Below are 59,716 nucleotides of genomic sequence, written 5' to 3'. Positions count from 1 at the left end.
TAGGTATCTGTATGCTGTAGTCTTTAATTGCATGATCACATTATTTTTAACCTGATTTCCTAAGGAGACAAAGCTTACGTTGTCTGATGTCCTATCTTCCTGCCCCATCCCTCAATAACTTCTAATTCATCAGCATTTTCCAACCAAATTCAAAAAAAGAAGTAGGAATCTCAAAGTTCATTGCATTCTACCACATTCCATCAAAGTAGGTGTTGGATAGAGAAAAGGGACCTCCCCAAGTATTCTAAGGCATTACACTGCACGAGTTTAATAAACACTAGTGCATCCGCAGGGAGGAGAAACTGAATATGCTGACTATGGAGAAAGCTTAAATGGGAGTCACAATCAACCACAAACCTCAAGTCTGTAGGAAACTATGTGTTGCTAACTTCAGCATTTACAGAACCTCTTTTTTTTCACTGGACTGTGCTATCCCTTTCTGTGACTGGAAGTTTATAAATGATTAGACGAACTGTTGCCTCCTGTAGGGGTTCCAATGCTTCATGTAAACTCACACTTCCTAAAATGTTTACTAACTGCAAAAATAATTAATTTCTTCCTGGGCATTTCCTCAATTATCAGATAATAGTGTCTTGCTGCTTAGAAATATTAATGAAGCTATGTTAACCAGTACCCCTGTGATTTTAAGTGATAAAATGTTTCATGCAATATAGACAGAGGGGAAAAGAGAATCTTAGAATTCATCAAACCAGAGAAAATAAAGCTTATGTCAAAACTATGCACTAATTTGAAGTGCCCAACTTGATACATCTCGGGCCTTGTTATTCAGAGAAGTTGGTAATTCAGTTGTGTGTTGTGTGTTCAGATCTGAGTTTTATACCCCTCTAGGTGTGGCTGTGAACACTCCCCTTTTTGCAGATCTATCCCAGCTGTTCATACAAAAATAAAAACCATTAGGGTTGGTTTTTTAAGTGGTATCTTCAAGATTGGCAATTCACTGATTTCAGAGCAGTAACGATAACTTCCTTATCCCTTAAACTGTTGTCATTTGAGCATGAGTCTTTACTATCCTGTGACCAGAAGATTATCAGTGTTACACAATTATATCCACCTCTATAAAATATATGCACACAAGTATCTATCTTATTCTATGTGCTCTCTAAGCATTTGGGTTTTTTTAAACATCTGCTGATGGAGTTGCAGAAGCAGCTTGTAAAAACGAGGAAGATGAAAGGAAAAGGAATGCAGCTGCCAAGTTTCCCCCCTGCAGATGCCATGTCTCAGTTAGCTATGAAATAAAACTTCACCTCTCTCAGCTGATACATCAACGAGTTCCTCCTGGAGGGACAACAGGCACAAACACTGCAGCAATGTAATCTGCTGTTTATCCTCAGTACGTGCGTAACTCTTCTCATCTCCCTGGAACCACCAAGAACTGACAAGGTTCCTAGGAGAATTCTGGCAGAGATGTTTTCAAAACCACCGACTGTGATGGCAATGGCTGCTGCAGTGCAGGAAGCCAGCTGTTTGTGCTACATGAGGACAAGAGGACATGCAGGTGTGCACATACTTCATTATACTCATGCTATTTGTAATGAAGGCCATTCTGCAGAAGCGAGGATGCTTGTCTTGAAGCTTCTAACGACTTAGCTTCAATGTAGTCTCTGCTGATGGTCAAAACGAATTAAGCAGAATAAAACTCGAGGAAGACCTTGATTTCCACCTTATGTTTTTACTGTAAGCACAAAGACTCTAGAAGTACATTTATATCGCTAATTAAACAGGAACTGCTTTTTTGTTGGTTTTTTTTCCTTGTATTTTCTGAAAATGATTGAAGTAAGAGTTCCCCCTGCTGGTAACTGGCTGAGTCATAAATGGACTCAGGGTTGGGACTCTGGAACCTACAAGTAGAAGAGAAGAAAATGGAATCTCTTCATAACTTCTCAGTCTGAGCTTCATGTTCTGCACTTGCAGGGCTTTATCTAAGGCACTTAATCAATTAATCTCCTACTCAACTGATCTCCCTCCCTCTTCTACTCAGAAAAAGACCAGTGTCATCTGCTAAGGAAGGAGCAAACCACAAGCGTTGCCTTTAGTACTTCCTTGGCAAGTCAGCCCAAACTCAAACATTACACAGCGAGTGTTCAAAGCACCAACCATCTTGGCTGCAAAGGGTGATTTTTTTTTTTTTTTTTTTTTTTTTTTTTTACACTATACAAAAACTTTTAATTTTGGAAAATATGTCAGTCTCACAAAATGATTGCTTTCTTACAGCTGGGGAAATAAAGACAGATCAAACACACAGGACTAAAAAGAACAAGGTAGTCTTTTTTTATTTAACTAGGTTTGCACCTTCTAATAAACTGGAGAATGCCTAAAAAAGCAGAGACAAACCAAGTCATAGCAGAAACCGGCGATGCTCAGGCTGTTGGTAGAGAACTTGGGCGCTGTGCTTTAATTCCTTGAAACCTCTAAACTGCTTGTAGGTGCACATGCTACCACAGAACACTTCCTTCTTTGAATAAGCAAAATATAACTCGCCAGCAGTAGCTAAAGGTTCCTTTGCACAGCCAGACCCTAGATGTTAAGCACTATCTACATCAACTAGAGTAAGTTCTGTCAACACTTTGTACATGACTAATCTCTTACTTGAAGACAAAAGGCTTTCCTGACACTTCACCAGAATTTCAAGCATTGTCTCTGAAGACACTTGCACCATTTACAAAAAAAAAAAACAAGGCCAAAAAACTATTAAACATAATTATCCCTCTGCAAAAGGTGCCTCAAAGAGGAGCTACCATTTCTACTAGCAAGAAGTAACACAGAGGATGAAAACTTTATTGGATCCTATCCCAGTTCCTTTGGAGTTTACCTGCCTCTATTTAAAGAGACAGCAGAACTCCAGCAGGAACATCTCCCAGAGCCACCAGGCAGGCTTCCAAAAACGTGGTAACCAGTCTGTCACTGGGGAGAGGTCTTACAGCAACCCTCCTGGCAGCTCAAAGCTGGGGACCTGGTTTGTGGCAGCGTTGTTAAAACCATCCAAGAAGAAAAGCCAGTGCTGATTTGAAAATAGCTTCTTGAATGGCTTTTGTAGCCTCCTCTGGGATCTCGCAGTACGTGAGGTCTGGAGAGAAGACAGCAAGCTGTCCAAGGAAATCCAAAGGATTCAGACACAAGGTAGGTACAAGAGCAGCCTTTGTTTTAAGAATTTCTTATTGACTAAGAGTCGGAGGTGCAGCAAGAACCAAGCTGGAGCAATACCAGGAATAGGCTTTAGAGCTAAAGTGGGTCAAGGGAGCCTGCAGCAATCAGGAGAGAGAAAATCTCCTTTATTTTCTTTCTTCTTGGCAGACCGATCTTTAAATCTGTGCTCTGAATACAGACAAGTAGAAGATATTGGTAAAGACAGATCTTGGCTTAGAAAATAGACCCTAGGAAGCTTCTGCTGGTCGTCTGGGCTGCTGCAGTGTGGGGAAGGGGACAGACTGGTGGTTTTGAGCAAGAGTTCCCTTGAAACTATGTTGGCTTCTTTTCGATGGTTACAGAAAAAAAATTAACAAAGTCTTTGTTTTTCGGTTGGTTTGTTGGTTGTGGTTTTTTTTTTTTTTAATTTATTTTTTTTTTTTAAAGACACTATCTCTCCTAGAGCTACACCTAGACTTGGGTCAAAAAGGGTTCAGGAAGAACACTTAGACAGAAGAGACAATTTGGCTTGAGGTGCTGTAAATAAAAAGGAGGTCACTGATAACAGACTGACAGCACGCTGGAGAAAGACTGCTGTGATCTCACTCAATTTCTGATCATATACTTTCTCAAGAGCTTTAGTCAACATAGAATTATTGCTAATAAGCAATTCTGCTTCTGGGGAATCAAAAGAAGAGTGATGTCCCTTGGATTTGTAGCACATGCTCTAGAATAGACTAGTGGTTTGTAACAGCAATGACTCCAATATTCTTAACACGTGACATGTTTGAACAGAAGTTCCAAGATTATCGTGAGGAAGTGGATGGTTGAGGGAGTAAGTGATTTGTAATGAATTTTTCAGGTGTTGATACTTGCAGTGACGGGGAGCTGGGTCTATTCCTGTATTAGATTACTAATCTAATAGAAGGGAAAACAAGTCTGCAAAACTAACGGAACTGAGAGCTCGCCTCGAATCTTTTTGCTGCTTTTGGTTGCTGATTTTGAGAATTGGTTAAATTTAAGATAGTGCTAAGAGTGCAAGTCCTACAAACACAGAGAAGAGATAGTTTTATGATTAAATCCCACAAAAGATAATTAATTCTTATATCTCTGCCACAGTGTTCACGAACAGGTCATGCAATTTCTCTACTCCCTTTTATAAAATGGAAATAGTATTCATTACCTTAGAGATACCGGGAAGGATAACTGTCTTCAGGGAAGCCAGAATCTCCGTACAGTAGCAGATGCCAGCACACGATGTTCATCAGGCAGGGCCCACGGAGTCAAGTCACTGAAGTTTTTACTTCAGGATTCTCTACTCCTGAGACCATGTTTGGTTGCTACTTAGCACTTGACCTTTAGGACAATGTAAGTTAGCAAAAAGGTGAAAGTGACAGAGAAAAACCCTTTCAAAGCCTTGGGTTTGTATTTGCAAGAAACGTGTCGTTTGTGTAGAACTGTAGGCTAGGAAGACAGATTAAATGAAAACCAAATTTGAGGCCAAAAAGAGTTGTAATAAACACTGAAGGTGTGGGGGAAGTGGGGGATAGAAAGAGAGACTTACAACAGCCGCTCAGGAAAGAGATCAAGATCCCATCTGGAGGGGCAAAAGGCCAAAGCCACAGAACAGATGGAGACCAAGTGACAGCTGGTAGAAACATGCTTTCATGTGTAAAGTTTGCTCTTTGGAGAATTTTGTGCTCCAACTCTGAAGGCATCATTATGATAATAACTCCTCCCTGTACAACACTGGGGAGCTAGCCTGTGCTCAGGAGCGTGCGTTCGAACGCTCACCGTGATGGTGGTTAATTACAAGGGCCCTTTCAACATTTAGAAGCCGTTGTCACACAACCTTGGCAGGGTTTTAGCAGCAGAGGGTCCTGTTCCTTCATCAGCAGGGGGGATGAAAAGAATTAATTCGGGCCCCACTGGTTAAACAGGTTTCCTGTAAACTTTTACATATGCCAAGAGTTGCTTCTGTTTTAGAAGGGCTCGGATGAAGGATATAATGCATCTCAATGTTTACACATATTATCCTAATGGAAGAATGTCCAACTGGCTGCTCCACCAACTCAGTTATGGAAAAAATCATGCAATCAATCAGAAGAGGGGGTTGTCTTCAACACAGGCATTTAATCCAGGGATCTTTCCAGGGCGCACCAAAGAACGAACATCATTCTAAGACTATCCCTCTCCTGGGCGAGAGGTGTGCTGTTTCTGCCCAAGATCAGCCAACGATACCAAAATTAAAGTTCTGGAAAAGTGGCCATTGTCTGTTTTTCTTTAATAAAGATATGAAGGTTTTTTTCCTGTTAAGGCAAGAATTTCATCCTGCTGCTAGGATCTAGTAACGCAGCTTTGATTACAGAAAAAAAACCCAAACTTAATTACAGTTAAAACTAATGTATTACACTTTTAAGACAATTTAGAATTAAAAAACAAAAAAAATTCCACACACTCCCCTTCTGATTACCTATCCTGAGTCCAGTTTCATAACAGATTTTGAGGTACAAGACAATAAATTAAAAGTTCATTCCAACTGCTGAGATCAACCATTTCCTCAATGCGATGTCTTCTTTACTACCTTTCCAAATTTGGCATCAAGTCCAAGGCCTGCAATGAGATAAAATAATCCGTGTGAAGAAATTCTCTGTGCACTTTCTTCAAACAAACAGAACACAAGAACTTTGTGAAATACCAGATTAACAGCACTAACTTACTAAGGGTCACTCAGAGGCAGTGACTTGCCCAGTGTCAGGGACAAAAAAAAGACAGAATAGATCTGCTGGGATTTAGGTTGCTATTTTCCTGCGCTGGTGAGGCAACCAACACACTCTTCCACCAAGAGTGTTCTAATACGATTAGATCTTTTGTTAGCTCTGCCCTCGCTATACATCATCTCAGTTGAAGTTAACAGGGGAAAGACCTCAGCTGGTTCCTTCCCAGACTTACCCAAGAACACCAGGACCGTCCCCACCCACTGCATCGTACTGATGGGATTGGCAAATAGAATGACCGACGCTAAAATGGTGAAGAACTTGCGGGTTGTGGTGATGATGGAACAAGTCAGAGGTCCGAAGTATACCACGGTCATGAAAATAAAACTCTGTAAAAAACAAATAGATGCCTTTTGTCACTCTGACTGGAAAAAGTACAACATGGATCATATTTTCAGATGAAAAGCCATCGAGCCAGAGATGAAAGAATCTTATTTCAAATCATTATTTGCATACAAACGCAGTTTTACTCTGAAGGTAGCCTGGACAGAAAGCAAGCACCAACCACAGCGATGGAAAGTGAGGCAACGTTACTTTGGCATCTCCCAACTGTGCAAACAAATCCCAGCAGAGACGCAGAACAAGGGGAGCGTATTTACCTGACCCAGCGCACTCGTCAGGCCAAACAGTAGGATATTGTAAATGATGCTGGGGTAGCGTTCCGTAAAACTCAAGAACTCCCAGAGCTCTCCAGTGAACAATATCCCTGGAAGAAAGATGAAGATGAGAAGCGTGAATTACGAGCCCAGAGGCAGCCCGAGTAGCTGCCGCCTACTTGGTGTAAGTTCAGTTTACGCTCATAACCCAACAGCAGCTACTAGAAGCAAAGACTGAATTCTACACAGTGGAAAACACAGAGAACAGGAGAAAAAGTGATCACCTTCATAGTTAATTGATGAAAGAAGCACTCATTAGCTGCAGAGCCAATTCTGACCCAACGGTCCCTAGCGATTAATGAGAAGCGCTACTCCCCAATCGCAGTGGAAAGCTGCACCCCTGCGGTTTGCAGGGCCTGCGCGGGGAGCCGTGTCCCAGGGTGAGCGCGGGTGGGGGCAGCCCCGCTCTGCGTGAAGCGCTGTCCTCTGGTGGGCGTGAGGAGAGCTGCGCTGAGAACCCCGACTTTACGCACAAACAACCAAAAAAAGCCCCAAACCAAAACAAAGTTTTTTGCAAAAAGCGTTCTAGGCCCTTTTTTGGAGCTTGACACGAGGTCTCTTCCCACGGGGAGTCCCGGGGCAGTCTCTGGGGCAGTGGCTGTGGTTTGCGCAGGGGGCTCCTTACCAGCCCCCAGGAATAAGGTGGACCATAGATTAACGTTCAGCATCATGTGGTTGGAACCCGTCTGGTAGTGAGCTCTCATGTGGTCCTGTGAGACACCAGTCAGCCCATCCAAGGTCAGCGACAGCAGCTAGGAACAGAAAAGACAGAGATAAGAGACAACAGAAAAACCCTTCATTCTTCATTTCTTCTCTATGGGGAAAACCTTGAGCATTCTCCCTCTTTTTTTACATCCCAATCACCTACTAAATAGCAATTATGTGGCCTCAAAACATACGCTAAGAGGGGTACATGTGTAGTCATGCGCTGATCTCGCACCACAGCTTGAGAGCACACCCTCAAGCCCAGGTGTCCTCCTGCAGAAGTGTTTCCACACCAGCATCAGGGTACGGGCGAGGTACAAAGGACACGGCCTTATCTGAGTTGTAACTGCTCGTTCCAACTCAGCCCTGCCAGGGTTATTTCTGCGTTGGCAGCACTCACCAGAAGGAGCTCTCCGTAGCCAAAGACGTGGTCATCGCTCCCAGCCGCCTTCTTCGGTTTGTACAGAAACAGGGCCACGCCTGCGACTATCAAGAGGACGCAGAGATACTTGGCCGGGGGATACTTCTTCCGCAGCAGAGTCACTCCTAAAAGCATGACTGAAAAGAAGCAACATCACAAACCGCTCCCAAAACCCTCTTGCGGGACTTTAACTTGGCCCAACGGAAAAAGATACACCATTTGCTCTTCCTGTGACAGAGCAAACAGAAGGGGAGAGGCACCGTTCTGACAGCTGAGGCCTTCCTTGAGGGCACAAGAAATCCACATAAATATACAAGAAGAAATGTGATATTTGCTTACCTGGGATGGGCTTACAAGATTTGCCGAGGACCTAGAAAAGAAAGACTGTATTAACTATTTGCATACCATCACCCGCCACAACGAGAGAGATCACGGCAATGCAAGGGTGACCATACGGGATGAGACCACCCTGAGGGACCCTTCCAATGAAACACACCAGATACTTCAAAAACAGAAGATAAAAAACTCCACCACAGGGCAACTGCTGAATTAATGGTGAAGGTTTCACAAATAATCTCAAGCCCCCCAGCATTAGCATCAACTCCCAATTAGCAAATTCCCGTAACTTCTAGGGATTGCTCTTCCCTTTCTGGAACAGTCTGAGCTCTTTTAGCCCCTCCCTACACTCCCAGCGCTGACTGAAACCCCGTGATACAGCCCCAGAATTGCATCTACGGGAAAACAAGCGTCAGAATTAGCTTCCCTCTGTGTCGTTTCAGCAGGTGGCTCCTCCACAGCATCAGCTGTGGGCACCCTGAGTGCAAGGGGGTAACGGAGCGCAAGGCTGTTCCCGAAGGCCACCTCCCCTGGCCCCCCGCTCCACCTGAGTCGGGTAGCTGACAAACTGCAGCGCCGAGTTGCTGGAGACCATCGCGCCCAGATAGGAGAGCGAGCAGGCGGCGTAGAGCCAACTCCGTGTGCGATCTGCTTTGACGGCATCGAAAAAATGGATCACTGGAAGGAAGACAAAGAGGAGGAAAGTCAGGAGAGCTACGAATAGCTACCGCCATCGTGAAGCACCTTAGCAAAGTGGGACCCGGGGCAAGTTTGCCATCAACGCCAACCTGTGTGGAGGGGCTGACACCCTGCAGGGGAGGGATGCCATCCGGAGGGACCTGGGCAGGCTGGAGAGGTGGGCCCGTGCCAAACTCACAAAGTTCAACAAGGCCAAGTGCAAGGTCCTGCACCTGGGTCACGGCAATCTCAGGCGCAAGTACAGGTTGGGCAGAGAATGGCTGGAGAGCAGCCCTGAGAGAAGGACCTGGGGGTGTTGGTGGGTGAGAAGCTCAACACGCCCCGGCAACGTGCGCTGGCAGCCCAGAAACCCCCCGCACCCCGGGCTGCACCCCCAGCAGCGTGGGGCAAGGGGGGGGATTCTGCCCCTCTGCTCCGCTCTGGGAGACCCCCCTGCAGTGCTGCCTCCAGCTCTGGGGCACCGACAGCAGAAGGACACGGAGCTGTTGGAGCGGGGCCAGAGGAGGCCCCGGAGATGCTGGGAGGGCTGGAGCCCCTCTGCTGTGGGGACAGGCTGAGAGAGCTGGGGGGGTTCAGCCTGGAGAAGAGAAGGCTCCGGGGAGACCTTGGAGCCCCTTCCAGGCCCTAAAGGGGCTCCAGGAAAGCTGGGGAGGGACTCTGGAGCAGGGAGGGGAGCCATGGGACGAGGGGGAAGGGTTTTACGCTGAACAAGGGGAGACTGAGATGGGATCTGAGGCAGAAATTCTTGGCTGTGAGGGGGGTGAGCCCCTGGCCCAGGGTGCCCAGAGAAGCTGTGGCTGCCCCATCCCTGGAGGGGTTCAAGGCCAGGTTGAGCAACCAGCCCGGTTGCTTAAAGGGCAGTGGGATGGAACTGGATGATTTTTAAGGTCTCTTCCAACCCAAACCATTCTATGAAGGATACCCCCAGAGACATGAAGGCCAATCAACACATGCTCTGCCGAAGAGCGGTGGCAACTGTCCCCTCAGAGGGGCACAACCCCGAGCAGCGGAGCCCCAGGCACCCAGGCCCAGCCGGCAGCTCCCGAGCCCTGACTTACGGAGTTTGGCGAAGGCGGCGTTGATCACGCACTGGATGAAGACCAGAGTCAGGGCGTACTTGAACTTCTCCTGCTTTGCGCCTTCCCCGTACCGTCCCCGTGTGCTGCGGGAGTGGGACACGGTGAGACGCCACCCGAGGAAGGCTCCCCCGGCTGTGACTGCAGTGAGGGCGGCCGCCCCCGGGGCTCCCCGCTCCCGGTTCCCCCCCAGGGCTCTCCCTCTCTGGGGTCCCCTCGCTCTCTGTTCCCCTCGGTCCCTTCCAGGGGTCCCCGCTCGGTCCCCTCTGGGGCTCCCTCCCCGGTTCCCCCCTAGGGCTCCCCCCGGGGCTCTCTGCCCTATCCCCCCATCACTCCCGGGCTTCCCTCACCCCGGTTCCCCCCGGTCCTCAGTCCTCCCGTTCCCGGTTCCCCCCGGAGCTCCCCCGGTTCCCCCCTCGGGCTCCCCCTGCCTCCGGTCCCCCGGGTCTCCCCCCCGGTCACCCCCGGGGCTCCCTCGCCCCGGTTCCGCCCGGTCCTCCGTCCCCCCCACGCCTGCTCCCACCCCCGGTTGTCCCCGGTCCCCCCTGCGGCTTCCGCTCCAGGTCCCCCCGGCCCCCCGCCGCCCCGCTGACATGCTCTCCTGCAGGATGCCGTAGTAGAAGTAGCAGGCGAAGACGCCGAGGAAGCAGACGGGCAGGCGGAGGCGCTCGGGCAGCGCGGCGCCGTTGCCGCTCCCTCCCATGGCGGCGGGGCGGGCGCTCAGCGCCGGGGGCACGTCCAGCACCACATCCCGCAGCGCGGCCGGCGGCGGCGGCGGAGCGGGCTGCCTCATACGCCCGGCTCTGCGCCCGCCCGCCGCACGGGGCCCGCCCGCCGCGCTGCCGGGCCCGGCGCGGGGCGGAGACGGGCGGACGGCGCCGGGCGCCGGCCGGGCCGGGCCGGGCGGGGAGCGCCGAGACCCTCCGCGGCCCTCCCGGGGCCGCCTCCGCCGCGGCTCGGCCGCGGTCACGGCGGCGGGGCGCCCCTCGGGGCAGGCAGCGCCCGGGGCAGCCCCAGGCCGGGGTCCTTCGCCGTGCGCGGCCCTTGCCGTGACGCAACCCGATGTGGAGTGCGAGGATTGGCTGCGCGGCCGGGGGCAAAGCTAACGGGCGGTACCTGGTTGGCGCTCCCGCCGTCGCACTCGGGCAGGGGGCGGGGCCGCCGCACCCTCCGGCGGCGCCGCGCAGGTCCTAAAGCCCGCCCGCGTCCTCTGCCCCGGGGGCGGGGCTCTGCCCACCGCCCCGTTCTCTGCTAAAGCGCCCCCCGGTGCAGGGCGCCGGAGGTGGTTCAGCGCCTCCCCGAGCCTCGGGGCGGGCTCGGCTTCGGCGGAGGAACAGCGGGACCCGGCCCCCTCCCGCTGAGCCCCGGCAAAGCCCCGTTTTTCAGCAGAACCCAGAGCGGAGCCTGTCCACGGCCTCAGCGGCTTCCGCCAAACGCTCCGGTTTAGACTCAATATATTAAATCCCAAAGAGGCACGTGGGATGCCTGAAATATTTATTTTGTTTCCTTTTAACTGGCAATACCAGCATCTGCAAAACCCCTCTAAAACACAGGACAAGAACTCCAGAGCCAACATTCCTCCTTTAAGCTTTGCAATACATAAAATACAAACTTCAAACAGCTGCAAAAATAGTGTCTTTGGAAGAAAATAGAGTTTCTACATCAGATACAAGAAAATAGGCTTCTTCAGTACAACCCAGAGCCTTTGCAACTGAACACAAAAATCAAATACTTTTGTTGTCAAGAGGCTTTTACAATCCACGTTCCCGTGTTACCGCTTTGCCTCTGAAGGCACCGCGCCAGGACTGACCCCGCAGCCGGACCCTGGGCGAGGCAGAGGGGGCCCGTCCCCCCCCCGGAGCCAGCCCCGGCCAGGCTGGGAGCAGCGGGGGGTTCTCTACAGCAGCCACAACCCCCCCCCAGCGGGGACTTTGCTGTGCTCAGTTTTCACTTCAGCCCCTCGTCCCGCAGCGCGGCCGAGGCACCTGGAAGCCCCTTCCCCACCCACGCCTCTGCCTCCCTCCCCCGGGGCACAGGCCTGTGCAAACCTGCACCGTATCACCCGCGCTCCCGTTCGGCGCAGGATTCTCAGCGCTCCAGCCTCTACCAAGGGGTGAAGGTGTCCGGGGAGGCACGGTCAGGGATCCACCGCTCTCCTCTCTGTGCTCCGAGGGAGATGAGCTGTCTTAACAGTGCAGATAAACGTCTTCTGCTCCGGCACATCCAAAGGCAGCTGCCCGACAGGCGCCGGCCCCCGCCCCTGCTCCCCAGGGTTCAGCCGCAGGCGTGAGAGGGGCTACGGGAGCCCCAGCTGAACTCTCCCAGCTCAACCTCCCCCACAGAGCCACGAAGCAGGAGTTTCCCTCTGCCCCCCACCAGCAAAACAATCACACAGGAAACAAAGACAATTCAACACAGGAAAGTGCTTTGAAGAGGGAAGGCTCGGAGAAGTGAGCCTCTCCAGCAGCGAGGAGTCCCGTGGCACACTGTCCTTCACAGTTTCCATCACCCGCAGAGGATGCCTGCTGTGGTTCTCTGTCCCAGCGCCGCCTCTCGGCTCTCACATCCCACCATCAAGGCACCAGTCTCCCCAGGCTGGCAGAGACACCCCGAGGAGCCGGAGCTGCTCTTGCTGGCTGCCTTTCCCAAAGGCCTCACACCACCAGAGAGCTGTGGAAGACGACGCTCTCCTCGGGCTGGCCGCGTTTCCAGTGTTCGTAATTCAGTGAAGGAGACTTGGAGGCCTCGCTGAAGCCGTCTACTGCAGCGTCCTTCCGCACCCCGAGGAAGGGAGCGGGGGCTGTGGGCTGGCAGGATGTAAACGTGCCCGCGCCAGCGCTGGAAGAAGCTGGGAAGCCCCGGAAGAGGAAACCCACGTTTGGGAAAAGAGGCTTCACCAGGCTGACGGGGCAGAAGGCGGAACCGGTGGGGTTGAAGTGCACTTTGTTCTTATCCGGGCAGGAAGGCTGAAACGGCTGATCTGGGCTGGGGGAGCTGAAGGAGAGACAGCAAATGGATGTGGTTAGAACAGACACCTCCAAGGGCACCGAGAAAACACCCGGATACGCGTGCTCTTCAAAGAGACTGACTAAAAGCCGAACTGCCTCTGCTGCGAGCTGGGCCGCTCTTGAGGCACAGAGCAGCAGGAAGCGCCCGGTTGGTTAGGAAAGCACACTTATTTATAGGAGAACCACCGCTTCTCCTCAAGAGGCTCTGCTGGCCGAGAAAAACCTATTGCAAGGAATCCCAAGATCCTTCTGCGCACGTCTGAGGGTGGAGAACTCAGCTTTCCGCTCTTCTCAGCGGGGCCTGAGCAGCCACGTTTTTGCTCTGAGTGTTTTCCCAGAGGCCGCTCCCTACTTTTACAACAGGGCTGGGGGGCAACTGCACCAACAGAAGCCTCAGCCGCCCCCACCCCAGCATCCTCCCGCAGGACCAGGCTCACAGGAGTTCTCTTCTGCCAACAACTCCTCATACTTACGAAGCTTCTTCAAAGGCCCGGACCTTCTCACATCCCTCCGGAGGTTCCCGTTTAAACATGTAGCTGTGGTTGGGCCGAGGAGAAGAAGCAAAGGCCAGGACTGGTGAAGGGCTGCCCTCCTCTAGCAGGGACAAGACAGATTGTGAGAAATATTTAAAAGAATCCAACAGCGCTCTAACTCAACACAGAACGGGTTCATTGAGACCCTGGGGCTGCAGGCTGCAACACCCCAAAGCCGCAAGAGTTTATCTGTGTAGTTCCCAGCTCACATCCTCCATCTGGTACCGGAAACCACCCACCCGGAGGGGAATTACTGGAGCTTTAAAAGTCCGCTACACTTTAGCCAAACCGGCTGAGACCCTTTCTTCTACCTCAGCTGCCGCTCCCAACCCAGCACACAGAGCGGGAGGAGCCACTGCACCGAGGTTTTGGTAGCACCGGCCCCCTTCGTCCCCCGCTGACCTCCAGCCCCTCTGCTTTCAGTCTTTACCTTTCTCCTTTGGATCTGGCTGTGCCTCGTCCGCCGCAGAGGAGGGTTCTTCTGCTGCCAGTCTCACCGGGGTGTGTGGAGAAAGGCGGAGAGGCACGGAAGGGGAAGGAGAAAGAGAAAGGCTGCTGCAGCTGCCACTGCTGGGCTCCAGAGTCAGGGACGCATCTCCAGAGCCCCTCTGGGCAGGCGCCGGAGCCCTGTGGCCATCTGGGACATCCAGTATCTAGGGAAGAAGCAAAGTCTTAACGGAGCAAGAAACCCCTGTCGCCAGCGAAGAGGTCTAACAGCAGTTGCACCTACAGACAGCGGCTCCTTGGGGTGCTGGATACAGATACGGGCAGAGCCTCCGCTCCGGGGAGCGAGGAAGCCTTCCGCAGCCAGAAGGACATCGGCCCTTCCGTATCCCGTAACGCACTTCAGCTCGTCAGCTGTCTGGGATCGCTTCTCCCACAGCCGCACAGCACTAACTAGCCTTTGGATGCCAGTCTGAGACAGTCTCTTAGAGCTGTCAATGAGGTATCATCGATCCCGAGATCGCTACTGGCTGCTCTCTCACAGCACCAGCACGGTTCAAGGAGGGAAGCCAGCAGCCACTTGACCCAGTTAAACTAAAGCTGGACACAGAGACCATCCCCATGGCCGAGAAACAGAGACGGGCAGTCTCTTGAGAAGAAAGGACTTCCAAGACCACCCAGAAGATTCAGGGCCATCTTGTGACCTTCACTTACCCGCAGAAGCTCTTCGTCCCCCTGTTCCTTCACAAACACTTCCTCCAGCTCCTGGTTCAGCCCTTCCAGGCTCCTGTGCAAGCAGGGGCTGAGCCTCAAAATGGGAGATGGAGAAAGGAAGCCTGAAGGAGAGTCCTGTAACAATGCAGAATCAAAGAAGTTAGAGTTCCATCTGCACAAACTCAGCAGTTACATCCTGTTCCCACAGCGCTCCCGGGCTCAGCCAAAGCCTTCCAGGAGGCTGACGGGAGGAGACCGACAGCAGAGTCATGTAAACGCACTGACCGCAGATCAAAGCACAGGGACACGGTGAAGAGATGGGGGGAGACAAAAAAATTCTCCCTTCTCAGGCACCAGAGCAGAACTCTGAGAACAGCTCGGACGCTTGGAGAGCTTGCTCTCCACCTCACTAGGACGTACGTGACAGCAGAGCAGGGGTAGATGTGAACGTACCCTGAGCGATCCAAGGACAGCATGGTCCCCCTGGAGCGGGGAGCTCTTCTCCTTTTCTTTGCCACTTCTGCCATTTAGCTTTGTTCGCTGGAGCTGCTGCTTCAGTTTGGCAATCTAGCAAACAAAGTTTCAGCTACAGAACCAGACAAGCCAACACACCTCCACCACCAAAAAGGATCACGCCTTGTCCTTCTCCTCCCCCTCTCTTCCGACCCACAAGGAAGTGCCAAAATAGAGCTGGTTTCAATCACACAAGCAGCAGCTCCGGCCACCTCTCAAAGGATGGACCAGAGGTACTCGCACGGCCTCGGCACAACTCCCCCGCTGCCATGTGGCCGGTGCCCTTCCTCTAGTGGATCTGGGTTATCTTCCACCTACAGAGTGGTAGGAACCGGGCGCTGCTGAACCCCCACACACCACGACACCGACGAGAAACGCACTGAGTCTCAGTGGAGCTACTTTACAACAGCTGCCTGCTAGAGGAAGCCAGCAAGAGCAGTCTTTAGTTGAATCCGAGCGTTAGGGGTGAGAACGAGGGCTACGGTCTCGTCTTCAATAGCATCCTGTCCTCCCACTCCCTCCCATGCAAGCAGGAGCCTCCTATACGTTAGCAACTAACCCAGATCTTGCTCAAGCAGCGGGAGGGGTCTATTTTACCTCTCTGCGGTGATCTGTGCTACCCCAAGAAGCAGAACGCTTGTGAGCACCGGAGCTGGCTTTCCCCACTTCCGCGTCATGCCAGGACACTGGAGTCTGAAGTGACGAGAAACACGGCTGAGAATAATCACAACATTTACTGCTTTAGAGATGGTGGTAGAGTCCCAACAATAAGTGACCAACTTCTGCCCCTTCACAGTCCTATTCCTGCATCCAGGAACAGGACTGAGAGCTTGCCCAGAGAGGTGGTGGAAGCCCCATCCCTGGCAGTTCTTAAGGCCAGGCTGGACGGGGCTCTGAGCAGCCTGATCTAGTGGGAGGTGTCCCTGCCCAGGGCAGGGGGGTTGGATCTAGATGATCTTTAAGGTCCCTCCCAACCCTGACAATTCTATGATTCTATCCCCCATTAATACACTACTCAGTAACGTGATCAAGACACAGCCATCTATTTCTATCAGCCAGAACAAACTCCTTTTGGCCAGATTTGTGCCTATCGGGAAACTGGACCTCGCAGACCTACGTGGCCAGAGACCTGCCCAGAAGTCAGGGGCATAATCACCACGAGCACCCGGCGAGATAAAGCGCAGCGAGCCACTACTCCAGAGAAACAACGGCAGCCGCCCCCTGTGCCGCTTGCAGGGGCTGCTGCCTGATGAACGGTGACGTAGGGTTTCAGGCACTCGTTGTAGGGAGAAGCATTACCGAGAGGAAAAGCCTCACCCAACTGTGAGAACACACAACTCGCTTCTGAGACCTCGGGCTCCCGTATCGGAGTTCCAAGGCGTAGCCAAACCCGGCCTTTGGGCTGCAGACCGACTGCTGCCGCAGCGCTGGAGGAGCCCAGCTGCCTCTCCAGCTCACATCCCTCACTCTGCAGGGCTGGCAGTTCTCAGCTGACGCTCTTCATGCAGAAAAACAGCCTCAGCACCACCTTACGCAGCTGTTTTCCAAGCAACAGCTACATTTTGAATATCAATGGAAATCCGAAAGGGCTGTTAATCTGATCAGCAAAGGGTGTGAACTTCCTTCCACTGAACTCAGCCCTCTCAGCGGAGACTCCAGGATCGGAATGGTCCCAAAGGCACACAATTTTCAAGACCAGCCATCATTTTTTCCCCAACATCACATTTCAGTGTCTCTCAAAACGCTCACCCCGCGTCCCTGCTGCCTGCCATTTCTGTGGGAGGCTTTGGATGATACTTCCCTGCTCCATCCTCAGCGACAGCCTGCCAGGAGGTGCAAGGGCCTGAGAACGGTTCCTCTCCAAGCAGCTTAACTGATCTCCCCAGAGGCTACTGCAAGAACAGCAGCTGTTTTAAACAACCCTGTTGAGTCACAGGGATGACAGAAGCCTCTTCTCTCAAAACAGGTTTTAAAATCTGTTTAAACCAAAGGAACACGGCAAGTTACCTAGAGGGGTACCAGGTTTCCCTTCTGTAAAGGGACACAGGTGATTTCTAGGCAGAAATCCAACCCTCTCCTGACTCCACAGGCTCCGAATGAACTCCCTCCTTACACATACCGCTGCAAGCAAAGCACACCGCGTTCCCTACAGCTGAAACCATTTGTTGTCTCGGTCTCCATTTTGCAATGCCTGTAAGCAGCAGACATTGTGGCAGACAAGTTCTTCTGCTCGATTTACAGCGTTCGGTTTGGTTCGAGAGCAGAAATCTCTCCAGCCATTGCTCTGAGGTCCTGCCAAGCTCAGAGCCGTGGGTCACAGCCATCCCCGCGCTGCCCCCGCACCGTGCCAGAGCCCAGGAACAGGCCACGGCGAAAGGAAATCCTACGGCAGCGACCATCCTTGCAGCTTCAGCACATGGCACAGCTGATCTCATTCCTACCTCAGATACTCTCTCCTAAACAACTCAAACATCACCATTTGGCCATTATCCCAACACATTGTGTCATTTTATATCCCTGTAGATCAGGCACATAAGAATGCTAAGGAGAAGAGGCAGAGGTCTAAGAGACGAGACCGCAGCCCTGTCCCACGTTACTGCACGAGGCAAATCTGTGGGAAGCTGAACTCCAGCTGCTACGAACAGTCCTGTACAGCAGGACGTGAGGGAAACTCTCCTCAAGTCCCTGGAAACCTCCCGAGCCCTGTTTGAGAAGCCACTGATCACAGCCTGTTGCCGTGACACGCTGCGCACTGAGCACTGCACTGGTGCTCACAAGGAAACTAGGGCCTAAAAAGGAAGAAAAGATGCTGTTTGCAATAGGAAGGCCTGAAAACGAAGAGTGTCCCACCTCTCGCAGGCAGACTGTCACGGCAGAAGGAAATTACAGAACCTTTTGTACTAACTGTGGCAAAACCGCTTCCTCAGAAAAAGGAGAGAAAAAAAAAAAATGCTTTGCACAGCAAGATAAAGCCACGAGCTCCACTCATGTGTAGTGCTGCCATCCTCACCCCACCGCGAGCACCTGCAGTTGTATCTCTCACTTAACCACCTTATGATAGCAAATCTACAGAGCTCTGCAAAACAGCTGATCAGTAGCTGAATAAGGAAGGAAGTAAACATGTGCCGGCGAGCAGAGAAAGTCCCAAGTTTGGTCACTATTAAGCCTGAAAACATGGAAGGAGTGGCAAAGTCCCGGAGGTTACGATGAGGACCGTTTCGTTAATACACAGGGCAGTCTGGAAGCCAGGACTTTATTCCCGGCTTTCAACAAATAAGTCATTTGACAGGCAGAGAGGTTTATCACTGCTTACTGCTCGTCTCACAGGCGTGTTGCAAGGCAAAAATTAGCATTTGGAAGACACTTGCAGATAACTGATCAAAGACTGTGGCACACCTGGCCCATTCACTGCAGAGAGGAGCCATCAGCTCCACACTCAGCAGAGGCTGAATTAACATAGTGGTATCTTCCATTCCAGGAAGAAGGATGTGCCCCCTCTTCTCCAACCCTTTCCTCAAGAGAGACACATGCAAGAAAAACTAATTAGCCCCAAAACAGTGGGGTTAGGTGTTCCCACCATTGCTGATGAAGACAGAAAGGAAGAGTGTGCTTCCCTGGCTCAAAAATAAAGTTAGACAAATTCTTTCCCTTCCTTTCCAGCGTGCCCTCTGCCCTCCGCAGCGCTCTTGGGCACTAGAACTGAAACAAAAGCAGGCAAGAATACTTTGGAGAAGGACAATGGAAGTTGGAATCCAATTGAGAATTTCCTGCAAACAGCCCAGTAATAAATTGTTGAATAGCAAAGATCAAACAGCAACTTAACAGAGATTGAATGTGCTAAATAAGCGACTTGTTAAGCAAACGGATGCTCTTATCCTTCTAAATTCTTTCACCTCTGCAGATAGGCAAGCACTGTTTGCTGCCATACAGTAATATTTACAGGTTGCTAAGAGTTCCTCGAGGTCTGGAGCTTTTCCATTCTACAGCAGAACGCTCGCCGTTTGTGCTCATGAGCCCTTCTGCGGGAGCACCCTTGACTTCTCGCAGCGTGTGGCACGCAGCCCACCAGCCTTATATAAGGACTTGGCCCAGAACAGCAAGCCAGGGGAAAAAAAAGTAGCATTGAGCCAGTACTGGAGCAGAAAGCCAGAGGCCATCTGCCTCCAAACAAGGCCAAGGAAATTCTAACTCTGCACCAAAGTGGAATCAACTGAAGCTGAGAAGCAAAAAGGGAAAAAAAAAAAGCCTTCCTAGAAAGTTGCAGCTGCACAGATGGCAATTCAATGCCTTCCCTATTCACCCCCAGTTTACACAGCTCGTTTCAGTTCTGCAACCCTCTGATGGCCCAGAGACTTAAGGGCAGCCTGCAGGTGTTTGTACCTGGGTAGCTTTGTCATTCATGCACGAAGCGGGAGCTCCTTCGGCGTCCCTTGGCCACTGTCCCAAAAGGTAGGAGCCCACAATGGTGTCCAGCGAAGAGGTGCGCCGCACATGGGGCTGCCGGGGACGGCAGGTCTTCTCAACAGCAGCAGCGCAGGGAACGCTAGCTAGACAAGGGGCAAAAGAAAGAAAATTAAGACTTCCAGAGCCAAGATTCACAATTAACAAGCCCACGTCCACTGCAAACACCACGAGAAGGGAACTTGCAATCCAGCCTGCAGAAGTCCATTTATTTTTCCAAAACCAGAGTCCTATTGCTTCTAACGTACCCCACGAGTTCCCACTCCCACAGGAGCAGCGGCTCGGCTCTGCCAAGGCCCTGCCCAGCCTCGGCGCGGGCAGATTTGCTGCTCCACGACAGCTATCGAAAACAAGCAGCAACAGAAACAGCACTTGAGTGGAGTAGGCCAGCGAGGGCTGGTGGGTCGACTGCTCTCCTACCCACTCCTCCACTCCGCTGCAGAGCGCCGCATTCATGCTTATCACCAAGAGATTGCTGCTCTAAGAAGAGGAGATTTTATTGCAGTCCTTAAGCGGCTGCTTGAAACCATTGATTAGACATTCCAGTGGAAGTCGAGGGAGCTGCTACAGAAGCAAGTGAAACATTCAGCGTGTCCACAGTGCTTTCGCATGAACACTGTAGAAAACCCCCCACTACTGCACTGTCTGTAAGGCCGTATTTTCTTACTAGCTGGAGCACAATGCTTGCTCGGGAGAACCCAGGCTCTTACCCATGGTACGATACAACAGCAAAAGGGAGCCTGCGTGCCTCAGTGTCCCCCAAGGCAGCATGCTATTGCTCCCTTCCGGTTTCAAGCAGGACAAGAGAACAGCTGAAAAGTTTTGGATCCTCCAGCAGGACTACCTGAGCACTTAGTGCGTTCGTAGGTGCATGCATCGATCCACCAAAGAGCAGAAAGGAAGACGAGCAACCTGTTCACTGTCATAATCCATTGCTGGCAGGGCCCAAGCTCAAATCCAGGAGCTCTGGGTCTGCCCAGCTTCCACGGGACCGTCACATCGCCTGTGCAGACCTTACTTTCATAATGGTAGCTGAAACGTGATTAACAGAGAAGCTTTGTAAATGTGACTGGTTAAGTTTGTGTGTCAGCAGTGATCACACCAGTGCAATCCCACTGCAAGCCAACAGCAGAGAGGACGGAGAGCCAGTCCCTCTTGGCAGGCTACAGCGGGGAGGACGGGACACAGCACATGCTCTGATTGCCCTCCCTGCCCATCTCCTCCATCGCGCCCCATCCAGCTCCGAACTCGATGGGCTCGACGCCTGGCCCATGTGCAGGCAGCACAATCGCCCTCCTCTGCAGCCCTGTCCTCACCCTTGCAGCTGAAAAAAAGGTGTTACTGTCAAACCCAACAAGGTAGCAAGAAAGAGGCAAGTTCAAGCCAGCAGGAAATTTTGTTCACATTTCGTTTTGATTAGACATGCAAATTACCACATATATTAGAACCAGCCCTGTGGCCTCCTGGCAAGATGTTAAGGCCACGCACAGATCTTTGCTCCAGGTGCTTTGTGTACAGACATTCTCTTCTTCCTCCCCAAAATGAGGGCACGGCAGGCAGGTAGTGAGTTAACCACACTAAAACTAGTGTCAAAACTCTTAAGCACTATGTTGTGTTTGCCAAATACCTCCGTATACAAAGGTGCTGCGGCACCCACTGCAGGCTCAGCGCTGGGACTGTTCCAGGGACATGGCCTGTTAAACACATCTTTTTATCAGCTAAAATACCATTTGAGCAGTGGAATTCGAGTTCTAGGTGAAAAAAGGGTAGGAACAAAAAGCCACGTGGGAGGGCAAGAGAAGCATTAGTCCTTGCATGACAGCCACACCTCGCAAGGTCCACACTGGATTAAAGGCTTATTGTCCTGGGTCCAGCTGGCATTTCAAGGCACGCTCCTGCTCCCAACAGTTAACAGCAAGTCAGCTACCACGAGCTCTAATTTAGAAACTTGTTAGTATGTGCAGCTTCCTCTTCAGTGCCTCGTTGCCCCCACAGGCTATGTTACTTGCATCTCCATTACGTATGACTTCAGCCATCTCTTCCTCTCATGCTGCCCTCCCCAGCCAGGCTGCCGGCAGAAGAACCGAACGCTACCGCAATGGGGCAGCCCCTCTCCCACGCTACTTTGACAGCACACGGCCCCCTGCCAGAGCTCTCCAAGAGGACCTTTTTGACATAACCATCCCATCCAGAGCAACTGGGGTCACCTTCCAACTCCAAACCTTCAACAGGACAACAAATCAGCCTCCAGAAAAGACAAGACCGAGAGCAGAGGAGACACGGCCTCCTACAGTGACATCTGCATCAGTTGTGCACGATGGCCGACAAACGTCTAAAGCTATTCATGTATGAACAGCAAGAACTTCATTTTTCATGAAGTACAACTCCACTACCGAAAAATTTGGTTTGTTTTTAGGCAGCATGGAGAAGCCCCAAGGGCACGGGGCAGCTGGGAGACACGGGTTGCCCCTCCTTACGGTGCAAAGGCTGCGTGCACAGCGCAGCGTTTTGGGGAGGAGGAGGGGGAGGAGGAGGAGGAGGAGGAGGAGGGCGCGTGAGAGGCGCCGGGGCAGGGTGGAGCGTCCTGTTTACAGCTCGGTACTATTATCATCCCTCCGCACCGAGCTTGCACAGCTGCCACCTGGCCACCGGCTCTGGAGCTGGTCCAAGGCAGCTCCACAGCTGAGAAGTAACAGGTTGTGGCGCTTTTACTTTTCATGTGACAGTAAAGCTGCTGCAGATAACAGAACCGTCGCTGTATCTCCTGGAGCCATTTGGCTGCCTCCAATTGCTGCAGGAGGCTTTCCTGCAGCCCCAAGTTAGAGACTGGTGCAATGCAGGCGTTGAAAAGGAGAACGTTTCCAGTACTGGAGTTCTGGATTTGCAGTGGCCCTAGAATTCCCAACCCCGTGAAGCTCAGAGCTTCCTAAACAGTCTCTCTAGGCCAGCCAATCTCTGCATCTAAAAAGAGAAAATAAAAGCCTTAGTAAACTTTTAAAAAATCTCTGGGGTCACTTTTCAACAAGGAATACTTACAGCTGAATCGAAAAAACAATGACAAGCGAAACTAAAGTTCCCATTACTACTTTCTTTGGAGTTGTAAAATTTTCTTCCTCCCCTCTCCAGATTTCACCCTGGGGAAACTGACCCTTTCATATCAGAAGAATGTTTAGAAATTTAAGGACATGCTGTTCAGACCCTGACATTTTTGGAATACGTCCCTCCAAAGGTCTATCTTGAAGTGATGAAGCATAAAATAACAGTCCATGTTTAAATATAATCAGCTTCCAAGTTCACCATGGAACGACGGGCTGCCTGAGGCCTCGCCAGGCAGGGAAGCTTCCCCTGCACACTCCAATATCAAGGCGTACCTAATGGTTTTGGGCATGGTTTCCAAGCTATTGGCTCAAGCAAGATTTTTAAGCTTTCGAGAGAGAATTTGTCAGGGACAGTTTAGCCGAGATGAAACTTAAGCAACTCTGTCAATAACTAACTTATGCAAATATCTTCCACCCCAGTATAACAGAAATTACTGCCAGTTATTTAAGTTCTGTATCAGCTTCCCCCATCTATACCTTCTAATGCTCTTTACAACACATCATCTTATTCAGACGATGCGCCTGACTTGGGGGATGGGGGTAGTGAGATAACATAAAGGCCTTAATTGAATTTCTCATGGGCCTGTCAAACCACAGCAGGACCCTGTGACACAGAAACATCTTTCAGACAAAACATTCACACCAAACCAGGCTGCTGGATGTCTATCAGTGTCCCCTACTGCACCCCAGCACCGCTTCCTTGATCTTCAACATCTTCCTAGACAATCTAGCTGCGAGATCTCTGCACGAAACGGGGTTTTTTTTTGCACAACAGCTACTCAGATGCACTTCAGGTGCACAAGCAGAAGGGACAGGACGCTGTGGTGGTTACCAGGGCAGGGCCTCCTCCAGCAGAAAGGAAAAAAGCCATCCTACCATGCCAGAGCACTAAAAGAGCAGCTTAAGGCCATCTGAAGGATTGTGCTTAATGAGTTACAGCTGTAATGACAGTTTTGGTGTAGAGCAGGTCTTGGCCATAGCATCACCCTGCGCTTGCTGGCTCCGGTCTGACAGAGCAGGAGGCGAGGCTGGTAGACAGCAAGAAATCCAGTGTCTTCCCCTCTCCTCCTCTTGTTTTCAAATGTAACTGGACAGGAGACATGGGCAGGACTTCCAGAGGGTGTGAGAGATCCACAAACCACGTCAGGGAATCGCGCTTCATCGAACCTCACGCTGCAAGACGGCACTTGATCAGAAAACAGATCTCCTCTGAGGACCAAAACCGCTTTAACCGGGCATTTCCAGTGCAGTGTCAAGCAGCGGAAGCGTTAGTGAAATAAAGACCAAAACTGAAGCTTCAACGTTACAACCCATTCAAATCTCATTTCAATTTCTCTGGTTTCATCATGCTGAATCAAGTTACCCGACAGGTTATTGCCGAATAGGACAAAAAATTCTCAGCAGCAGGCAAGCTTTAGAAATACAGCCTCAGTTTTTATTTAATTTTTTCTTTTCCAGGTGGAGCAGGTAAAGGAGATTGCGTGTCATGAATGCTTCACTGAGGAAATGCAACAGAATCAGTTATTTTTTATCAGTCCCAATCTTTAACGTAGCAAAGACTAAAAATCTTTACAGGGAAAGAACTGCCTTTTCCCAGCATTGTGCCTTTACTGCACTCTCTCCACATTCAGAAGAAACGTGAAGATTTAAGAAACCATCCTTGCAACCACCGCAGTCAGCCCAGGCACTTCCTCGTGGCTCACCAAAGCGCTGCTATCGCATGCTGCTGCTGCAAAGTGCTCCCGGAGAGGACCTTCATCTACCACACAATCTGAAAGCAATGCAGGATTATGCAAGGAATAAATGCTTTTGCTGTGGGAATCCCAGAAAGCCCAAAAGGAGATGAACAGGCAGTTTTACTTGTTCCTAATGAAATTTAAAACCCTGTGCTTAGTACACGACAGCAATCTGCAAACATGCTAGAAAATAGAAGCATTTCATGGGAATTCACGGCATGGTCAGAGCTCGCTACCAAGACAGGAATAAAGCTAAGATCAGGAGCTGGAGAGGTGCTAAGACGAAAGTTTGCGGAAGCTGGAGAGAAAAAAACATGTTATCTCCACAAAGAAATACAGCCAGGTCATTTCAAGTGGAGTAGACATGGGGAGGATCTCAAGCTTGAACCAGAAATGGAGCAGGAGATCCAGAGAAGCCGCCAGAATGCACCTACTCGAGGTACCAAAAGACAAGCGGGGCTGTAAATCCCCACCACCCAAGGGGTCTCCACAAAAAACCCACCAGAAGACGAAGCCAAGCAGGGCTGCAGAGAAGATCTGCAGTACAAGACCAGCAGCAGGATGACTACAAGCAACCTTGGAGGCTGGACACAGCCTGCATTTCTAGGACAAGAAAAATCTCGCTTTATCCCAAAAGCAAGACAGGAAAGTTACGTTCAGTAGTAATGCAACAGGGAAGAAGAATGCAGTAAGACAACCTGTTGCAACTGATATGTATGGGGAGAGAAAAAGAACAATTTGAAGATTAGGGGCTTCAAAGAGGAGAACGAACCTGGAATTTGTAGGCAGATTAAAAGGTAATGATATCCACAACCCTCAGCTGCTCCTGCAAAAAGAGTTAACGTGTCCATAGCAGCAACTTCTGGCACCAAGTCTTTTCACCTCATGTCTCTGCAAAGGAAGTATTCTACATCTCTCTCAATACTTTACAATAATCCCTTTGCCTTTAAAGACGATTTACAACCGAAGGGAAATTCACACCCCTGCCAGGATGGGATTTCATAGCTCTTTGCTCATTTCAGTCAACATTAATACAGAAATGCAAAACCCTCAGAGCACTGAAATCCATTGCACCTTCCGGCGAGGAGGCAGAAGCTGTGGTTAAACCACAATGCCCCTCATGACTCTTGCTCAAACCGTACGCGTACAGCCCAAGACACCCAAAAAAGTACCTGCTGTTCCCAAAGCACAGCCCTTTAAAAAACCCCACCAGAACCTTGCTCTGCTGCAGCGCTTGACCAAGGCGGAAAGGAGCAACCCACCGAGGGGGGGCATCAGGAAAGCTAAAAACTCAAGGAAAAAGAGGGTCCTACCCGAGGTTGGGAACCTGGATTCCCATCTGACACCACCCAGCAGTGACTTGCCCCGCAGCCTTCGCTGAACCGGCCCCGAGGGCTTCACCGCTGGCCTGGGAGTGCAAGGGAAGAAATTCCAGGCTTTATAATCACTCCCCTGGTTACAAGCTGCGCTACGAGTACAGCTGGAGAGAGCTGCCCAGCGGACACAGCATCTGCAGATATCATTGAAGGAAATTAATAGGGGACACTGCAGTTCAAGCTGTCTTTTTTTTTTTTTTTGGACACAGACATTGTTAAACAGCAACTCCCTCCAACGCAGCTCAAGGCCTGAAACTGAAGCTGATGGACCCAGCTGATGGAGGAAAAGAACTGAACTCTTCACCTTTAACTTACAAAGTTTGTTTTTCAAATGATAAAACAATCTGAAGAATTTCAACATCCTCAAAGCCTTTGGTTGAAGTGCACATTTCCTAAATCCAGCCTGATGCAAGGCACCACTTTGGTGGGGTCTTCAAGCAAGCCCATCTCTCACCCACTGACACAGGCTGGGAGTGCTTCTGGACTGGCTTCATGCTCTGAAATTTAAGTAAGAACTAGGAAAAAACCAGATGGGCAGGCAGCGTCTCATGAACAATAAGAGTGGTTTTGAAACAAGCAAAAACTTGTTCAAACATTAGACCTTTAGGACTTGTTCCCTCTGATCCTGGAGAATACAGATGACTAAGGAGCTACCAGCATCACCCATGTCACCTGTATCACAAAAGTGAAAGCCAAGCAACGAAGATAAGAGCTGTGGGTTTGGGTTTTTTCCCTTTTTTGTTAAGCCTACTTAAATCCATTCTCAATAAGCATCTAGGAATCAAGATCACTGCGTAAGGCAGGGCTCTCGCTCTCAAGATGAGAAACCTTTGACTGGAAATCTTCCAGTACAGATAAAACAAAGTAAAATGAAAACAGAACAAGACATCCTTGATACTTCTACAGTTACAGACAAGGGGGAAAACAAGGAAAAAGGTTTCCTGCCCTTTATATTCCTATAACTACATAAATCACATCAACGCTTTATGACAAGCCCTTCTCCCACGCGCATAGTCGTCTTTATGGCTAGTTGCAGTTAAGCCATCTGCCTGGAGGGCCCAGCATGAAGCTACTGAAATAACTTTTCAGCAAGGAAAAAATAAAATAATAAATTACAACATCTGATATACCTTCTGATGACCTTCCTAGTGCCTTTTCTAACTGGGAAGCAGGATACCAAAGCTAATATTAGCTCAGTGTTACAGCTGGCCTAAACAGTGCAAGCACAACAGCATTATGCACACAAGAGCCGCACGCAGCAGCCTCAGGTTCAAGCATGCCAGGAACCGCACAAACTCTGTAATTCCTGTTCCTCAATGCTTCCAGCCTGAAAGGTGGCACACAAACTATGAGAAACTGAGGCACGGGGAGGAGAGGCAGCTTGCCCAGAGCCATGCAGCAGGATCCAGGCAAGCATGGAAACAATTATCTCCCGTTATTTTCAAAGAATGGGCTAACCACACAACCTCCTTTGATATTTTCCTCATTTCCTGTACAGTCAACCCTGCATTATCAGGTGGTTTGAATGGCAGCACCACAAGCTTAATTTTTAATGCAAAACGGCCCATTTAATATAAATTCCAAGAAGCAATATTTTTACAGGCTCAACATTATTGGTCTTGCTTGGAGATCTTTCTTGTACAACTGTGAATCCCGCTAAATTAGTATTGTAATCTTAAACTGCAGGAGCCACAAGGGAAGTGCCAAGATCAGCTCAGCGTAGTCAACGCTGCCATTTACGCAGTATTTCAACATCCAAGCTTTGCATAAAGAGAACTCGTTGCACTTTGGTGCTCAACATTATTTCTCTCACAGGGCTAGGCCAAGTACTTGTTTTTTCCTTTGCAGTCAGACAGTAAAACGTTTCCCACACCTGGCACAGCACTGCCTCTTCTCTGCACAAAGAGGTGCCCAGGTTCCTTCAGTTCTCTACTCACCCAACAAACGTTGAAAACTTTGCTATGGTCCAGGCAATTGTGTTAGATAAGCCCCAGCTGAAAGAAAGATTCAGAAATAAAAATCCACCCAGGATAAATGACCCGAGAGCTTCCTAGTTCCTCTGGAGCATTCTGTTGTAGAAGGGACAGACCAAACTGTCTGCACAGGCCCATCCCTTCCCCCTGCAAATTTGTTTTTAAATGTCATCTCCAGCATTTTAAAGCAGGGAAAAACTTGTTTCACCCATAGAACGTCAACACAAGTCAAGATTAGTTATAGATGTGTCCTTTGTTTCCCCTTTCCCACACCCGTATCCAGAGGCTAACAAACTGGGAGCAGCAAGTTTAGATTGAAGGTATGATCCATATCAGCTGAGGACTGCAATACCATGAATGGGCTCCAATTACTGTGCCAGAAACTCGTTCTACATTAAACAAAGCCACCTGCAATGCTTTGCCTCCAAACCTGAGCCACGTATTGTATTCAGCTGTGTTTTGCACAAAGACTGATTTGATTCTATAGGACAGAGGCAGGATTCTTCCCGGCTAGTGCAGCAGCAGGACATCTTCAAGGTTTTCCCATCCCTCAACCAGTCCCTACATGACTGTTTTTCCCCGTTACAGCTCCCTGCCTGTGCTTAACCCTTTGATTCCCTCAGCCTGCTTACCCACAGCAAAACCCTGAAGGCAAAGGCAGAATTACTTAACAGTGATGAATTCCAAAATTTGGAAACGCAAAGCTTGTTGAAGCAGCTGTTTGCACAGTGCACCAGCACAATTTTCCCATGACAATACTCTGCACCCCTGCTTGAGGGGTTTTGTTTCTCTTTTGGAAAGGTAACACCTACCGAGCTGCTACTTCTACTCAGATACTCTTTCTCTAAGATGGGCTTTTTCACTTCCAAGTTGGGTACAGGATATAAACATTATGAACCCGGGGGTCCCTTGTTCATTTGCTCAAGCACCCCCTGGAAAACTACAGATGTTAAACAGCATAAAAGCAAACTCAAAGAGCAGACATCACAAACCACTGTTTTAGTAACGAAAGCCTTTATACCCATCCCTCAGGATACAAAACCCCACCAGATACCAACTGCTAAAGCAAACACAGCACTTAAGATATTCAACCAATAAGACTGGAGGGGGGGAGGAGACCCCCACACTCATTATGTGCTGCCTGCAGCAAAGGAAAGAAGCAGAGATATTGTTAACAGCTCTGCTGTAACACTACCACGTAGGCAGCAATCCCACAGCACTTTCAAGTGGTAAACAGACATTTTTATTCCTAAAGAAACCATTTTCATTTTGCTAAACATACACTCAGACAGTATTGCCTATGAATAGTGTCCCACTCATCTGCCTCTATAACATACACCAGGCACGGGTTTAATTCAGACACCTAATAAAGATATTTGGCAGTCTGCTCACTTAGTCTCTCTAGCAGGATCCACACAGCAAAAACAACTGGACATCTCAAAACCAGGCAAGTTCAGCAGGCAAGCAACAAAATCCCATCCAGATGAGTCAGCTCAGCCAATAGTAACTTCCTGAAAGGCTAAAAGGCACCACATAATTCTGGAGTTGTAGAGGTGGTGGTGGGAAAACCAGTGAAATTTCTTTGAATTCTGGTGAAGAGAGACTATCAATAAAGCTTTGGTTTCATGGAGGGTTAACATGAAACACATGAAATGCAAGACATAGCTCTTGTCAAAGCCATTTGTGAACCCCCCCAAATCAACCATATAGGTCTACAGGTGAAGCCTTGCACCTCTGCACTCACCTATACCTATACATATATACACCTATGCCACTATCGCTGATAAACAGGCAGTGTTCAGAAGGCAGACAGGCACCTACTCTTTCTCCTCCCAAGAAATCTACTCGATGAGTGTTCGGAAGAGCAGTTGGCAGGTAACCCCTGGTGCAGCTATTCACCCCACCTTACCCCCCTACACCTTTAATAGGGGGTGCACCGAAGGAGTCTGTTGAACTAGAAACATCCAACACAGTTTTGCTCTTCCACCATATTCCATCTTCTCCTCTGTGCACGAGCCAGTTCAGATGACTGACTACTTACCCGCTCCTGTTCCCAAAATGCTACATTCACCATGAGTCTGCAAATTAAAATTCGAGATGCAATTTAAATAAACCTATTTTTTCTAGTGTCATACTGAAAAAAAAGATGCATAAAGACTTCTCAGTGTCTTGCTTGAGAAAATCAGGTTCCAGACCCGCGATGCGTTATGAGCACTGGGGTTGCACCCAGGCAGCGGATCCCTGAGTGTGAAGGCACAGCTCTCGGGGAGGCCGAAGTCTGGACATGAGCATGGAAACTCCCCAACCAGTATGTGCTTCCGTGTGGGCTTTGGAGGAAAGAACTGAGGCTACAAATAGCACGAGCATTGCCGTTAACTGATTTAAACTTCAAAGTCTCCACAAAGCTCATCCCACCCCAGAGAACACATAACCCCATCAGTGTTACAGCACCTGCAGAGCTCTGGCTACCCCAGCAGCCGCCTCCAAGCCACCTCACCTGGCACAAACGGATGCAGCAGGGATGGGTCTGGCCTGCACCTGAAGAGGATCAAACACTAACACATTACCTGCTTCACCACCAAAAGCCACATCACTGAAGAGATAAGGAATTTTAAAAAAACCAAACACCAGACATTGACCCCAATGACACGCACCAGATTCATCACTAGAAGTCCTGACATCCTGGATTTCTAAACAGCAAGTCAAGTCCTTTTAAAATATTCCTCGACCTCCTTCCTGGCATCCCCCAGCTCCTCCTTTTAACAGAAGCCCTTTGAGAGACTCTGCAGCTGCTCCTCATCTCAATGGGATCCTCTATTATCAGAGCAGCTGCAGGATCAGCCCCCGGATCACCCCGCACCTCTTCTTCTGAAGCTCCAAGCCAGAATCACCGAGATCCCCAGCAGCTCCAGAGCCCTTCAGAGAGCCAGCAAAGTCAAATGAGGAAAGATGCAATAAAGCAATGGATTTCTGTGCTGAGTTCCCAAAAGGCAGGAGCAAAAGTGTTAGATTATGAATCACCAGGATAACAGTTTTTGGTTAAACCCTGCCAGCTTACTGCCACAGCTCCCACGCATGCAGGGAGCAAACTGAAGCTTACAAAAATTGCGATGAGGCAGAGAGCAATGGAAATTCCAACACTTCCAAAACTGCAGATGAAATGACTACGATCAAGAGGAAAAATTCAAGCTCCTAGAGCCTGAAGAGCGAGGCACAGAGCCAGGAAGAAATGAAGACCAGCAATTCTGGTTCATGTCAGTGGAGCTCCAGCCGTTTTGCCCTCAGAAAGCTGCATGGTATTCCCCATGCTTCGGAGAGGTGCAGTACAGAGCTTTAACACAACCAAGGGATGACAGGCAGCCTGGCTCTCCTTTCTTTGAGATTTGCTCTATTTTCTTTGTAACATCTGAAGATACTGAGTAATTGCCCTATTAAGAGCAACTTCACCTCGATTTCAGCATACTGCTGAGAGGGAAGCAAAACCTAGCACTCAAAAGAATCCATTTCATTAACTTGTTTCAAGTGTAAATTGAGCAAAAAAGCTCTTTAATAGCTCCTCTGATCAATACCAACCCTGCCAGTGGCTCTAAGTCTTGAGGAGTGAAACGCAGGACGCTTCAGGAAGGGCCATTAATTCTCGCTGTACGATGGGCTGCAGCTCTCTCCCCTGCAAAGCGCATTCAGCAGCTGCTGCTTTAAGGAAGAGACCGGCGCTCTGAACAGATACCACCAAAATCAGCTGGCCCAAAGCTTGACGAGTATTTCTTGCTGGTCCATAATCCTGTTTAATCGTATGTTTAACCCCCCCAAAAGAGTGCTTCATTGCTATTTTAATACTTCTTGAGATAAGGAACGGCCAAGGAAGAATCCAACATCCAAAGGCAGACCCACGAACAGCCAGAAATAACACGTACATCACGAAAAGCCAAAAACTATTATTAGGTCACCAAAAAATTATAATTAAATAAGCATTCCTGAAGTGGTCAGAAAAATCTCAGTGATGCAATTAGGGACAAATTGCTATTAGTGCAAATCAAATTATTACTTCTTTATCAAGATAGATCAGCTGCGTAAAACTCAAGTTTGGTGGTTTTTTTTTGTGAAACCACCTCCAAATAGGCAACTCATTGTCCCGGCAGACCGCAGGCGGCCACAGGTCCCGCCTGCCCGGGGAGGGACCCCGCGGGGCCGGGGATCAAAGCTCGCACCTCTCCCGACCGATCGCAGCCCACGGGCGGCGTTTTCAAGGTCTCGGCTGCCTCTGGGCCGCGTCCCCCAGTTTGGGGTTTCCTTCGCTCGCGGTCTTTCCCCCCCCACGTCCCGGTTTTCTTCCCCCGACTCCCCGCCCTCGGTTCCCTTTCACTTCCACCCACGCAGCAGACTAGAAGGCTCCCGCGCACACGGTAGCTCTCGCTAACGCCGGTCCTGCCCCCGCTGCCCCGGGACGGACAGGAGGTCTGGGCGCTCCCAGCACCGGGACCCTCCCCCGCTGCAGGGGCCGAGCACGGTACCCCCTCAGCCCCCTCTCGGCAGCCGGGGCTAAGAGTCGCTTCCCCACGGAGAGTCACGCTGCCGAGCGGTTGTGAACCCCACCCCGGGCCCATCCGCCGCCCCCGGTGCCCCGCCGGGCACGGGGGACACGCGTGCTCCCCCGCCGCAGCCCCGCACACCGGGATGGTGCCCGCCTCCTCCCGCCGTTACCTGCCCGGCCCCCCTCTCCGCGGCGTTGCTGGAGCTGGAAGGGGACGGTGGCGCGGAGCGGCTGGAGCCCCCCGGCCCCGCCGCGGCCGCCACCCGCCCCCGCCATGCCCGGCCCGCCCGCGCCGCACTGACCCCCCGCCGCCGCCAGCGCCGCTTATCAGCGCTCCGGGGGCGGCACCGGGGGAGGAGCCCGGCGACCATTGGCTGACCGCAGCCAACCGATCCGCCCCTCCTTAAGGACAGCCAATGAGAGCTCTCTGCAAGCTCCTCCCCGCCACGCGCTGTAACGGCAACCAATCAGAGACGCACTCAGGCCTAAGAGGCATCATCCTCAGCGTTAGAGCCAATCGAAGAGGGAAGAGAGACTCAAGCCCCACGCCCTCTCCCGCCCCGTAGCGGCGGCAGAACCAATGGCAGCGGGAGGCGGGGCAGCGGACGGGCGGTTTCTCTTTCACCTTGGGGTGAGGCCGGGGGCGCCGCCCTCCCGCCCCCAGGGCCCCTCTGTGGGCCCGGCGAAGGGGGCTGGTGGTGGCGGGGAAGAACACGGCCCCAGGAATGACAGAGCCAAAGCTCGGGATAGGGCCATAGGAAACTGCTCAGGATCTGGAAGAGGCAACGATGGAGCCACATAACGTTTTCCCCCAGTATTAAGCAGTGGGGAATCTGGCCCCAGCGCCTCTTCCAGGATTAGGCTCCTCTGAGACCCGTCCCTGCAGCCTCGTACCTGGCAGGTGCAGAGGAACGGGCCCTTCCACCCGCCCAGGGCTCTCAGCAGCCGGTCACTCACCATCCTCTGACCTCCTGCTCCTCAGGCACCATTTCGGATCATGTCATCCCAGGTTCGAAGGGACCTCAAGGACCATCTGGTCCAACCTTTCTTGGCAAAAGCATGCTCTAGATAAGGTGGCCCAGCTCCCTGCCCAGCTGAATCTCAAAAGTGTCCAATGTTGGGGAATCCACCACTTCCCCGGGGAGAACTGTGAAAAATTTTCCTCTAGTGTCCAATCAGAATCTCCCCAGGAACAACTTGTACCCATCACCCCCTTTTCCACGTGACCCCTTGCGAAAAGGGAGCCTCCATCTTCCTTGTAGCCACCCTTTAAGTACTGGAATGTAGTGAGGAGGTCTCCCCTAAGCCTTCTTTTCTCAAGGCTGAACAAATGTCTTCCATTTAAACCCTATAATTATACCATGTTGTTTGATTCCTTGAAAAGACATCACTTACATGCAGGATTTTTTTCCCCCCATTCTAGTCCCCTAAAACATATTTTTAGTCTAATAGCAGTCATACAAAAGTCATTATGTTTCCCCCTTTCCACTCGCTGTACCAAACCTACAAGCAGACTCTACCTGCTTCGGGTCCAGGCCCATATTCTGCCTCCAGACGGACACAGTTACGTGGGTTTATGAAAGGAAGCATCTGCCCAAGCACAGAGGGTGGGGCTGATCTATCTAACCCAGGAGCCTGGGAAGCTGTGGCATGGCTAGATAAGAAGAGGGGGAAAGGCATGAGGTGGCAAAGCAGACCGGGCCTGGTGCCAGCCTCTCTGGAGAGGTTGTGACAGCAGCAGACAGTTGGTCTCCCCCAGTGGCTATCGCAGCAGAGCAGCGCTCCCCATCTTCTTCCTGTATCGCTCTGCTTACAGGGCCGGCTGTTCCTATTTGCATGTAATCAGGCACCAGATGGAAAACTAGACGGTGCCATCTTCTTCCTTCTAGAAAAACCCTGCATGGAGGGGAAGAGGTGGCGTGTATTGCAGTACTGCAGTTAGTGAAGGAAAAGACAGGACGTACCTCCTGATGGAAGCAAAGACGAGACAGAAACCACAGCTTTGGTTAATAGAGCTTGGTAAACAAACAAAATGCCACTCATCAAACTAATCATCCCTATCTCTGCTAGTAAGGAGTGGTGCAAGATCTCTGATAAGGCAGTCACACAAGGAGGCACAATGATCTCTGCTCAGGACTGTCTGAAGGGCAGGGGAACATTCCAGAACAGCAGCAGTGTTAGGGAGCATTTCTGAGAGTTAACAGCATTCCCCAGAAGACAGTTCAAGTATTTCTCTGTTCATTTAATCTTACAACCTAAAATTAAGTTTTAAACTAAACAAGGGTCCTCAAGTGTCTGTTCTCTCAGCAGTTCTCCCTGTTCCAGCTCCCACTGCACAAACAAGGTAAAACCATACCTAGCTGATCTTTGAAACCTACTCTGTATACAGACAATCCTTCAAGTCAAAGACACTCTTCCTGAAAATATTTCCTTCCCAAGGTCCCTAGTAGCTATTAGCAAAGAAACAGGAAATTAAATGTAAGAAAAAGAAATGGAGAGGGAGCTACCAAAGTACAGGTGTTCAAAAGAACATAGAACTGCAACGAAAAAGAGTTATAAATGCCAAATAGAGGACCATATTCTTTTTGCACTGGCGGACTGGTAGCTCAGCTCTTCTAGGAACCCTTCAGAGTCAGTCCTTTCAACCTAGAAATTCAAATTCAACTTTCAGTTTCTCTGCCACACTGTCTTTTTACGGCACTGTGATTTGAACCCAATACCTGCAGCTGGAACAAACTAGAAATACTCACTCCTCTGTGCTGTTTTGTTTTAGCACGAAGGAGGTCACACAGCTGTGCCTCTGATAGTTCTCATCATATCTCATGCTATAAATACAGCAAGGAATACTGAAAAAAAAAATAATAAAAATGAAGTGGTTTGGCACAACTAGGCAAAGTGCCACTCCATCTCAAGTCCAAGTTTTCCTGTCACCAAATGCTTCCCTCAAGGTTTAAAAATGCACATTTTGCTTTATTGTGCAGGAATAGGTAAGAAAACACCAGCTGTCACCCATCAAATGGGCTACAGCCATTCTAGCTCAGAGGAGCTACACGTTATCAGCCAGCCAAGTCTGTTTCATCTGCAACAAGAGCAGGCCTTTGGATATCTTTCCCCAACAAAGACACACACCACAGAGCAAGTGTTATAAAATTAAAGATCCTACATTCCTGCAGGCTACACTCTAGCCTACGCAATGCAGTCATCTCCCCGTAATTAAGGTTCCTAATGATGTGCTGCATAGTAGCAGAAGTAACACAATCTTTTACAACTGCTCAAGGGCTGCAGGTCAAGGATCCAACTTCTCATCATACTCTGCCTGCTCATTTCCATTGCTTCTGCCACAGCAGTTTCTGGAGCCTTCTCTCCTCGCACAGAAGGAGAGCTGACCTACCACACCACCAGTCAGCTCCTCTCAGCTTTCAGAGCCTCAGAAAGCCAGTCATTTCATCATGATTAGCAAACACCACAAAGCTTCAGAATTATCAAATTCATCTCATGGCTACGGACCGACCTATTCAGTGTGCTCCAGAAAGTCACCTTTTAATACTACAGCACTGTCCAGTTTCTCAGTATTTACAGGAGAATATTTGTGTGTAATGGGCTTGGCCTTCCCTTCCCCATGGACCCCTTTCAGTACACCCTACTACACGTCCCAGAATTGCCACCCACCATTCTTTAGCTTTATGTCAGCGTCACTTGAGGAAGTGACAGTCAAATAGGAAACATGTAAGGCCGAACAGTTGCCACTGCAGTCCTGTCATTCTGGTCCAGTGCTCAAGTCCTAAATGAGATTATATTGCTGGCTGTTTGCTATGGGTAGGAGGGAGACAGAGCTTACATTTAAAGTCCTGATCAGCTGAGCATGAACGTGGAAGATCAAAGGGTCATTCAGCATACAAGCTAAGCTTTCCCTCATTGTCCTTGAACAAAATTCCTCTCACTCTAAACTGTGGAGTAAAATGCCTGCCTGTCTGCCTCCCACTCTATCCCCAAGAGAGATGGCTGCATTTCACTACTGGACAGTTTCTGCACTCAAATGTTTTGAGATGAAAAGCTCTAAAGAGCAGCAAGATAAATAAAACTGCAGTTTATTAAAAGAGACTAACAGATTATTCACCAGACCAGCCAAGCTATTTCACAGTCTGATCATGCTTGCAGTGAAAACAGTGGGAGTTTTGGGAACAGAGCACAAGCCCTGCTAAGAGTAAGGAGACATTATGAAATAGATCATTTTCACTAAGTCATGGAAAGGCAGGAAGCCTCTCCTAATAGTATGAATCATCAATATACCAGAAAGAAAGAGTGCACTTAAATGTAATCACTGATGTCCAGCTCTGCCAACATTGTAATAGAGTGTGTAAATGAATACAAGGAGACCCAGTCAGTCAAGTACCAACAAATCAGCAGAAAACAGACAAGGGACTCAAACCTACAGCTATAATAAAGCATGTCTCATACCTGCTGCTGCAACATCCTCCGCTGCTGCTTGGGTTCCTTCTACCCACTACAAGAGCCATCGACCATCCCACTGCTGTGACCCTGCCACTTCTGCTGGAAAACAGACACAGCAGGTAGATCCCACTTATCTCATCCTAAGAGAGGATCGTGTTTCTCCTCACATGGATTCAGGAGTTAGCCAACATCAGACTTGGTAAGATTTCCCATAATATGGGCTGCATTAGATGTAAAATGTTCACTACGCAGGGATGACAGCTTGCTTAGGAGAATGTGTGTTAAAGGAAGCTTTATGTTTTTAGGACAGGCAAACCCACGGTCTCTCAGCTTGCACAGCAGTGTCAGCAACTGGAGCTCTAGTTGACCCATCAGCTACTGTCTGGCAAAGCCCGGCAGCTCAGTCACACAGCACTACCTTTCTACTTCCTGCAACCAAATTAGATTAGAAAGTGTTAGAAACGTGATATAGAAAAAAAAGTTTATGTAAAGGGCTGTATTTGGCACAAGAATACTATTCCCTCATAGATAAAAGGCAGTACCAAGACAAGCTCCGCAGGAAGTGCTGCTGAACTTTTCCAGAAGATGGAACTTATGAATTTGGAAGGGCAGGTACATAAAACTGTGTGGTAACAACTGGTACAGTGTAATTAGGAAAAAATGCAGACACTGAAGAAAATAACCTACTTGGCTCACCTCAGAGCTCAGCAAGCCAGAAGTTCATATGGGAAGAAACTTTTTTTTTTTTGCCATGAATAATTACAAAAACAGGACTTTCAAAGGAAATCAGCAGTTCCAGCTGGCACATAAACCTTATCCTAGGAACAGCCATTTTGCAGCAGCGCACTTCTAACGGGACACAAGCTCCCAGAAAGCAATAACATTGCTCACCCCAATCTTTACTTATCTGACAAAGAGGTATAAAGGACAGCAATCATATTGCATAAGACAAACTGCTGTAAAAGCTACTGCTCCCATCTTGTGATATGCTTCCTCCATATAGATCCTCCCATTCTCCATCCACTCTGTATTGGCAATTTGCATTCCGTTTGGTGTTTCTTTGGCTCCTTTGGTGTTAAGGCACAGAGCTAATCAGTCTCCTAGGAAACTAAGGGAAAGATAAACCTGCCTAAACAGAGAAGCCGCCAAATTGATGCATATTTTATATCAATCAGACCATCCCAGCAATGGTGTTGCCCAATGTACCGAACTGGTAGCAGTTTGTTGTTCTCAAAATCGTTTTGCTTAGCTCTGGTTCTTACTTCCACCTTGTCTTGCTACAATCCTCTCTTACTCCTTGTTGTAAGGTTCCTTATTTTCTTGACTTTTGGCTGAGGCTCCAAGTATACACCACCCTTTAGTTTGGGGTGACACTTGGTTTCTCTGTTACCTGCCTCCTATTTTCACTTTGGATCTAAACAGTAGGCACATCCTAAGTTATCCTTCTACTCCCACTACCTGAGGCACAAAATATGGTGATTTGGGATCACTCTTTAATTAGAGGAGCAAGCAAAGACAAATTTCTGTCCCTACTATCCCCAGATACAACCTGTTCTTAATATCCCCAAAGTTCTTACTACAATCAAGATATTCATGTCAGCTGGAAACTGAGCTACAAAGTCTGTGGCTACCTGCCCGCAGTACCACAGTCAGTTTTCTGAAAAAGAATTGCCCAGAAAAACCAAACAGGATAAAGTTGCGTCTTTCCCACATCACTGTCATTTTTGGTGACAAACGTTTCTTACACCTGTGAAAGTTTGTGTCATTGGGCTGAACAACATGAGTAGAGTTTTCCTTTAAGAAAGCAGGCAGCAGACTTGATTGATTAGGAAGCAAAGCATTAACATCAGTGCCAGGCAGTTGGAGAGCACTGCCTAGACTGGAAGGAATGTATTAAAGGAGCAGATCACAAATCCAAAAGCAGACAAGAAAATCCAAAAAATAACCCATTTTGGCAGGAACAGGACAAGGATGGCATAAAAATATCTGGCCTATAAACAGGCTTTAGTCCTGCCAGGGCAAAATGTACTTTCATTACAACTATTCAATAATTAGATTATACTATGAGACCCAAGGGAGGGAGGGGACTGGGAAGTGTGGCTATATTCAGCTGTAACTAAGTGAAAAACTTCTGCTTTCAGCAAAACGTAGACCGTATCTTTTTTCCATTACGATTTAAATTAAAAAAAAAAAAAAGAAAAAGATATAGGCCAAACTGGATTGACCTTGCTCCTGATGCCAGAAAACACAGCCTCCACTCGTATGTCTGCATACCAGAGCCCCGGGGAAAGAGCGAGTGCATGGATTCTGTTCAAGTTTACTGAAATGCCCCTGTCCATCTACAGCTAGTTGTGTTCTGCAAGACCTTCAGCTCAATGCATGGTACATGGCCACGATTCTCCATACAGGGGTTTCTGTGACTATTTATACTACAAGTCAGTATACATTCAAATCTAAACCAGCTTCAGGCTTCAAAAAAATAAATGCGCACACCCCCCCAACTATTTGCTGAACCATCTGCAAACACATCCTCTCAAAACTCAAGTCCTGATGTGCAACAGCTGATGAATATTTTCTTTTTTGATGTGAAAGTAAAAAAATACTATGCCAATCTGCAAAGTAATCCCACAGCCTAGACTAGCTTCAGCACTACAATTGTCTGAATTAAATAAATTTGTTGCTGTTGGGTTTTCTTCTGAAGTGCACCAAGGCCCACTGGAGAGCTGGCCCCTGCAGCCGCAAACAGAAGTCAAAACTCAAAAATACTTAGGGCCCAGCTCATTACTAGCCCAGGTTCCACAGCAGATTTTCTACCACATTAAATTCTGTGCTTTGCACCTTCTACTATTTACATACACATATCTGGATTTAACCTGTTTGCACATTACTGACTGTACTTCAACAAGAACAGTCAGAATAATTTAGGCTCCAACCCCTGCTCAGAGCCAGGCCAATGTAGACCAGCTTGCTCAGGCCCTGACCAAAAATACAGACAGCAAACAGCAGGTAACCTTTGGTTATTCTATAGTAGAAGTGCTCTCGTGAGAGACAGTGACCCACTCCCATATGGGTCTTTAAGACACATCAAACTGGATCAGGAATTCTTCAAGCTTTACATGCTTGGGTCAAGTTGTTCTCTGATGCTGCTCTATCACCTAGACCCACCACACCTAAAACTCAAATATTTAAAAATATTAAGCTGGAACCCAAACCAGAGGGAAGCCACCTCTACTCACCTTCTGAAGATGTGAAAGTAAAAGAAGCAGCTGTCCTGGATCTTCATATCTGTATAACAGCACTCTGGATACTTGTAGCACTTCATCATTATGCCAGTTCTTCTGTAACTCTAGCCCCCAGAGCTGGACTGAGACGATACCTAAAAGCAAGTAAGATTTATTCAAGTACAGCACTTGAGATATTTTTATGGTGCATTTTCATTATATAGCTTTTCTCTCACTTGCTTTAAAACACAGTTAAGTAGGTAAAGTAGCCCTGCAGGAATGCATCATCATAGCAAATAACACACAAAGCAATTAAAGTGAATGCCCTAACATTTATAAAGCACTTAGCAACTGAGAAACATGAAGTACTTTACAAGCATTTATTCTGCTTCATAACCATTCTTACATAAGCAAGCCTACTTTGTATTATCACTAACATAAGTGATGGCTATATTAAGGTCCCACAGGCAGCTCACTCAATGCCACGTCTCCAAAGCAAGTGGGAACCAAGGCAGGAGATTAAAGTTTTAAATCTAACTTCAACCTATTGATGCCTCTATCTGCTTTTGGTGATCAGTTTTGGTGAAAATTCACTTGTCATTGCTTATATTTTCTAAGATTCAGCAAGAGATACTTTTTTTTTTTTAAATTTAAATACGACAATAAATGTACCTAAAGCTAAGTCCCAAAGAGTTTTAGTGAGGCTAAAGGCCTAGAGAGATTTCAACAGATTCAGTGAGATCTTCAGGGCCAAGAGATTTCAGACAGCTAACTGCTGACATCAGTGGCAATCTAGCACCTACATACATTCAATAACTGAGGATTTAGAAACCAAAAATCACTTTTGTGTGATTTAACATGAAATTTCAAGTCACCAAGCACTTGCTAAACCTTCTTCTGGTGTAGCATCAGGAAATTCCTCATTTCCTACCTGGAAAATTCTGACAGAGTTAAGAGACCGCAAGTCTGTCTTAAGAACCGTATTAAAAGGAGCTTAACCTCGGTGGAGATCTTTGTAAGCAGATGCTACATCAGTTTTGCACCCTGAAGAAATTGCTCCCTCCTCGCAATTTCACTCGTTTCCTCAGGGTGAAGAAGTGGTTTCATGCACTGACATCTAGTGGCGATGCCAATACAGAAGGCACCTGCCAGCATACACAGCCTCTCCAGTTTCACATCCCTTTTGTGTTTTTCCCCAGAACAGACCTGCAGTTTCAGCTCCAACAAACGCCAGGGCTGGGGCTTCTTCAGTCCCAACCCCTGGTACGTGGCCAAGGGCTGGACACATCCTTCACACACAAACTAATGAAAAAACCCCAGGTTTTTATTTCTGACAGACGCCTCCTAAGTTTGGGCTGGATTTTGAAGTGAAGTATAGCAGCAGTAAGTTAAATCTTTGCGGTCTGTTCTGCTGCTAGACACAGACATACAGAAAAGTTCTTGCAAGCTCTGCTGTGGTCATAACATGATCTGATTGTTGCTCTTCTGAGAGCACCAGACAGCTAAGGCCACTTTCCCTTCTTATTGCCCCCCTCCCCTACACACAGTGGATACTCTAGAGTTACGTCCATTTAGCGTTCAACCTGCACAGAGGACTTATAGTTTGCATTACCGTTTTAATTATCAGGAGAACGATAAGACAGCATGGGGAACTGGATTCCTGGCTTCTATTCAAGTACTGCCACCTCTAGGAAAGTTATTAAACACCACCCGCTTCTGTTTGCTTTGTTTTTCCAATAACATCCTGTTGGTGGTGATAAGTCCTGCTAACACGCATTAACATAAACAACCGATCTCAGACATAAGCTTCAGTAACATCTAGAAGCTCTAGTTAATATTTTATATGTTTATCTGATACAATTAAGCACTATAGCTCTCATAATGCAGCATTTTTGAAAGAGGAATCCTTTAGCTATCATCAACAGGCGACTATTTCAATGGGATGTAGCAATGTGCAACTTTTCACATGGTCATCGCATTCTTTAGCCTTTTTCATTCAAGCAAATCTGCAACTGAATTTAGATGCTTGTGAGGTCCAAATATGTTATGTTAGAACCAGTCTTTAAGCTAATGGTGATTTTTCTACCACAGGCAGATTCCATTTAATGCAAGAGATAAAAGATGAAGAAGTTGCAATCTACAAGCTCTTTGAAATCTTTTCTATTGCTTCTAACTGCCCCACATTTCCATTAGAGCCCGTCATCGGTTTGCAACGAGACACATTCACTCTTGTACGGCCTAAGCTTTGTCTCATAGAAAATACACGGAAGACTAGCAATTACAAAGTGTTCAGACTAACTCCTCCCTCTTCTTTCCATTAAGGAATAATGCGCTCCTTTTCTTTGTTCCCATTCCTCTTGCCCTTTGAGGCGATGCTTTAGTTCATCCCAAGTTTATCTTAAATTAAACATTTCAAGCCAGTCTAATAACTTGAGAGTGTAACGTTCATTAGCCTAGCACTAGATTTTGACTCAACTGCAATTTGAAATCCTATTAAATTCCAGGCAGTCTTTTCTTTTTCTTATAAAGTAGGAAGAATTCACGCATTTGTGCAGCAGTGTTTTCTCCTGCAGCAACCTTTCAGTACATTTGCAAATTGTTTCACTGAAATAACCAGACTTATAACGATCAGTTCATGCACCCATAGTTTTCCTGGGCTTAATGATTGTTAGATCAAATGTATGGTTATTTGCAACCAATATGTACACTCCCACTTCACATACCACACATACTGCTTCCCGTTCCTCCCTGCTTCAGCAAAACCAGAAGTATTTCATCTTGGCTTCTTCTTCAGGTTTGCCTTTCAGCATTTCACAGGAGACTGGATACACCTAGGAGCAATAACAATTGGGAACGAGAGAAATGGTCTTACTTGCACGACTAAGGATGACATGCACTCACAAGGATTAGGCCCCGAGAATTTCATAATCCTTAAAGATAACTATAGTTGGAAAGAAATCATGTGTTCGACTAGATACCCTTATTTTCCCCCAGGTCTTTACATAAAGCAATATACTGTTGCTCACAGACAGCGTTACCATGTTAATGTTGATGCGTTATGTTTAACCAGCTATTGGCCTAATCACAGCCAGAGAAGCAGCTCCCGCGGAGCGTGTGGCCTGTGCAGGGGACCGTACTGGGGTGAACTCACTGCCGCTCGGCTCCCGGGCCGCCAGGGGCTCGAGCTAGCGAGAGCCGCCACAGGGGCACTACAGGGTGCCTCATCAGCTCAGGGCAGAAACACGACCAGCTCACATTCGTCGGTAAGAGAACTACACAGGCAAAGTTTCACCAAAAACCCCCAACCCTTTCCAGAGCAGAAAGATTAATTAACGACTAAAGCTTTTCCGAATGAGCGCCCAAAGCCACCCAGTCCTGAGAGGCCTGCCCAGGCCCGTCAGGCCCCTGCGACGGCCCGCCCCGGAGCCAGGCCCCGGGAAAGGCCTCTCCCTCCAGCAGGCCGCAGGCAGGGCGGGCGGCGGCACCCCCCGCAGCAGGAGGGGGCCGGCAGCCGGAGACGCGGCGCTCCCCGCCTCCGCCTCAAGAGCAACGGGGACTCACCGCCTTCCTCCACCCATGGACCCGGCGACGCGCCTCTGCCCGGCCCCAAGATTGCCCCCAGCGGGAGGGCTAAGCCTGCCCGCACCCAACATGGCTCCCTGGGGAAAACAGCCGCTCCGGTCCCCGGCAGCCCGCTGCCTTCGCACCCGGACCCAAGATGGCCGCCGCCACCGCCCCGGCGCTCAGCCCGAAGCCAAGATGGCCGCCAGCAGCTTCACTGTCAGAGGCGCCGCCGGGATACCTGTCCGAATCCAAGATGGCAGCGCCCGCTGGCGTGAGGCTGGCTGGGGGAGTCACGTGACGAGGGGAGGGGGGGTGTGGACCGTGTCCCGGCGGAAGCGTGAGGGACCGAGCAGGGAACAGGGACTGGCGGCGGCGGGAGCGGGCTGGCGCCGCCGGAGCAGACGTGCCGCAGGACGGGAGACACGGCTGTCACCACGGAGCCCGCCAGCGCTAACACGGCGGCCACCGCCGCTTCGCGGGCCGGGGGCGCCGGGGACCAGCCGACCTCGCTGCCCCCGCCCCCGCCGAGGATGCCGCGCAGGAAGGTGAGCGCGGCCGGGGAACCGGGGAGGCGCCCGCCGGGGGAACCGGCGAGCTCGGGCTGCAGCTTTCCTCGCTTTCCCCACCCCCTCCGCTACCTCTCCCGGGCACAAAACCGAGGGGAAAATAGCGGCCTTCAGCCCCCAGCGCCCGCCCCCCGCGCTCGCTGAGTGGCTCCCGCACGGGCACGCTGGGCGCTGATTGGCCGCCTCGCTCGTCACTCATCGCCCCCAACGGTTACCGTTTCCCCTCCCCCGCGCCTGTAGCGAGGCCCGCCTCTTGGCTTTTCCGATTGGGCGGGCCGTTGGAGAGCTGGCCGCGTATTGGTCGGACTGCCTTGCCGGGCTGGCAGCTGATTGGCTTCCGCGGCTGCCCATCTACGCCCCCAACGGTCACCTCCCCGCGCGTGCCTTGTTTCTCCCTCTCTCCCTTCCCCCCTCCCACCCCGCCCCCCCAGGTTGATGTTTCGGTGGGAGCGAGGCTTGCACCGATAGGCTGGCAGCCGCCGTCACTCACGCCCGGTGGCCACGCCTTTTTGATATCCGAGCGGTCATTGGCTGTCTCTCCCTTTCGGCCACTCCCGCCCGCGCTGTGATTGGTCGGGACCGGAGGGTCTCCGCTGGGCGCAAAACAAAGCGGCGCGGGGGCCGCCCTCGCGCCAGCCGCCACCGCCCTTCGCCTCAGGCGGGCGCCGGCGTCTTCCCTGTCCCCTCAGGGTCGGCGGTCGCTCGGGGCTGCCTCCGCCCCACCCTCCACCGGTCCAGCCGCCCGCACCGAGACCTATGGGCGCTCCGACACCCCGGCTGCCCAGTCAGGGCAGGGATCTTCGGAGGCCTGGTGGCTGCCCGCCAATTCCTGAGGCCTGCTTCCCTCAGAGGGCCGCCGCTGGTGGTGCAGGGGGCCGCTCAGGTGGGCCAAGATGAGGTGAATATAACTGCATTCACAGCCTCCTTTGGCCCAGCCGCTTCGCTGAGTGTCTTTGTTTTCTCTGCCTGGCTTCTGCTGGGGAGCCCTGACGCTGCCCTGAATTGCTGAGTGGTGAAGAGTCAGTTTGGCCGTTGCTGGAGCCCATCTGTTTGCTCCCCCACCTGCTCCCGCAGTGCCTTGTGCTCTGCTGGGCTGTCTTTGCTGGTTTGAACAGGCAGATGGTGCAGGAGTGCTGTGGGCTTGGCAGGGTGAACGGGCCCTGAGAATGGGCAGCTCAGAGGATGTCCTGTCTGGCCTCGAACCTTCATTTAACTTTTGATTTAAATAAAATCAGGTGCTACTGTCGTCTGTCTTAGTGGATCAGTTTGCAGAAACTTTATTATTGAAGGCACTGTCTGACACTGCCTATTTACTATTTAAAAACAGTTTCTCCATAGTAATACACTTGACACTAGTTTGCATATGTCATTGTGTCAGCTTGAAAGTATCTATCTAGCATCAAATATTTTCTCTCTTTTTTGTAGTATAAATAAAATGTGCAAGTTTAAGTGCTCGTGTGCTTATGTCTGTGTCTGTGGTGTTGCAGAGGAATGCAGGCAGTAGCTCAGATGGAACAGAAGACTCTGATTTCTCTACTGATCCTGAGCATACAGACAGCTCTGAAAGCGATGGCACATCACGACGATCCGCCCGTGTCACCCGTTCCTCAGCCAGACTCAGTCAAAGCTCTCAAGGTAAATGCTTTATTTTCTTAAACAAGGAAAAGAAAATCAGCCTCTTAAGCAACAGGTACTCAATATACTCCATATTCCTGACCTTTAGAACTTAAATGTGTGGAGTTTATACCTAAATAAAAATACATAACTTTTTTTAATTGGCTTCATTGGCTATTAACGCACCACAGCAAAAAGCAGACTACCTAAGTGCATATTACTCAAATGAGGTAATATAATCCAAAGATTACACTGGTGGTGGAAGCCAAAACTGGAGTATCCTCTGTTCAAAAAGTAAAGCTGTCTCCTTGTTAAAGGAAGTGGGACTTTAGAAACCCCATGATTCTGCTGCCAGTTTTGCCTAATTTTTCTGAGAACTTTCAAAATTAGCTTTCTATCTTAACAGTGATATTGGTACGAGAGCCAAGTTACAGAGAGAGTGTTTAGGGGTGAAAGCTTTGTTTTGTTTGCTGTGTGTGTTTGTTTGGGGTTTTCTGTACTGCAAGGGAAGAGGTATTTTCATGACTTGCTGACTCTGACCCTACTCTTCAATAAATGTAATTAACATATTGCCAGTTATTTTGAATGCTTCCACTTTAGCATCCAGATTGTAAGAGGAAACACTGAATGTGTCCACCTCCTCATTTTTAGTGTTAGTGCAGTAATTTCTTGGCTCTTAGGCAATAAGCTGCCATCTGGCATCAAGGAGAGAAAATGACAGTAGATAATGACTTCTTTCCATTGCTCCATGTATAGGCTTTGATAAAGAATCTGTTTTGTGACGAATTTTATTGCAGGTAAGAAATACACATGCATGATCACCTAGTAATTAGGTCTTAAAAACAAGAGGAAAGGTGGTATGGATGTGTATGGGATGCCTGTAACATCCCTAGGTTATAAAAGCATTATTTTCCTGCAAAACAGTTGTTTTATAGTCTTATGAGCAGTATAGGATTACAAAACCACACACAGGGTCCCAAATATAGCTCCACAGCAGAAGCAATCTTGCTGTTCCCAAGGGTTAGCTAAACGCTGATGGTTCTTATCTAAACTAACGGTTCTTTAGGTTTCCAACTGGGAGCTGGTTTGTAATTGCTAGTCAATTAAGTAACTAAGTCCAGACAAAGCTGATTTAATTCCAGATTCCTCAGTGTTGGTAAAAGTGTCAAAAGATTTAAGCTCGGAAGAACAGAGCGTATCTTTGTGCTGACATGCAGTGGTGAGAGGTAGGACAGAACCCTGTGTTAATACCCAGCTGTCAGTTGAAATCATAGGATACCAGGTTGGAAGGGACCTCAAGGATCATCTGTTCCAACCTTTCTGTCAGATGTTGGCATTACAGACTTCAGAGCACGTGTGAGGCAAGTCTCTGACTTACAGTGGTTATTGTGGGTGTAATTATGGTGTTTCTGTGTAATTAGATTCCAGCCCAGTTCGTAATCCGCCATCATTTGGAGCAGAAGAGCCTGTCTATTCTACACGGAGGGTAACCCGCAGCCAACAGCAGCCTGCTCCTGTGACTCCAAAGAAATACCCGCTCCGGCAGACTCGCTCATCTGGGTCAGAGACTGAGCAAGTGGTTGACTTTTCTGATAGAGGTGCGTGAGAATGCCGTGAGGTGTTGAAAGTTTGCAAAATGCTGTTGGAAAGAGTATGTGACTCCATTCTCTGAGGGCACAGTATAATATCCTGAGGATAGCGGGTTTGAGACAGCTGTCCAGAGTTGCTTTACGTATTTTTTTGAAAGCTTTCTTTCAGGCAAATTTGTAACATCTTGATCCTTATTCAGACACTAAAAATGCAGCGGATCACGATGAGTCTCCACCTCGTACCCCCACCGGGAATGCCCCTTCCTCAGAGTCTGATATTGATATCTCCAGTCCAAATGTATCCCATGATGAGAGCATTGCCAAGGACATGTCCATGAAGGATTCTGGAAGTGACCTGTCTCACCGCCCTAAGCGCCGCCGCTTCCATGAAAGCTACAATTTCAACATGAAATGTCCCACTCCTGGTTGTAACTCTTTAGGTAATTTCAGCTCCAGGATTAATCTGTTGTTTTTTGCATTCCTGCTGTGATATTCAAAGTCCCACTCAGTTGAGTTATACATCCTAACAATATGCACGTAATTAGGATAAAAAGTATTATTGAGAAGTGGGTATAGAGAAGGGATATGAAGCATATCTGCAGGTATATTCCTCCTGGAGATGTTTTCTGGCTAGGAGTGTTTGGGGGATGATAGGGTAAAGAACAAGTTAGGAGTATGAGCACAGGTGTGGGAGGAAAATGCAGAGCCTTGCAGGAAGGGTACTGGTCTCTGCCTGAAGCAGGTGTTCAGAAACAAATTATTGTAGACCTCTAACATACCTGGCTGCTTGCATGGAGTGCAGCTTTTGAGTTAGTGTGAAAAAGATTTTCCTTCTTTGTTCTTAAAGCATGTGCCGTGAACCATGAAGTGTACTCCTCCTGTTACACTGGTAATAAACTGAGCATGCTCCTTGAGAAGCTCATATGAGATATCTGGCCATCTAGGATACTGTTTAAACCTCTTTATGATCATATGTTAAAGTGTTTTTTTTTTTTTTTCTGATCCTTTGCAGGACACCTAACTGGAAAACATGAGCGACACTTCTCCATATCGGGATGCCCACTATATCATAATCTCTCAGCAGATGAGTGCAAGGTAAATGAGTCGTCTGTTTTATCTTCCTTATGTTTGTTTTTTTTTGGAACAAAATGCCAAGACCTGTCATTTGTGAACAGAAAATAAGAGTTAAGATGTTTCAGCTGATGTCTTTAGCTGTAAGACAGCAGCATTTGTATGTCAAATCATCTGTGAATTACAGTTCAGAAAATTCACCTAAAGAAGAAATGGAAAAGATTTGAGGCTTTGATAGTAGTTTGCTGCAGCACTGACAGATGAGTTTTGGCTTCCAGGTGCGAGCACAGAGCCGGGATAAGCAGATTGAGGAGAGAATGCTGGCCCATCGGCAGGATGACAACAACAGGCATGCCACCAGACACCAGGTAGGCAATCTGCACATAATGGAGTAGCTGCTCGGTTAAAAGTGGAAAAACCTCAGCTTGTGATTTCCAGCAACAATGATTTTAACTTGATCTCCCTTCGTCACTTCTCGGGTAAACTATTGTGCTGAGTCCTGACACTCCCCATTTGTCATCTCTGTTTGTTTCAGTAAGGGTAATTCATTGTATCCCTTAAACGAGAGACTGGAGCAGCCAGTGAGAGCACTGGCCACCTCAGAGGAGGCTGGAGCTGTTCTCAGGGTGATCTTTCCTGTGTGCTTTGATGTGCGGGACAAGAGAATTCCTGCAGAACTGTAAACTACAATTTTACTCTGACTAAATAGAAAAGAATAAAACCAGGGCAATTGCATTTTTCTGTTCGTGAGTCTTGGACTTGAATCAAGATGCCCTAATGAGTCAGCTCTGAGCTTTTCCCCATGATTAAGCATTGCATGAGGAGTGCACCCTGTCTTGTGGCACTGAGGGGCATTGGCAAAGGCAAACTGTGGTAGGAAGGAGCGTTTCCTTTTTATATACCCGTGTTGTATCTGTATTGCCCTCTTAATAGCACAGGATTTGGTTCAGAGGCAAAAAACCTCATAAAATGAAAGCCAGGACAGAGGGCCTTTAGGGTGGGAAGGTGAAGAAAAATGTTTGAAGTGGATGAAGCCTAGTGAAGGTTTCCACCTCTGGTTTCTCTCAGGCACCAACAGAGAGACAGCTGCGATACAAAGAGAAAGTAGCTGAGCTCAGGAAGAAGAGGAACTCGGGACTAAGCAAGGAGCAAAAAGAAAAATATATGGTAAAAGCAATAACATAATTCTTTCATTCCCTCCTGTCTGGAATGAGACCACTATGCGGGTGTTTGGCTTCCCAGTCAGCCTGCGATATTCTCAGCTAAAAAAAACCCGCAAGATCCAGCAGCTTAGTAGCAGCATGGCAGCAAAACCTCCTATTATTTTATTGTTCTAGGAGCACAGACAAACCTATGGCAATACTAGGGAACCTCTACTTGAAAACCTGACGAGTGAGTATGACCTCGAGCTTTTCCGAAGAGCGCAAGCACGGGCATCTGAGGACCTGGTGAGACTTCTAATTCATAATATATCTCATAGCAAATGTTTTTGTTAGAAACGTGAATGCTTTCTGGGTTTTTTTGTGCTTGTGCAGACAGAATCAGAGTTTGTAAGAAGAGCAGCTACAGCCCAGCCAAGTCAGCAAAGTTACACTAGGGATAGTGTTTAAGTGCCAGTCATTCGGAGGGTTTGCTGAAAGTGCAGCTGGAGCTAAGCGTTTGCAGTCATGAATGCTGCAGTGCCTGCAAAAGGAATGATTGGTAACAGTCCCATTGAATAGGTGTTTGTTTTCAGTGAAAGAATGGACAACTTCACCTGCTGAAAGAATGGCTAAGGAGTGATAACAAAAGACAAAAGTCGTCTTGACAGTAGCCAGTGACTGTGGAAATGAGTTCAAAACCTTGTATTGCTGAGGCTTCTGTAGGTGCTTTCCAAAGCCACCTTCCATCTCCAGAGATGAACCAAAAGATATGTTAGTGCTTACCAGTGACAATTCCATCTGGGATATCTAAGGCAGAACATTAGGCTGTATCCTCTTCCTACATCTTAGGAAAGAAGCATGAAGTGGCAAGGAGATTACATTGCTTTCATGATAGATAGAGTATGATGCTAGTGTTAGCATGCTGCTAAGTGCTGATTCACAAGACACTTCGTGATGAAAGGAACAGTCAGCAACTGTCCTGCTTGTGCACAGGGCTGAGGCTGAGTTTGATTGAGGAGAGGTCTGTGGGAGGCGTCATTAAATGTGGTCACACTGAAAAATGAATTTAGAAGACTTGAAGTAAATTATTTCCTTGAGGGATATCAATAGGGCCCTCTTCCTCTCTACCTACTTTTAATTTTATTCTTTTTTCATTCATAGGAAAAGTTGCGGCTCCAGGGCCAGATCACAGAAGGCAGCAATATGATTAAAACAATCGCTTTTGGCCGTTACGAGCTGGATACCTGGTATCATTCTCCCTACCCAGAGGAGTATGCTCGTCTGGGACGTCTCTACATGTGCGAGTTCTGTCTCAAATATATGAAGAGCCAGACAATACTGCGCAGACACATGGTAAGGGCAGAGCTGATTGCTAAGCTTTAAATCTGATGGCAACATGTAAATGCTTTAAGACATTACTATTGTTAGCTCAGTTGCTCGCTTTAGGAGGTGAGAAGACTCCATCTTTCCTGGTATATCCAGTAGCTGTTGTAACCTCTTCCACCCTTAAAACAGTAGTGTTACCCTAACTTTGTTTTCTGGTCATAGGCAAAATGTGTTTGGAAACATCCACCGGGTGATGAAATCTACCGCAAAGGCTCCATTTCGGTGTTTGAAGTGGATGGGAAAAAGAACAAGGTAACTAACTGTGATCATTAGGCCAGTCTTGAGCGTGGAGTCTATCTTCCAAATGTGCCGAGCATTGCTTCTCCTGTAGAGCAACAGGATGCAAACGCCCTTTCTCTGTCTAATTGCAGAAAGACTACTGAAGTCTGATGTGTCCATTCTTGCAATTCTGGCAGTAGTTTTGTCTGCATTTTCTTTGTGGTTATTCCTCAGCCCTGTTGTGCTCTAGCAGTTTCATCTGTTGTCTCATACCGTGCTTGGAGGTGTGTGTCAAGATCCTTTTCTGAAAATTAGTGGGGAGATTCTGTGTTTGGTCTCAGTAGATCACTTCACAATACTCAGTCAGATTTGGGTTAGAGTGGGAAGCAGCCTCATGATATTGAGGGTGACCTCCTTAACCCTGAATTGAAGGGTGGAATAGGAATCTGGAACTGCAGATTCAGTGCTAGGTGCATGCTAGCACCATGCTTATGCCCCGTCTCTGATTGTGGCCAGTCTTGAAGGCTTCAGAGGAAAGAACAAAGAAACAAATTCAAAAGCTAAATTCTGCACTGCTGGAAGCTGGGAGGAGGTTTTTCTAGTTACCAGAGGTAACCTTGAAGCACGGGATTAATACAATACAGTGCAAGCCAGAGAGATCCAGCCTTCTGCTCCCCTTCACTGAGGATGTGATGTTTTGGACATTCAGAGATTGATATCACAAACGTCAGTTCCCACCCATAGGAAGCTAGGCTTATCAAGTTTCATCACAAATGGAATTGTTTCCTTGCCCAGCTGCTCTGTTTGAAAGACTGTATGTAATTTCTCAGAGGATTCAGGGTTTTCTTGTCATTTCCCATGGATGCCTGTTTTTGTCCACTCTTGGGATGTTATATTGTAATAGATAAGTGTAATAAGTGTGTCCTGCTCTCCTTTTGCTTCTAGATCTACTGTCAAAACCTGTGTCTGCTGGCAAAACTTTTCTTGGACCATAAAACACTGTATTACGATGTTGAACCCTTCCTCTTCTATGTCATGACAGAAGCTGACAACACTGGCTGTCACCTGATAGGATATTTCTCCAAGGTTAGTTGAAAATATATACATACGCATTACTACCTTACTAGAATGAGATTTAGGACATCAATTACCAATACTGAATCTCCCCTACGAGTTTTTGCAGGCTCAGGATTTGTCGCTTTTAGGAGTAAAGTTTCAAACCTCATCTGCATGAATTGTTCTTACTGTTTGCTGCAGGGATTACGGGTGCTTTGCTGTAGCATCTTTTCTCATGCTAGCAAAAACCAAATCGGCTCAAATGGACTATTGTTGCTAGGAAGCATAGTGGTGTCTTAAATGTAGGCAAAAATAATGATAAAGAAAATGTAAATAAATGTAGAGAAAAAGATATTAAAATAAATATTAGTCACCATTTGATTTTTTACATAAAGTACTTGAAGGAATAAAAATTCTTAGATGGAGAAGCTGAGACATAACTCAAGTAACTTAAGCAGCTCCCACAAGTACGTTGTTGGCCAAGCTTAGCGTAGGAGCCAGTTTTCTCAACCATTTGCTCAGATAACTGTTGCCTACCTAAAAAAACAGCCATTCTGTTTGTTTAATCTCTGCTGCACATTAGTGAAACACATTTCCTGGTTGTTCTTACTTCTACACAGAAAAAGAGATTATGCTTCCGGACGTGGTGATATCATGCAATGCAGTTATCAGTTTACTTATTTCAGTCAATGAAATTCTGTAGGTAGGAGAATACTCTCCCAAATGAAGTGGAGGAAACTAACCTCTTAAATCACCTGTGTCAAAAATGAATAAATATCTAAAAAAAAACCCCCAAACTCTAAAGAAAAATCTGCATTGATCTGAGGATAAGTGTGTCTGAGTCTCTTCTTTGAACATTTCAATATACACGATGTGCTTATAATACTGTTGTTACGTTGCTTTCTTGTTGCACATAAACCTTATAGGTGACAGAGGTGGTAGTGAGAGTCTTACCGGCTCCTTTCAGGTACAACTCCATGGCCTGCCATTCAAGGCTTAAAATTGTGCACCAAACACCGAATTTAATGGCTAATAAAGTAAGACACTAGGCTAGGTTGGTAGTGAAGGATGATCATGTTACTTGTTGTTAGGCAGGTTTTTCTACTGTTGCTCCTTTCACCTTGTATCAGTTGCATGGGCTTGTTCGGTCTGTTGGGATTATGATATACCCATTGTTTGTACAGATCTAGACCTGTTAATGCATCCTCTCTGTTCTTGTTTTTAGGAGAAGAATTCTTTTCTCAACTACAATGTTTCTTGTATCCTGACGATGCCTCAATATATGAGGCAAGGTTACGGCAAAATGCTCATTGACTTCAGTAAGTAGAGAGAAAGAGAGAAACTCTGAAACGTACTCTGTCCAACATGACAACTTCACCAAGAAATCTGACATTTCTATGGTGGTGGTTAAGCAGTTTTCGTTATATCTGATTTCTGTATGTGCTAAAGAGGGTAACAGTGAGGAGAGGGTAGTTTAAGGATAAATGTTTTCTTTCCTTTACAGGCTATTTGCTTTCTAAAGTAGAAGAAAAAGTTGGCTCTCCAGAACGCCCTCTGTCTGACTTAGGTCTCATCAGCTACCGTAGTTACTGGAAGGAAGTTCTCCTTCGTTATCTGCATAATTTCCAAGGAAAAGAGATCTCTATAAAAGGTATATTTTCAAGCTAAATAAGCTTGTAGTGAATTGGTTCAGGAACATACTTATTCACCTCATTTCACTCATTTTCCTCACATATGAGGCAGGTCATGCTTGACTCATTCATGTGCATGTTTGTGTAGCAGCACCATGAAATATTCCTGTAGTTGGGTATGGCTGCTTTCCAGTGCTGCCGCCATTAAAGATAAGCCAGCTTGCAGGGTTTTGAAAGTACGTACTGGCTTCTTCTCTTAAAAAATACTTTTTAAAAAGATTCAGCAAAGAACTTCCTCCATCTGTAGATAAGAATGTTAACTTTAAAAAGAAAAATGGCTCCACTGAGAGGCTTTCAAATGCTTTGGAAAAATACTAAGACTATTTGGACTTCTTTTAATAGCATTTTTATGTTTATGGCACCTAGGAGTATGCAGCAGTTCATAGAGATGTTGAGGTAGTTCTGAAGAGGCGGCTATGTTTTATTTCAGAGAATTACACTGTATTAACTTGTGTCGTAAAAGCAGTATCACTAAATGATTATCACGTTCTATTTCAACTGAGTTTTCCCCGGTGCTCCTCCTAGACTGGGTTTGCAGTTTTTGGGTGAGCTGGGCTGTTCCTGTACAGCTCTGTGTGGCTTGCATCCACAGCCTGTGGTTCTTCAGGCTATTTGCAATCAGTCAGCCCTCAAGAGTGAGGTAAGCAAAGGCGCGTTGTATAGCAGTGCCGCAGACAACCAGCATGCCAGAAGGGTGCAAGTCAGGCAGCAACAGTAGTTCTGCATGTGCCGCCTTTAACATCTGCAAGGCATTTTGTGTATATCACTTCAAAAGGAGTTGCATCAAAGTTGTAAAGTAACAATTATAGCCTATTGAGGAGGAATTTGTTTCTATTCTGACATAAACTGTTGCTGGTTTGCAGAAATCAGTCAGGAGACTGCAGTGAATCCTGTCGACATTGTTAGCACATTGCAGGCGCTTCAGATGCTCAAGTACTGGAAGGGAAAACACCTCGTCCTAAAAAGACAGGTAAGATTTGTGATGGCTATTTCTGCGTTTTTCTTTCCTTATACTTAGCTGTTAGATTCATATGAACTTGCTGAAATCAGTATTTCCTTTGCATTGTGCTGGGTTTTCCAGCCTTTTGATTCTAGTGAGGGAGCACTGTAAATTTCAAATGCAGTAACGGATAAAATACGCCATGGGCATCCAACCTCATTCTTCAGTAGTGTAGAAATATGCTGTATTGACCTTTCTTTTCTGATGCGTGGAATAACGTTGCTCATTGTAAGCAGCTTTGTAGGGGAGCCGTGGATCAACATTCCCATCATGCTCCTCATCACACCTGCCCTTTATTGGGCAAATGGATGACATAGAAGTGAACTGAATTAACGGAAGCCTGAATGAGTCCTGTGTTACCCTCATTAGATGTAAGACAAGTGCTTTATAAATCCCCAAATGTGATGGCTTCTCTCTTTTGTTTTCCCCTCCCTGCCACCTCACTTTGTAGCTAAAAGTAGCCTTATCACTGTGATTTGAAGGGCTTCTAGGATGCAGTGTGGAGGAAATGTAATGTTTGTCATGCTAAGCAGTTAGTAGGCTTGACATCTTCAGATTTGTGGACTTAGATGTGTGGTGGTGTACCATGGATAATTCTCCATCGTGGATCGTTTGTTTTAACCTGCCCTTTCATGCTCTTTTCCTTAGGATCTGATTGATGAATGGATAGCCAAAGAGGCAAAAAGATCCAACAGCAATAAGATAATGGATCCCAGCTGTTTGAAATGGACCCCTCCTAAGGGAACTTAACTGTCTATCACTCCTGAAGCCAGTGAACCCCAGCAGTAGGAAGTACCCTAGGGATCTCTGTTGTATCTGTTGCTGTTGTGATTGGCTGGTACAGTACCCTCCCGAAAGATCAGTTCCCCTTGGTACTGTTCTGGCCCAGATCTTTTGTGCACACCACAGACGCTAGTTCTGAGGAACTTTATGTTTCGGCCTCAATGAGGTTGCAAGGATTGGATCTGTATAGGACCCAAACGAAGCTCCTAGCAGCACTGGCCCAAGGAGTTCTGATATCTGGTACTGTACCTGTCCAGTCACTGGTCTTACCCTCATGTTCTTATTCTGATGAGGTTGTGTTGTGTCCTATAATCTGGTTGTTTCTTCCTTCAGGTTCCTTGCGTTCTAAGTAATGGAGATAACTTCTGTGGCTTTTGAACAAGGTCTAATAATGCTTGTTTGGGGAAAGTCTGGTTTTCCAACAAGCTGCAGTTACACTGACTTCAGCATTTTTAACTAGTCCTGCCTGATGGACTGTTCCATTCCATGTATCAAATAGTTTTAGTAAGGTAACATACCGCCTCTTTCAGCAGTGTTTTCCATATAATATAGCAGGTCTTCACATAGTTAATATTGTACAGTCAGAAGCTTGCGTATTTTGTAACTGAGTGGTGTGATTGTTAGTGTTACCCTGGAGGAGTCAAGGCTACGTGTGTGAGAACATCATGGGCTGAGATGTTTCAGAGAGTTGCTCTTGGTATATGCTCCTGGAGCTACTACAGTGCCACAGCTGTTGGAGAGACCTCTTTGATTATAAGTTACTGGGTTTTCTTGTTTATCTGTTGGAGTTAGTGTGTTCCTTTACACAGAAGCAACCTGTTCAGTATATTTCACTGCAGATATTTTTCCCGGAGCAGTCTTCCTTGAATTGTAGGTCTCTTTGTATTAGAGAGGATTTTATCCTCTAGACTGAAGAAATAAAAACTTTAGACAGATTTTTGCTAGCCTTGTCCAAACAGCCACAGAAACTCTACAATGCAAATATCATCAGTTGTTGGATTGCCTACAGTGTACATTCTGTGCATCGTGGCAGCTCCAGTTAGCTGTGTGGATGGTTTGCTTCTCTGACAGTGCATTCTTGTTTGTCTTTGTAAAACAAAAAAGCTTATACTTCCTCTCTCCCATCAGCACCACCGGAAGAAACTATCATACAATGGCTTTCAAGTATAACCACTGTCCTTGTGCCACAAGTTTCCTATATGACTCCAGTGTGATTAAAAGGGGGGACAATCTTGGGGTAGACGATGGCAGCATCATATAGTGCTGATTTCATTTAAACCTTCCAATGCTTCCTCATTGAATGGTGTCTGAAATGAAGCACTTGCAATGTACTGGTAGGTGGGAGCCGTTTCCTGTTAACCACTGACCCATCCTAGTGTGGAAAAGTTCTCTACTGCTCTTCTGATGGTTGTCTGCCTTTCTCTGCCTCCTTAAAAAAAAAAAAAGAAGAAGAAAAAAGATCATCAGTACATGGTGTATACCTTGTGGGCATTACTGAATTTTGCTGTCTCATGCCCTTTGCTCCTGTATTGTAACTAACTACAGATACTCATGAAACTATCCAACAAAGTAGATCTCTTGCGGAGTAGGGAAGAAGGCCATTCTTGTGCAGAAGCTAAACCCTGTTCCCATGATGTGGTAGAATGTGCTATTCTTGTATCTACTTCTCAATAAAGCATGTTCTCTGCTCAAGTTTATGCCTTCTTTTTATTTTAATTTTTTTCAGTCAGATGCTATTGTGCATCTCCAGTTAAGTGAAGCTGCTGCTTTATGTTGCAGGGGACTAATTTTGAACCCATCTTTGTGCCTGATGTGTTAAGGATTGTGACTAGAGCAGCCTTTAGGTTGAACCTTTTGGAAATAGCCTGTATCGTGTATTCACTCTAGAGCTTACTGTGCGCAGGAGGCTGCCAGGAGGAATATGTGGACGTTGCCAGATACTGGCAAGTTAAGTATGTCACACGAAACTGGGATAGCATCTGTCAATGTCAGGTTCATTGAAGAAGGAAGGAGTTATCCTGAAAGTGATGGCCCTGGATTTTTAGCCTTTCCTTCTGTGCTTCCATGACCAGACCTTCTTGCTTCTTGTGCTGTGGGAGGGCTTCGGGCAGTGAAGTCTCTGGTCTTTAAAAAGCGGTATTTGAAGTTCAGCAGGTCTCTCAAACATTTTGAGTCTTTGATATAATCTCTGATATAAAATGGTTAATTACAGATATCTGCTCCATCTCCCTCCAGAGATTCTGCTTTTCTGTGTAACTCAGTGGGAGTTAATAGAGAATGTTTCTTGGACTCTGGGCTCTAAGCTGCAGAGAGGCCAGGCTGCTGTTAAGAGTATGACTGACATGTCGGTGATCATGGCCTGGGACTCAAGATGCTCAGCTTACGAAGAAAGAGAGCAAAGTAATGGAGACGGAATACCTTGGTAGTCGTGTTGTGATTAAGATCAAAATCAAGGACACTTCCCTGAGCAACGATGCTCATTTACTCAGGTTACACCAAGGCTCTTCCTAATTCTGCCTTGTTTTCCTTAAGACTTTTTTTTAAGCATTTGATTTGGGAGCATCACTTTTACTTATTTGAGCACAGTTTTGTACAATACCAGTTGCAGTTTTTTGCCTTCTTTTTTGTTTGATTTCTGGTTTTTCTTGCAAGCACGGGGAGATGCAGTGTGATTTAGTTCACAGATAACTGGACAGAGAGACAAGAGGATAAGGGTTTTATTCCCCACACTGCCCTGCTGTGTGACAGCCAGCCCCTCTCTAAGCTTCTGTTTCCCTCCAGTCCTTATTCTGTCAAGTCTGTTTATGTTGTGACTTCTCCGAGGCAGTGACTGTCTCTGTGTATATGTACAGTTCTTAACATGGTGGGGTCCCACGCTTGACTGAGACCTCTGGGTGCTCTGGTAATGCAAACGCTAATTAAGTAGTGAGTCACAGATAGCCATAAACATCTCTGGGTAACCAAAGGATGAGACATGCTCACGGTTTCACCCACAGTTTATTCATAGCAACTGCAAACTTGCAGATGTTATATTCTGTATGGGCAGTTTGAAGCCCACCTAAAAGCTACGATGCTACCAAAAAGCAGCTGGTGCTTTCAGTAAATTTTCCTAGATTGATGCCTTCTTGTCCCCTTCTTTTCTCATTTATAAAAAAAACCACTTGTATATAGCCTTGATCTAACACAGGAATAGGTAATGTATGTAATTTTAAGCCCACTGGTAACCCTACAGAGTTCTTTCTGTGACAGACCCGAAGAAACCCTAGCACAAACACAAATGCAATGCAAGACAATGAGAAGTTGCAAGCCTCACCTCTACATCCCAGAAACAGGAACTGACTGTGGAACTGGAAGTCATATAAATCAAATACGATTTTGAATGCCAGTAAAGTTGAACAGCTGGAGCAGATACAACCTCGTAAGGCTCTTTATGAAAGCCCCAGGTTATGTGCCCAAAACCAGAGGTACCCTACCAAAGAACGAGACAAACCCAGGTCTTCCAATGCTCAGTCCTGATGCTTTAACATCAAACTCATCCTCTTTTTCCATGGGCCAGCAATGAAGTTTGTTTGGTTTGGATGTCATCTAATGCGCTTCTCATACATATTTTCCAAAAAGATTGTAATTCAGTAGAGCCAATGTTAAAAAACCTTTATGTTTCTGTTGTCAGTAAATGAGAAATGGCCCTTTGAAAGCTTTATGGGCGCGGTAGCAACCTGTGTGTCCTTCCATAACAGTATTGTTTCATGTTGAGTTTGTTTCCCATAGAACTTTCCATGACTTCTGCGCCTTTGCTTAACTCCAGCTACCCTGTAGCCGGTTTGCTGACAGTCCCTCTGCTCTGCAACTTTTTCCCTGTTTATTTTGCTGTTTCTGGCTTTCCAGATGTCATAGTTAAAACAACTTCGCCTTCTATTTTAGGCTTCATATTAAAGTACAGGTGTGATAGCACAAACTGAGGCAGGTATAACATGGCCGTATGCTTTCCAGAGGGTTTCACCCTGACTTCGCTGCTTTGGGTTACGCATATTCCAGGGTTAAAGCTTCACTACACACAGTTAACTGTATTTCAGGCTGGTTATAGACAAACAGCATGGATGTATCCTCTGCTCTTGAGCCGGACTTAAAATTCTTTCAGCTTTAGGAAGCTGAACTGAA

At 47.8% G+C, this 59,716-nt stretch overlaps 3 protein-coding genes across 9 annotated transcripts; 1 reads left to right on the top strand and 2 right to left on the bottom strand.

The window, feature by feature from the left end:
- Window positions 1-5,260: 5,260 nt before the first annotated feature.
- On the bottom strand, window positions 5,261-10,649 carry SLC35B1 (solute carrier family 35 member B1). Its single transcript, XM_063354801.1, has 9 exons — window positions 10,411-10,649; window positions 9,800-9,903; window positions 8,590-8,720; window positions 8,046-8,076; window positions 7,686-7,843; window positions 7,206-7,332; window positions 6,524-6,630; window positions 6,100-6,253; window positions 5,261-5,760 (listed from the first exon to the last, which is right to left on the bottom strand). The coding sequence occupies exons 1-9, from the start codon at window positions 10,608-10,610 to the stop codon at window positions 5,708-5,710; spliced, it is 1,065 nt and encodes a 354-aa protein (XP_063210871.1). The 5' UTR covers window positions 10,611-10,649; the 3' UTR covers window positions 5,261-5,707.
- A 647-nt stretch (window positions 10,650-11,296) lies between these two features.
- On the bottom strand, window positions 11,297-43,816 carry FAM117A (family with sequence similarity 117 member A). 6 transcript variants are annotated; one of them, XM_063354736.1, is made up of 10 exons: window positions 43,680-43,816; window positions 42,601-42,708; window positions 39,893-40,032; window positions 19,410-19,576; window positions 15,627-15,743; window positions 14,970-15,083; window positions 14,517-14,651; window positions 13,789-14,011; window positions 13,299-13,419; window positions 11,297-12,811 (listed from the first exon to the last, which is right to left on the bottom strand). In XM_063354736.1, the coding sequence occupies exons 4-10, from the start codon at window positions 19,428-19,430 to the stop codon at window positions 12,472-12,474; spliced, it is 1,071 nt and encodes a 356-aa protein (XP_063210806.1). In that variant the 5' UTR covers window positions 19,431-19,576; window positions 39,893-40,032; window positions 42,601-42,708; window positions 43,680-43,816; the 3' UTR covers window positions 11,297-12,471. The 6 variants fall into 6 exon arrangements, with proteins under 6 accessions (XP_063210806.1, XP_063210805.1, XP_063210807.1 ...); XM_063354735.1 differs by lacking the exon at window positions 43,680-43,816 and adding an exon at window positions 43,439-43,660; XM_063354737.1 differs by lacking the exon at window positions 43,680-43,816 and adding an exon at window positions 42,916-43,332.
- A 36-nt stretch (window positions 43,817-43,852) lies between these two features.
- On the top strand, window positions 43,853-57,250 carry KAT7 (lysine acetyltransferase 7). Of its 2 annotated transcripts, XM_063354731.1 has the most exons (15): window positions 43,853-43,986; window positions 45,495-45,642; window positions 47,043-47,219; window positions 47,411-47,650; window positions 48,223-48,305; window positions 48,560-48,649; window positions 49,350-49,448; window positions 49,619-49,729; window positions 50,585-50,776; window positions 50,972-51,061; window positions 51,974-52,114; window positions 53,310-53,403; window positions 53,589-53,735; window positions 54,639-54,745; window positions 55,424-57,250. In XM_063354731.1, exons 1-15 carry the CDS (start codon window positions 43,972-43,974, stop codon window positions 55,523-55,525), a joined length of 1,836 nt encoding a protein of 611 aa, XP_063210801.1. In that variant the 5' UTR covers window positions 43,853-43,971; the 3' UTR covers window positions 55,526-57,250. The 2 variants fall into 2 exon arrangements, with proteins under 2 accessions (XP_063210801.1, XP_063210800.1); XM_063354730.1 differs by lacking the exon at window positions 43,853-43,986 and having other exon boundaries at window positions 45,471-45,642.
- The last annotated feature ends 2,466 nt before the right edge of the window (window positions 57,251-59,716 follow it).

The sequence above is a fragment of the Chroicocephalus ridibundus genome, chromosome 17 (genome assembly GCF_963924245.1).
Source record: "Chroicocephalus ridibundus chromosome 17, bChrRid1.1, whole genome shotgun sequence".
Classification (NCBI taxonomy): domain Eukaryota; kingdom Metazoa; phylum Chordata; class Aves; order Charadriiformes; family Laridae; genus Chroicocephalus; species Chroicocephalus ridibundus.
Note: the sequence above shows the minus strand (reverse complement) of the source record. Positions and strands in the feature narration are given on the sequence as shown.

Bases quoted from the DNA above. Each gene is read 5' to 3' on its own strand.
- SLC35B1 (XM_063354801.1), bottom strand. From the start codon at position 10,610: ATGAGGCAGCCCGCTCCGCCGCCGCCGCCGGCCGCGCTGCGGGATGTG. The intron at 9,904-10,410 runs GTCAGCGGGGCG...CCACTCCCGCAG, and splicing joins GGCATCCTGCAGGAGAGCAT to CACACGGGGACGGTACGGGG. The intron at 7,844-8,045 runs GTAAGCAAATAT...GCTTCTTTTCAG, and splicing joins ATCTTGTAAGCCCATCCCAG to TCATGCTTTTAGGAGTGACT.
- FAM117A (XM_063354734.1), bottom strand. From the start codon at position 32,480: ATGGCGGGGGCGGGTGGCGGCCGCGGCGGGGCCGGGGGGCTCCAGCCG. The intron at 15,084-15,626 runs GTAAAATAGACC...TTTGTTTGCTAG, and splicing joins GCACAGATCACCGCAGAGAG to ATTGCCAAACTGAAGCAGCA. The intron at 13,420-13,788 runs GTAAAGACTGAA...TGTCCCTGCTAG, and splicing joins GCCAGATCCAAAGGAGAAAG to AGGAGGGCAGCCCTTCACCA.
- KAT7 (XM_063354730.1), top strand. From the start codon at position 45,471: ATGTCTGTGTCTGTGGTGTTGCAGAGGAATGCAGGCAGTAGCTCAGAT. The intron at 49,449-49,618 runs GTAAAAGCAATA...TTATTGTTCTAG, and splicing joins AGCAAAAAGAAAAATATATG to GAGCACAGACAAACCTATGG. The intron at 52,115-53,309 runs GTTAGTTGAAAA...TCTTGTTTTTAG, and splicing joins TGATAGGATATTTCTCCAAG to GAGAAGAATTCTTTTCTCAA.